General features: G+C 42.0%; 4 protein-coding genes across 6 annotated transcripts; 1 reads left to right on the forward strand and 3 right to left on the reverse strand.

Annotated features, from left to right (window-relative positions):
* The first annotated feature begins 16,346 nt into the window (after window positions 1-16,346).
* LOC140128292 (homeobox protein siamois-like) lies at window positions 16,347-48,523 on the forward strand. Of its 3 annotated transcripts, XM_072149889.1 has the most exons (4): window positions 16,347-16,461; window positions 46,056-46,329; window positions 47,563-47,783; window positions 48,028-48,523. In XM_072149889.1, exons 1-4 carry the CDS (start codon window positions 16,447-16,449, stop codon window positions 48,214-48,216), a joined length of 699 nt encoding a protein of 232 aa, XP_072005990.1. In that variant the 5' UTR covers window positions 16,347-16,446; the 3' UTR covers window positions 48,217-48,523. The 3 variants fall into 3 exon arrangements, with proteins under 3 accessions (XP_072005990.1, XP_072005988.1, XP_072005989.1); XM_072149888.1 differs by lacking the exon at window positions 16,347-16,461 and having other exon boundaries at window positions 45,987-46,329; XM_072149887.1 differs by lacking the exons at window positions 46,056-46,329; window positions 47,563-47,783; window positions 48,028-48,523 and adding an exon at window positions 18,947-21,471 and having other exon boundaries at window positions 16,351-16,461.
* On the reverse strand, window positions 29,541-30,949 carry LOC140125847 (homeobox protein siamois-like). Its single transcript, XM_072144723.1, has 3 exons — window positions 30,585-30,949; window positions 30,105-30,246; window positions 29,541-29,669 (listed from the first exon to the last, which is right to left on the reverse strand). Exons 1-3 carry the CDS (start codon window positions 30,947-30,949, stop codon window positions 29,541-29,543), a joined length of 636 nt encoding a protein of 211 aa, XP_072000824.1.
* On the reverse strand, window positions 35,589-37,813 carry LOC140125848 (homeobox protein siamois-like). Its single transcript, XM_072144724.1, has 3 exons — window positions 37,474-37,813; window positions 37,169-37,389; window positions 35,589-35,789 (listed from the first exon to the last, which is right to left on the reverse strand). The coding sequence occupies exons 1-3, from the start codon at window positions 37,811-37,813 to the stop codon at window positions 35,589-35,591; spliced, it is 762 nt and encodes a 253-aa protein (XP_072000825.1).
* Window positions 48,524-49,071: 548 nt separating the features above from the next.
* On the reverse strand, window positions 49,072-52,944 carry LOC140128295 (uncharacterized). Its single transcript, XM_072149892.1, has 5 exons — window positions 52,742-52,944; window positions 52,277-52,415; window positions 51,882-52,009; window positions 50,819-50,871; window positions 49,072-50,581 (listed from the first exon to the last, which is right to left on the reverse strand). Exons 1-5 carry the CDS (start codon window positions 52,942-52,944, stop codon window positions 49,734-49,736), a joined length of 1,371 nt encoding a protein of 456 aa, XP_072005993.1. The 3' UTR covers window positions 49,072-49,733.
* Between the last annotated feature and the right edge of the window lie 19,145 nt (window positions 52,945-72,089).

Consider the following 72,089-nt stretch of genomic DNA (forward strand, 5'->3'; position numbering starts at 1 on the left):
GGGGGCAGTATTATAGTAGTTATATTCCTGTATATAGGGGGCAGTATTATAGTAGTTATATTCTTGTACATAGGGGGCAGTATTATAGTAGTTATATTCCTGTATATAGGGGGCAGTATTATAGCAGTTATATTCTTGTACATAGGTGACAGTATTATAGTAGTTATATTCTTGTACATAGGGGGCAGTATTATAGTAGTTATATTCCTGTACATAGGGGGCAGTATTATAGTAGTTATATTCCTGTACATAGAGGGCAGTATTATAGTAGTTATATTCCTGTACATAGGGGGCAGTATTATAGTAGTTATATTCTTGTACATAGGGGGCAGTATTATAGTAGATATATTCTTGTACATAGGGGGCAGTATTATAGTAGTTATATTCTTGTACATAGGGGGCAGTATTATAGTAGTTATATTCCTGTACATACAGGGCAGTATTATAGTAGTTATATTCTTGTACATAGGGGGCAGTATTATAGTAGTTATATTCTTGTACATAGGGGGCAGTATTATAGTAGTTATATTCCTGTACATAGGGGCAGTATTATAGTAGTTATATTCCTGTACATAGGAGGCAGTATTATAGTAGTTATATTCCTGTACATAGGGGGCAGTATTATAGTAGTTATATTCCTGTACATACAGGGCAGTATTATAGTAGTTATATTCCTGTACATAGGGGGCAGTATTATAGTAGTTATATTCCTGTACATAGGGGGCAGTATTATAGTAGTTATATTCTTGTACATAGGGGGCAGTATTATAGTAGATATATTCTTGTACATAGGAGGCAGTATTATAGTAGTTATATTCCTGTACATAGGGGGCAGTATTATAGTATTTATATTCATGTACATACAGGGCAGTATTATAGTAGTTATATTCCTGTACATACGGGGCAGTATTATAGTAGTTATATTCCTGTACATAGGGGGCAGTATTATAGTAGTTATATTCTTGTACATAGGGGGCAGTATTATAGTAGATATATTCTTGTACATAGGGGGCAGTATTATAGTAGTTATATTCCTGTACATAGGGGCAGTATTATAGTAGTTATAGTCTTGTACATAGGGGGCAGTATTATAGTAGTTATATTCCTGTACATAGGGGGCAGTATTATAGTAGTTATATTCTTGTACATAGGGGGCAGTATTATAGTAGTTATATTCTTGTACATAGGGGGCAGTATTATAGTAGTTATATTCTTGTACATAGGGGGCAGTATTATAGTAGTTATATTCCTGTACATAGGAGGCAGTATTATTGTAGTTATATTCCTGTACATAGGGGGCAGTATTATAGTAGTTATATTCTTGTACATAGCGGGCAGTATTATAGTAGTTATATTCCTATACATAGGGGGCAGTATTATAGTAGTTATATTCCTGTACATAGGGGGCAGTATTATAGTAGTTATAGTCTTGTACATAGGGGGCAGTATTATTGTAGTTATATCCTTGTACATAGGGGGCAGTATTATAGTAGTTATATTCTTGTACATAGGGGGCAGTATTATAGTAGTTATATTCTTGTACATAGGGGGCAGTATTATAGTAGTTATATTCTTGTACATAGGGGGCAGTATTATAGTAGTTATATTCCTGTACATAGGGGGCAGTATAATAGTAGTTATATTCTTGTACATAGGGGGCAGTATTATAGTAGTTATATTCTTGTACATAGGGGGCAGTATTATAGTAGTTATATTCTTGCACATAGGGGGCAGTATTATAGTAGTTATATCCCTGTACATAGGGGGCAGTATTATAGTAGTTATATTCCTGTACATAGGGGGGCAGTATTATAGTAGTTGGATTCTTGTACATAGGGGGCAGTATTATAGTAGTTATATTCCTGTACATAGGGGGCAGTATTATAGTAGTTATATTCTTGTACATAGGGGGCAGTATTATAGTAGATATATTCTTGTACATAGGAGGCAGTATTATAGTAGTTATATTCTTGTACATAGGGGGCAGTATTATAGTAGTTATATTCTTGTACATAGGGGGCAGTATTATAGTAGTTATATTCCTGTACATAGGGGGCAGTATTATAGTAGTTATATTCTTGTACATAGGGGGCAGTATTATAGTAGTTATATTCCTGTACATAGTGGGCAGTATTATAGTAGTTATATTCTTGTACATAGAGGGCAGTATTATAGTAGTTATATTCTTGTACATAGGGGGCAGTATTATAGTAGTTATATTCTTGTACATAGGGGGCAGTATTATAGTAGTTATATTCCTGTACATAGGGGGCAGTATTATAGTAGTTATATTCTTGTACATAGAGGGCAGTATTATAGTAGTTATATACGTGTACATAGGGGTCAGTATTATAGTAGTTATATTCGTGTTCATAGAGGTTAAATGTGTTCTCCCTTATCCCAGGATGTATTAATCATCGATGCTTCTCTTTCTTCCTGTTTTGATGTGAATGCATATTTCACCATCGATGCCCTGGATTAAAAAACGGAACAAAAAAATCAAGATAAAATTCAGATTATGATGGTGATACATTTCTGAATAAATTACTGTTGTAAATGCTGATTAAAAGTGTGTAGCATAGGCCTATAATGAAGAACTGATCTTCCTACAAATTATCGTTCTCGATCATTGGCCACAACTAAAACTGTCTTTTTTATGTGGCAATTAAAATCAATGCAATTATTATGGCTCTGCTGACAAGTCAGACTGTAGGGATGATCTAATGGCACAATAATTGCTGTGTGTAAATGTAGCCACCTTCACTTCCTATGTAGCCGCGGGCACGGCCGCGCGCATGGTGCGCCGAGCGCGTACCTCCCTGCGCCGAAGCAGCTTCGGCCATAAAGTTTAAAAAGTGTTTTAAACCGCGATACTGCGGTTTAAAACACTAACAAAACTAAGCTCCGGCACCAGCTCACCCTGAAATGGTGCTCGGTAGTTCCCCCTTATACCTGCCACTTCAAGTGGAAGGTTTCCTTTAATAATAGCCATTGGTTAAGACCCCATAGCGGTTCCCCATTTGTATTAGAACAATGGATTAGGTCTTTAATAGCGGGCATTGGTTAAGACCCCATAGCGGTTCCCTATTTGTTTTAGAACAATGGATTAGGTCTTTAATAGCGGGCATTGGTTAAGACCCCATAGCGGTTCCCCATTTGTATTAGAACAAAGTATTGGGTCTTTAACAGCGGGCATTGGTTAAGACCCCATAGCGGTTCCCCATTTGTATTAGAACAATGGATTAGGTCTTTAATAGCGGGCATTGGTTAAGACCCCATAGCGGTTCCCCATTTGTTTTAGAACAATGGATTAGGTCTTTAATAGCGGGCATAGGTTAAGACCCCATAGCGGTTCCCCATTTGTTTAAGAACAATGGATTAGGTCTTTAATAGCGGGCATTGGTTAAGGCCCCATAGCGGTTCCCCATTTGTATTAGAACAAAGTATTGGGTCTTTAATAGCGGGCATTGGTTAAGACCCCATAGCAGTTCCCCATTTGTATTAGAACAAAGTATTGGGTCTTTAATAGCGAGCATTGGTTAAGGCCCCATAGCGGTTCCCCATTTGTATTAGAACAAAGTATTGGGTCTTTAATAGCGGGCATTGGTTAAGACCCCATAGCGGTTCCCCATTTGTATTAGAACAATGGATTAGGTCTTTAATAGCGGGCATTGGTTAAGACCCCATAGCGGTTCCCCATTTGTTTTAGAACAATGGATTAGGTCTTTAATAGCGGGCATTGGTTAAGACCCCATAGCGGTTCCCCATTTGTATTAGAACAATGTATTGGGTCTTTAATAGTGGGCATTGGTTAAGACCCCATATCGGTTCCCCATTTGTTTTAGAACAATCGATTAGGTCTTTAATAGCGGGCATTGGTTAAGACCCCATAGCGGTTCCCCATTTGTATTAGAACAATGTATTGGGTCTTTAATAGCGGGCATTGGTTAAGACCCCATAGCGGTTCCCCATTTGTTTTAGAACAATGGATTAGGTCTTTAATAGCGGGCATTGGTTAAGACGCCATAGCGGTTCCCCATCTGTATTAGAACAATGGATTAGGTCTTTAATAGCGGGCATTGGTTAAGACCCCATAGCGGTTCCCCATTTGTTTTAGAACAATGGATTAGGTCTTTAATAGCGGGCATTGGTTAAGACCCCATAGCGGTTCCCCATTTGTTTTAGAACAATGGATTAGGTCTTTAATAGCGGGCATTGGTTAAGACCCCATAGCGGTTCCCTATTTGTTTTAGAACAATGGATTAGGTCTTTAATAGCGGGCATTGGTTAAGACCCCATAGCGGTTCCCCATTTGTATTAGAACAAAGTATTGGGTCTTTAACAGCGGGCATTGGTTAAGACCCCATAGCGGTTCCCCATTTGTATTAGAACAATGGATTAGGTCTTTAATAGCGGGCATTGGTTAAGACCCCATAGCGGTTCCCCATTTGTATTAGAACAATGGATTAGGTCTTTAATAGCGGGCATTGGTTAAGACCCCATAGCGGTTCCCCATTTCTTTTAGAACAATGGATTAGGTCTTTAATAGCGGGCATTGGTTAAGACCCCATAGCGGTTCCCCATTTGTTTTAGAACAATGGATTAGGTCTTTAATAGCGGGCATTGGTTAAGACCCCATAGCGGTTCCCCATTTGTTTTAGAACAATGGATTAGGTCTTTAATAGCGGGCATTGGTTAAGACCCCATAGCAGTTCCCCATTTTTTTTAGAACAATGGATTAGGTCTTTAATAGCAGGCATTGGTTAAGACCCCATAGCGGTTCCCCATTTGTATTAGAACAAAGTATTGGGTCTTTAACAGCGGGCATTGGTTAAGACCCCATAGCGGTTCCCTATTTGTTTTAGAACAATGGATTAGGTCTTTAATAGCGGGCATTGGTTAAGACCCCATAGCGGTTCCCCATTTGTTTTAGAACAATGGATTAGGTCTTTAATAGCAGGCATTGGTTAAGACCCCATAGCGGTTCCCCATTTGTATTAGAACAATGGATTAGGTCTTTAATAGCGGGCATTGGTTAAGACCCCATAGCGGTTCCCCATTTGTATTAGAACAATGTATTGGGTCTTTAATAGCGGGCATTGGTTAAGACCCCATAGCGGTTCCCCATTTGTATTAGAACAATGGATTAGATCTTTAATAGCGGGCATTGGTTAAGACCCCATAGCGGTTCCCCATTTGTATTAGAACAATCGATTAGGTCTTTAATAGCGGGCATTGGTTAAGACCCCATAGCGGTTCCCCATTTGTATTAGAACAATGGATTAGGTCTTTAATAGCGGGCATTGGTTAAGACCCCATAGCGGTTCCTAATATCTAGCAGTACAAACTTTCAGTAGCAGGCATTAACTAAGACCCCATTGTAGTGACTGATTTCTAGTTGGGCAAGATTTAACGTCTCCAGTAACAAAGACTGGTAAACACTTCCTCACTTTTCCAAAGAGATAATTTCTTCAGTGGTAGGTTAGTTAACAGTTCATCACAATTCATGCTTGTAGAGCAAAGATCTGCCATGTCAGTGCTATTTGGACACCATACCAATGTAGATTTCTTAATCTGTAGTCTTCTAGTATTTGCTCATGTTAATTTTTGATGGTGTGGTGAATATGTGTCTGTCTAATAATTGACACAGCTGTGTATTGGTCTCTAACTAGAGCTTTTGTCAGAAGGTCTGAAGAATTGAGGTATCTACCTATTTTACTCTACATAGATAAAACATCTACACCTCTCTACACCTACCACTCAGACTCGCTTGTGGAAGCCATGTTCTTACCAAATCTCAAGTGATTGATACTTGAATACACATTTAACTAGACCCACCCACAGGATCATCTCTGCCACTTCTGACCAATTTCGACCATTGCTTTTTCCATTCTACACCTGTCACAGCCACAATCATCTCTATCGTGCCCCAGTGGTAGTCTCTTGGTGGATTGTTCCAATTGTGCATTGGTGTCCTTCTAAAAGGACAACCAATGATATGTTATGGGAGCACCAGTTGTATTGATATGCATGGAAAGGCTTGTCTGTCTGGTCCAATCCCACAGAAGAGCTACTATAGGACTAATGGAGTTTGACTATGATAAAAGTAGGCATAGGTCCAGGACAATGTAATAGACCAGCATCAAAAGTGGACCCTGAAAATATGGAAGAAGGCACCTGGTCTGGTCTATTTATATATTTTACATCACGTGGGGATGGCTATGCATCACTTTTCTAGGAAGATGATTTCACTGAGGAAGCACTATGGGAAGAGGGTGCCAAATGGGGACAGTGTGATGGTCTAGCTAGTCTTCTGCTGAGAAACCCTGAGCGATGGCATCACATGGATGTTTTTGTGATAAGTACAAGCACGCCAAACATATAACAGAAATAGATTTATTTTGGTCATATTTCTTATTCGCTGACAGGAAGGCCCCTTTAGCTTCCTTTTTATCACGTGCTCATCTCGGCTCAGAAATAACATTGTCAGCTTTCATCTATGTAAAAACCACAGTGTGACCGAGCCCATAATATACATTTCTTTAAATATGAAAGAGGGGTTCTACAGTAAATAAGATAATAGGATAATTCTAATGTGGAGCTGTCTCATCCCTGGGGGGAGTAGTCTCCTCCCACAATGGAGCAGTTTCATCCCTCGGTGGAGCTGTCTCATCCATAGGTGAAGCAGTCTCATCCCTGGGTGAAGCAATGTTATCTGTGGGTGAAGCAGTCGCATCCATGGGTGCAGCCATCTCATCCATGGTAGAGCTGTCTTATCCATGGGTGGACCTGTCTCATTCATGGGCAGAGCTGTCTCATCCATAGTGGTGCTGTCTCATCTTTGGGTGGAGCGGTTTTATCTATGGTGGTACTGTCTCATCCCTGGGCGGAACTGTGTTATCCATGGGTTGAGCTGTCTCATCCATTGGTGGAGCTGTCTTATCCCTGGGTGGAGCAGTCTCATCCATAGGTTGAGTTGTCTCATCCATAGGTTGAGATGTCTCATCCATTGGAGGAGCTGTCCCATTCCTGGGTGGATCAGTATCATCAATGGGTTGAGTTGTTTCATCCATGGGAAAAGATGTTTCATTCCTAGATGGATCCGTCTCATCCATGGGTGTCAGGAAAGTACATAGGTCGTAGAGCCCTGGTGGACCTACCTGCTACTTATGAAGGCCCCGCTATTATTAATAGAATATAGTAATGGGGGCACTGTCACTGCTGGCAGCTGCCATATATCGTGATCCCGCTGACGGGTCGGGCCCTTTACTTTCCTTTTTATCGCATGTTCATCATCTCAGTCATAAATAACATTGTCAGCTTTCATCTATGTAAAAACCACAGAGTGACCGAGCCCTAAACTTGTAGAGAACAACATAATATACATTTCCTTAAATATGAATGAGGGGTTCTACAGTAAATAAGATAATAGGATAATGCTAATGTGGAGATGTATCATCCCTGCGTAGAGCTGTCTCATCCATAGTGATGCTGTCTAATCCCTTGGTGGAACTGTCTCATACCTAGGTGGAACTGTCTCATCCTTGGTTGGAGCAGTCTTATCCATGGTGCAACTGTCTCATCCCTGGGTAAAGCAGTATCATCCCTAGATGAAGCTGTCTTTTCCCTGGATGAAGCTGTCTTTTCCCTGGATGAAGCTGTCTCATCCCTGGATGAAGCTGTCTCATCCCTGGATGAAGCTGTCTCATCCTTGGATGGAGCTGTCTAATCCCTGGGTGGAGCTGTCTCATCAATGGGTGTAGCCATCTCATCCCAGGATGGATCTATCTCATCCATGGGTGTCATGAAAGCACATAGGTCGTAGAACCTTGGTGAACCTACCTGCCACATAACAAAACCCCGCTGTTATACGTGGCATATGGTAATGGGGCGCTGTCACTGCTCGCAGCTGCCATATATTGTGTTCACAATGTGGAAGCTGACTCATTGAGACAACCTCATTGGCAAAGACATAAAGGGAAGTTGTGAAAGTTTGACGTTATGACACAGTGGTTACAGAGCAAAGGATGTCATGGCTGTGGTGGTTTCTTAATGTACCCATCATGCGTGTAGGTTATCACTAGGCCAGGGTTCACGTTTATCCCATAGCTGCTTCCCGAAGAGGTTGGATACTGCATCCACCACCCTCTCAGGGTCTTGGGTCACTAACTTTACACGGACCCCTCTGTATTTTGCTCGTTGGACTCATTGTGGTGGAAATACCACCTGGCTATAAGGAGCACTACATCCTAGACCAAGTAATAGTTGGTATTCCAAAAACTCCAAGATGGTGCGTGCAGGGAGTTCTATATATCAGATACGATTACTCAGTTCCTATGGATAGAATAAAACAGTAAAGCAAGGACAGGCAATAAAATACTGGTTTTGTTCTAAAAAGAAGTCTAAGCCCCTAGATCTCTAGGGGTTGGACACTGTGGGTCACCTGTGGTGGATCCCACACCTCTGGATCACGAGAACTGGATATTTGATGATCTGAGGTGGATATCAGAACACTGGATTAGCTGTAATAGACATTAGTCGCTGGATTACCTGGAGTCAACGGCAAACCACTGGATCACCAAAAATGGACACTGTAGCACTGAATTACCGTGTAGAGACACTGATCCCCCAGGTCTCCAGAGCCAAAAGTCAAATCTTTGTATATATACATTATCAACTGGATTACCTCAAGGGAAAATGATGCCACTGGTTGACCAGAGGTGGACACTGAACTACTAAATCGCCACCGGTGGAATCTTCATCACTAGGGAAGGATTCTACTCCAATGTATCCACAGGAATGGATGGTAGACCATTAACTCCTGGAAAACATTGGATAGATGCTGGACCACTGGAAGGGATTGCAAGGGAAGAGGGATCCATAGGAAAGGAGACTGGATCACACGGATGGACACTAATTCAGTTGGTTACAAGTTGCAAACATTGAACCCAGTAGATAACTATATTGATCCACAAATACTGGATGAACACTAAACCACAGAATAACCAGCGATAAGTGAAAAACCTCTGGATACCAGGGATGAACATTAAATCACTGGAGAATATAATAAAACATAAGATCATCAAAATAAATAATGAGGCAAGAAAACTGAACCATATGATTATTGCTACCACCAGACGACTGAATCACCAGAAAAGTGGAACTGACCAAGGTTTGTTTGGTTCCACCAGAGATCCAGAGGAACCTGTCAGGTGCCCATCGACCTACATAGTAATGGATCGAGAGATTCAGCAGAAGTCAACATAATTTGGGCCTATTTTCTAGCTATTGCCAAATGGTGGTCTCCCCGAATTATTTTATCTGGTTCCAATGACTAGATCAAAACAATACACCTGGATCTCCAAGACCAGACATCACTGGACCAACATTGATGGATTGTAAACCAAGAGATCACAATGGACTAGACTATACTGTATAATCAGTGTTATATAGAAAATTCCTTTCACACATTTCATTGCCCTCGGGTTCACCCATTTTGGGTTTGAGTGTGTGTGTGTGTGGGGGGGGGTACCTTTTAGGGATCCTGAAATGCTTGAATCCAGCCCCCAGTCAAATCATGTAATGAAGATAAGGCTCTCTGGAAGAAGAATCACATGACTCGGAGTCAGCGTGACATTACAATTAAATGGAGGGTAAGTCTATCTGGATCCAAGGAGCAAGTCAGTCTTTTGGAATCCAAAGCAACATGACAGGGGAAAACTTATTATTAATGGTCAGAGGGGGATTAAAGGGAATCCCTACTAATAAAACAGTTAATAACACTGGTGGAGAGCTTCAGAGGAGACATGGCCATGTGGCCCAGGTCTGGAATGTAGTTTGTATTAAGGGAGAGGTGAGTTAGACTGTGAACGCTCCCCCATTGTCAGTTTGAGGGAGATAAGTAATCATCTAGTAGTCTCTGATAAAGAGTGGTCCTGGTGAGTTTGGTGCCTCCTAAGTAAGAAAAGTTCATGATGATCCATTCTTTTTACTCTTGGTTCCGCTCAACATGAAAAGATAGTGGTCAGTAGAGCTGAAACGTAAATGGCCAAGTTGGCATAGTATAAAGAACAGTGAAGACCTCAAATGGCCCAATTGAGCCATTGTTGGTGTTGTAGCCTACTCCCAATCCAAGAGGGTCAATACTATCAAGGTCTTCACTGCCTGATGGCCCACTTATTTATTGCAAAGTGCCATCATGATAATTGAAGCAGTGACTTCTTGTAGATGATCATTGTAGCTGCCATCCGGGCAGTAACAGCAGCTCCAATGATAAGACAGCTCTGTCCAAATCTTAAAGTTGTTGGCCGCTTTAGCTCATGTATTTTGTAATGTGAGTGTATGTGACTGGATATTAGGTAATTGACCATTATACATCTATCAATAGTCCTTCTCCGCTTTCCTGATACATGAAGTGAAGCCTCCTGTCTTTTAACTCATCAGCCAGAAATTCCTGACCATAAAATGGCCATAGATGGAAGGTCATGTGATGTCTATCTGTCCATGAGCAATCGCCCAGCCAGGACCTTGATCTTATATTCATGAATATATAATAATGTCCTGGCAGGTGATTGCGCATGGACAGTTAGAGATCACATGACCCTCTATCTACGGCCATGTTATGGTCAGGAATGTCTGGGCTGATGAGGTATAAGACAGGAGGCTTCACTTTACATATCAGGAAAGCAGAACTATTAATAGATAGTATAATGGTAAATTACCCAATATCCTGCCCCCCACACACTTACACTCATACTCACATTACAAAACACATAAGATAAAGTGGCCAACCCCTTTAATCCTCCTCCTGTGGTCCCATTCAGCCAAAATAACACTTAGCGTGACATGTCCTGGGCCTTCTTGGACTGCAGAAGGAGGCCACGTCTAGCAAACTCTGGGCTGGTGTGATGGCCTGGGTGCTCAAAAGAGGCCACCTCTGAAACCTGTTCCATAGGTTTACAACCACAGAGCTAGGCTCAACCATGAGAGAAGACACCCACATAATTGCGGCAGGTTAATAGGATTTGATCACCATTTTTGATCTATCCTAATGGAAAAGGACTCTTTCTTGGTTAATATTGATGACCCTCAAACCATTCTGGCCATTTCCGGCATCCATGTTCATTTATGTTTTGGAAAAAATGCAGTGCGGGGCTAGTCACCCAGACAGGAAGTCGTACGGTTGCAGAGGAACATGTACAGAGAGTAATTTGTTGTATCACATCAATTGGATCTAAATTAGAAAATACCATAAAATTTGGTGAAAATGATTATCACACGGGAAGTTGATTATGAAGTGAATGCAGGAAACAGAATTGTTATAGCAGTTCTTTGCCTGAATGTGACATATATAAATAGTCCCTACCAGGGTGTAAACCATAGTTTTATTATTTTAAATGAGACAGAAAATGTAATTCCCCCTCGAAGCAACTACCAGATGTGTTATGTGGTTAACCATCGAAGTCATTATGCAGTGTAAAGACAAACAAACAACGTATCTCCAGAGATCTCAGAAGGGAAATGTATTTACAGAGGGCGGAGGACCAAAAAATCTGCCGCCACTTATAGTGCAGAATTTGCTAAGACAGTAAAGTCCAGTCACCATAAAACATCTGTCTGCAGGTGACTGGTTTGGCTTACCCTAGGCCTGTCTAAAGGGCCGGACATTGATTCATAGAATCGCTGACTTCCCACAGGTGGTGCCAGAGGCCTAGCTTTACATCTATTGAAAGACAACTCCATAATGAAAAAGTATAGAAGTGGTGAAAAGGAAGCAATGCAGAACTGAACCGAACTGAGATCTGGGTCGTCCAGAATGTGTAATGGGTGAATGAGTGGAGGACAGAACCCCGCAGGCACATGGAACCTTGAAAGATTGGATATAGGTCTATTGGGTCTGTAATAAACTAGATGGGGGGAATCTTTGGAAACTTCTGGAACCCTGATAGACTAAATGAAAACATAACGTATGGGCACAAAACAGAAGAAAGAAAAGTGTTGAATGCAGAAGATGATATATTGAGAAACTTCCAAGATTATTGTGGCTGAAGATATAACTCGGAAGTGGATAGTTCTTGAGAGATGGATGGATAGGTTGAAATGATGGAAGCCAGTGGCGAACTGCCGTTACAGGCAGACAACGTGGCTGCAATGGGGTCCTATAAGAAACCACTTCTGCCTAAGATATAATAGGATATAGTGGGGCACATTTACTTACCTGTCTGACGAAGTTCCCCGAAAGTGCATTGTCCAACGAGAATGCACATCTGCCACGTTTAACTAAGATCGTGCACCCGATATCCTGCATGTGTCGCTTCCCCGCTCAGGTCCACCGGAGTTCACCTTCTTCTTCCAGGTGCATGTAAGTGCATTGTTCTGCAGCACAATTTGAAAGTTAAATCCCGCGCTCAGTCCGAATCAATCGGATCGTCCGACGGCCCTCCCCCCGATTTGTGTCGCATCACAATCCAATTGTGTGCGACACAATCTCCTGTTAAGTACCTGTCACAGCCGTACAAAACCTGTAAATGTTGGAAAGTCGGACGAAAGTGCACGCACTGACCCTTAGTAAATAAGCCCTAGTGTGTAAAGGTCACAGTTATTATTTTGTTTTGGGAAGATTACCCTAAACCTGTGGATCATAAATTTGGTGCATAGGGGACAAAAGTGGGTTACGAATACTGGGAAAAAAAAGTAATGTTTGAGAGAAAGTGGACTGTTTCTAATTATAGGTAGGTGGTCTTTCCTTACATGCGATGGGCGGGTGGGTGTATGGTATAAAGGGGAGGGGACAAAAGGGATTTATTGTACTTGGTGAATATAAACTAATTGTATGACACTTGTTGAAATCTGTAAGAATGTATAAAATAAAAAAAAATCAGTCAAAAACTTCAGAGATCAGGGACCGTTAAACATTGCATGAAACCTTGTGATAATGAGGACCATGATAGAATGGATGAACCTGGAGACCCAGGGATAGGAAATGGCATTTATTATTATGCCTTGTACCCAGTGTCGGACTGGCCCACCAGAGTACCAGAGGATCCTCCGGTGGGCCCTGGCTCAACCCAATACTGAACCCCAGAGGTCTATGAGAAAACACCACAATTTGGAGGCTGCTAGAGTATATTTACTGTGGGATGATGAAGAGTGGGTCCCCAAGTTGATTTTCTCTGTTGGGCCTAAAGAAACCCAGTCCGACAGTGCTTGCACCCCCTCTCCGTAAGCCACCTCCACGCCAAGTGGACGTAAAGGGGCGGGGAACAGGAACCTTTCATTATAACCTAGTGCAGGTTATAGCTGATTCATTTGGGTGCGATCATTCACTGGATATACTAAGAGGAACCTCTGCGTACTGTATATCTGGCACATCATGTGCCTGCAGAAGATCCTCTAGACTAATGCACCCAGTCTGCATAAATTTCCAAATTAATCCTTTTGAGAATCCATGTTCCATAATAGACTAGGTGAAACCCTCAAGCCTCCAGGAACGAAGAAAGTCTGGATGAATCCACCGCGACTCAAGGGAAAGTCTGGATGAATCGCTTGATCCACCTGGGGCCATGTTACTCCCGAGACCACAATAGACAAGATAAAACCCTAGAGACGACCTTACTCTGATAGTATGAAACCTTTGAGTCTCTAGAGACTGTACTTTCCCTCCATGGCTTCTGAAGCTTTACTTCTGTATATAAAATTATTGCTCTCTCACAAATCAACCGTGTGGTCAGAAGGAAGTGTTTTTGTGGTTCTGCTGACACCATCACAGCAGAAATCCTCTATATGAAACGGTTTATACAATGAGTTGCCATATCTCCTTGTTTATCTTCATCCTGATGCTTGCTGTGCATGGACCAATCCTAATATTCGTGTTCTGGAAGAGCCTATCAGAAGTCTATCTTGAGGAGCCTCCTGAGTATGGCTAATCCATGAATCCCAGCTGGGTAGAAGTCCCCCACTAACACTATACTGATTCTGTCCAAAGGGTGGAGGATGGAGAGTTCAACTTGGTCTCCCTTTTGGCCTTGTGGGTTTCCTTTCACTGAGAAGTCACACCACACTTATTGGGCCCTCACCATCCCTTTTTTTAAGTCAGTTTTAATAAGAAAAAACAACCTTTCCCTGTATTTAAAACAATACACCCATAACCTCACTCTCTCTTTACTTCACCACTTCTCCTTCACATCCCCACCACATCTCCTCGTTCCTGTGCAACATCTCCTAACATAGCCTGAACATTTTTGGGCTTGGTCCAGATAGAACATGCCTAGTCCATGCCAGGCAGGTTTCCGATAGGTGGTTTTCAAGAAGGGGGGAGATGCAGCTGAGGAATGGAAACATTTATCCCTGGGGCAAGTTCTATGTATTGATGTGTGAGGATCCCCGGGTAGATGGTAGAGGGGAGGCCTGTGATGTTAGTGGCTGGCAGGGACCACACTGAGACTATGGATGTAAACATTAACTCACTTTTTGTTTACTTCAGAACATGGCAAAAGCAACAGGCCAAGATAAGTTTAACTGGTCCCAGGTTGTTGGTTGAATTGTGTTCGGCAATGGCTTCTCACAGCTTGGTAATTAGATATCTTCAGGCTTAAGAGAAAAGTAGCTACTTTGGCTTGAGGGTTTAAGCAAGCCCTCTTAGGATTCAGGGCTACTTCTGGAGGCCTGGTATCTCTGCAGGCCATGTGTCGTGAGACATGTCCTGTACCTCAGCACCCACAAAAAGACCTAGATGTTCCCAGCCACATGGGAGCTTTATGAACTTCCTTTAAGAGGTGGAGATTTCAGAGTTTCCTACATCCAATTGGTCACATTAATAACATTTAGTTCCCAGGCAGATTGTGATGCAGCTGCAATACCTAATATAGCCAGCTCGTGACAAGACACTAAGAGATGAACATATCATATTAAGGGCAAAGTACATGTTCTCAAAGAAAACCTCCCATGAAAGTACACAGATTGCGGGATTAGCTGGCCAAACTTTTTCTGCATCTTAAGGATGCATTTCGTAACGTAACCTGTCCCGCAGGCCATTACACCTGCAGTTTGATTCGGGCCCAGTGCCAGCACCCGGCTTACTCAAACAAGTGTTGGGGGCCGATATTGTACCAGTTTTGCATTAATAAACTGGTACAAATGATCCAAAACTCACCTTTTCCTGCTCCCCCAAAGCTGCGCTCCACACTGCACGCGCCGGCTCTGAAGTCGCACACATGATGATGTCATCACATCACGTGTGCCAACTTCAAAGCCGGCAGGTACAGAAGGAGGCCGCTTCACGGGAGCAAGGAAAGGTGAGAAAATGTTTTTAAATTCCCAGGGGGTTGGCTAAATGAGGATATTGTGGCTACTGTGGGGGAAAGATGAGGACACTGTGGCTACCGGGGGGTGGGGGTATGAGGACACTGTGGCTACTTGGTGTGGGGTTATGGTGACACAGTGGCTACTAGGTTGGGAATGAAGACATTATGGCTACTGGGAGGGCAGTGTGGCTACCGGGGGTCGGTGGGATGAGGACACTGTCCTTACCCCTCCCCAGTAGCAACACTGCCCTCATAAACCCCCTAGAAACCACTGTGTCCTCAATCTCCATCGTCCAGTAGCCACAGTGTCCTCACTTCCCCCCAGGAGCCACAGTGTACTCACCGCCCCCCCCAAAAGCCACAATGTCCTCACCCACCCGCAAACCATACTGTCCTTTCCCCAGTAGCCACCTTGTCCTAACACCTCCACCTCCCTGGTAGCCACAATATGGCAACTGGGAAGGGGACAGTGTGGCTACTGGGGAGGAGACAGTGTGGCTTAAGGGGTCGGTGAGGACAGTGTGGCTACTTGAAGATGATAGTGTGGCTACTGTAGTAGGGGAACAGTGTGGCTACTGGGGGGGTAAGAGTGGCAGTGTGGACCGGCATGTGAGTTTACTGAAAAGTGGCCCACTAAGTAGGCCCAGGGCCTACTTAAACCTGGAGCCGGCCCTGTTCCGATTGTTCCTGGTATAAAGCTCCTTGAGGCTAATGACTACTGCTTCCTCTCCCATGCTTTACGCTGAACCTCTGCTGTTTCAGTTTAGCCTCTCGATATAAGCACACGCCTATCTCAAGCTCAGTAGGACAATACATGGAGAAGTATTCTCCATTAAAGGAAGAACAGCAGTAGGCATGGCTATAAAATTTGGGACGGTAATGCCAAATATATGATAGAATTGCCGGGGCCCAATGATTAATGCTTCAACCGAATTTGGCAAATTTTTTCAACTCCCACCCTACTGGTGCATTCATCAACTTAGTAGGAATAGGCAATTTAGGAAACACGTAATAGACCTGGTGTAATTTGCCACAGTAAATGCTGTTATCTCACATAGACTCTCTGTGGTAACTCTTCTCGTGAAGTCACCGGCAGGAAGCCCTGACACATGTGCATTTCTGTTTTTGCTCCTTCAGTGAGCAGATGAGGAGCTCGTCGGTGAGTAATCTCTGTGTGTTGTCATATGTGTGCGGACGTGTTATTGTGTCTCCACCAGCTGCACCCCCTATACGGGCTCACAGACCTGCACCCATGAACACTCCAGTGCCTCCTATCAGATTTGTGTCCAAGGATACATGTGTTTTATGCAACTGAGGAGAAAAAAAAATTTTACTCCTGAGTTTGAGATGTTTGGGGTAGAGCTTGAAGGTCTTACAAGGAGGAAGCATAAGTGTGGAGGACATCAAAAGATTGTGATGATATGTCATTCTCTTCTCACATTGAGAAAATACAATTTTGAGTAGAAACCTAACATTTTATTTTGACACCTTTTTACACGTTTTTTTACTCTTTTTGGAAAAAAAAAAAAAGGTGCAATATGCGTAAACAGAATTTGCCTTGGAACCTGTGACCCTCTTGGGTGAAGCCTTGTGGTTCCCTTGTGGGCCAGCCTGGTGTGTAAACCTCTAGGATTTTTTACCTTTTGTGGTGGCTATCACAGAGATAAGTATCCATACATAGGTGTACCAACATTGACAGCTCTGTTATGTTCTGTTTTACTCTAAAAACACGATGAGATTATTTCATCTTTTTTAAAATTTATTTGGTGGATTTTCGTGAAACGATAGGGTGATGTGTTGAATTTTTTCATCAGAAGTGGTTGTATCACTAGATGTGTTTGAGGGTCCTCTAGAGCTGCGACTGGTCATTGTGTATGGTCAGGGTTATGCTGAACACCTACAGACCCCTCACAATATTCCGGTGGTCATTTATAAATACACAAATAATATCTTAAGAAAAAGGGAAAAACTGTTCTCAATATGTTTTTGCTTTTAATGAATTTGTTCTTATGTTTGAAGTGATTTTGTATACATGTCCTTGGGGTTGAGAAGCAGCTGCAACTTGACCAGAAACCCCCTAAGTCAGTGGTGGCGAACCCATGGCTCTCAGAGCCATTTCTGTGGGCACGCAGACCACCGCCCCAGGACAGAAGTCACCAAATAGGACCAAATCCACCTGCAGTCCCAGGCAACTTAAGAGATACTATTTTAAAGCGACATTTCATTGGCTGTTTGAAAAGTGAGAGGCTGTTGACAGAACTACAATGTCTTTGGAGGTCCCAACATTCTCTTTCTACAGAGAGATCCCAGAGAGAAGCTACAATGAGAGTCTGCATTTGCCCTTCTTTCAACTGTATTGGTGGCCTCAGGGGGTTGATACAATTGAAAATTGGGGAAGTACAGGTAGCAACAAGTTACTCCTTAAAATGCCATGTTGACACTTCACAGTAAATAAGTGGATTTTAGTTGTAGCTTGGGCTCTCGGTTTGTAAAAGGTTCGCCATCACTGCCCTAAGTGATGCAGAGGGTCGTTGTCTATTGTATGGACTACTTCATATGACATTCCGACAGGTATCAAGGTTTTTTTGGGGTGTAATGGTGTCTTTGGAGTAGACTTCAGGTGCTGTGGTCTTTACTGTTCCCTTCTAGTTGAACTGACAATGAGGACCCTGGTAACTGTAATGATGTCATCCATGGTTGGTCAACTCTCACGCTAGCTTATGCTTCTCATTCCTCTATGCTGACAGTTTTCTGAAGATATTTCATAAGCTTGTGTGCACCTCCTATTGTACCCATGTCCAGGACAGTCAACTTATCCCACCAATGTTTACCACACATAGGATAATCACCATGTCCCACCAATGTCTCCCATGTCCAAGACCGTCACCCTATCCCACCAATGTCATCCACGTCCAGGATACTCAGTTTCCCACCAATGTCATCCACGTCCAGGATAGTCACACTATCCCACCAATGTCACCCACATCCAGGATAGTCACACTATCCCACCAATGTCATCCATGCCCAAGACAGTTACCCTATCTTAACCATGTCATTCACACACAGGAAAGTTACCCTACCTCACTTATGTTCCCCCTGTCTAGGACCATCTTCCTATCCCAGCAATCTTATTCACATATGGGAAATTTACCCTATCCGAAAAAATGTCACCCATGTCCAGGGCAGTCAACCTGTCCCACCAATGTCTCCCATTTCTCGGGTGGTCATTCTATCCCACCAATGTCATTCACACACATGAAAGTTATTCTATCTGACCAATGTCACAAACACACAGGACAGTCACTTTATCCGACTAATGTCACCCACATCTAGCACAGTCTTCTTATTCACCAATGTCTACCACACACAGCATAATCAAGGTGTCCCACCAATGTCACTCACATCCAGGACAATCATCTTATCCCAGCAGTGTCTAAAGCTCTAATGGCGTGTCTTTAAACAATAAATGAAAATATATGAATGGGGTTTTCCTGGTATGCAAATAGAATGGCCGCAGCATCAGACACAGTCACCAGAGACTTTCAAAATCAAAATTGATGGTTTCAAAAACCCTTTTCAGAATTCAGAGGAATGACTTAGAAGTAAATATGAAATGTAACTTTTTTATTTTATTTTTATACCAGGTTTGGTTAAAAAAAAAATCTAAGGGTCTGTTATCCGTTGGTGTGAAGGACTCTGAGGTCTCCACAAATGACGAACACAAGCATTTGCCAGTGGGTCAACCCTGTCCTCTACCTGAGTGGGTACTCGATCATAGCGCCCATAGGGTTTATCATGAACAGTATCGCCCTCTGCTTATTTGTTTTTGTGAATAAACTGCGGTCACCCACTATTGTCTACATGAAGAACCTTGCCACCGCTGACCTCCTACTGGCCTGCACCATTCCACTGAAGATCTATACCTACATGGTAGATCCTTCACAAGTCAAAACTGATGTACAGCTCTGGATATGTAACATCACCGGCTCATTCCTCCTTCTTAACATGTATGGCAGTATATTTTTATTGACCTGCATCAGCTTAGACCGATATCTGGCTGTTTGCTTCCCTCTCCGATCTCGATACTTTCGTCAAAAAGCTTCTTGGATTTGTGCTGGGGTCTGGGTTCTCAACATAATATCCTGCGTTGTGAATGTCTCAAAGGGAGTATCACATTCTAATCGCTCTTGTTTGGATGGGCATCCTACAGTGGTTATTATGGTAGGACCTACAGTAGGGGCAATTGGTTTTGGATTTTTGCTTCCTCTTGGAATCATGATGATAAGCTCTGTGGCCATGTTGAGGTCAATGACACAAAGTCAAGTGGTCCAGACAGGACTAGTCAACAAGGTCAAGGTAATTCGGATGTTGGCGACCAATGTAATCATCTTTCTTCTTTGCTTCTTTCCCTACCACATGGTATTGTTTCTATTCCATTTCATGGATAAATGTCTTCTGGAAGAGCCCTACAGGATCACACTATTGGCTGCCTGTTGTAACACAGTGCTTGACCCCTTAACATACTACTTCACCACAGAAACCATCAAAAATGTGGTCAAAGAGGAGTTCAAGGCAGGAAAGAAATTTTTAGAACTTTCTGACCATTCTTCCGACAGAAACAGGCCAATTATTTCCTCTTAGAATGTCAAGACTTAAGAACTCAAATTTTTGAGGGGTCAAGAATGGGATCTCGGACAGAACATGGATGTGAAATCAATTCAATATTCTCCAGCCACCAGCTCCATAACATTAGGTAGCTAAGCACCTACAATGTTGGTCATATTTACATTTATCAATATTACATATTAATACGAATATGAGGGCCCAGAGGTACAAATGGTGACAAGAACTTCATGGCAAAGGGACCTACATTTTCTTCCACTTTACCAATGGTGATTGTTTTTGAAACCTCTTCAATTGTAAATCTTATGTTTTGCATAAAACGTATATATTTACATCATGTCCCAATGGAACAAACCAATCTACCATGTCCATAGAGTAGATGTGGTTGAGTTGTAATACGAACACAATTTTTGTAGAGGTTTGGTGATGTTTTTGAGAAAAACAAAAAAAACAGCCATGTTTTTCTAAGTCCGGAGAACCAGTTTTATTCTTGATTTGGGACCAGCAATTTTTATACAGGTGCAATATAGACTTTACCAAAGGATTCACAAGGAAAAATCCAGACATCCCGATCATGGACACAGCAAAAAAAAAGATTAATTTCGTCCTACCGAACAATCATGGTTTGGTAGATCAGGTTTGGTGGAGACTTTTGGGTTAAATATGTTTGTGCCCTCTTTGAGAGTGTAAATGGAGTGTAGAGGAAGTCCAGAGAGTAACACGATGACATAGAAGGCATAGTTTTTGTAGCACCATGGTTCATATCTGACCACGGGAGTTAAATGGAGAGTTCCTTGAAGAGGACCTTTCATCTTCGCCAGTTCCAAATGTTTGCATCCTTCAAAAGATGCCGTTTCACGGATCATCCATGGTTCCCAAACAATCGGCATTGCTGTTTTAGGTGCCCAAAATGTTAATTATTTATCTATGGTCAGGTGGTCGGTCATGGACTGTAGCATGAACAGTCTGGCACCACCCACTTGACATCGGTAAACTTAACTGGAAACTAATGGCACTGATTGCTCGGAGACAGTGAGAAGAACAAGTAGATGCCTCCAAAATAATACGGAAGATCCTTTTTTAGGTGCCGGATACTAAAGGTTGATATAAAACAAACCTCAAAAAGAAAGAGTCTAATCCAGCACTCCGAATCCTGAGTCTCCTACTGTTAAAATTTCATCCTTCAGTAAAAAATGATTAAAACATACGTGCTGGATATTCACCCATAGGCTGTTAATGGGATCAAATCCATTTTTGAAATAAAGGATGAAATTATATATTAGAAGAGTCAGGATTTGGATGGTTGGATTGGACTCTCTCTTTTTGTGGGTTATTTTAGGCACCTATGTCCATTGGAACACTATCTACGGACACGCACCACTGTGCCAGGGAAAGCATCGGAGGGTCCAATGGGACCTTTGGTTCCAATAAATATGAGCTCAGCACCGATCACTCTAGGGGATATGTATGAATGCAGATCTGTAGCACGGGCCTTATGTAATCTCTGTGTTTTATAAGTTGTACATAGTTTGCCATGTAAATTATTTTATATGTTTGTAAAATAAAGTGAAGTAAAGTTCTTCATTGTCAGAGTGTAAAGGAATTATTTGCTATATATATATATATATATATATGTACTTGCTATATATAACATGTATGATCTGATGGGTGTCATTGAAAGTTCTGTGCATGTCACGGCAGGACATTTATCAGAATTTTTTGGGTCATTCTTGGCATTTTTTGGGCTTTTTCGGTACTTTGTAGGGGGATAATTTGCAAAAAAATTTGGCGCAAATCAATCGGCCGTGCGACAATTCAAACACATTTAATAAGGTAAAACAACAACAAACACAAATTAAAAACACATTATAAGAGAAGAAAAAGAACAAACCAGGCGCAAAAAAACACCCCAAAACCTGAGACCCACTGGGATCTACTTATATACAAATCTATCTATCCCTGCAGTTTTCTTTTTTTATTACCCTGATAGTTACTGTGCTGTTTACTCTACTAATATACAGTTGTTGTATCTTTTTCCATCATATGCCCTCAGTATATTTCCATGCACAAGCCACATCATATCTTTAGACGAGTCATCATATCGTGTTCAGGGTGTAGGTAGGTGGGCGTGAAGACTGTGAGAATATTTCCCCCCACATATATATCCACTAATCTCTCTGCTAAACATCGTTACCAATCTTGTTTAGAAACTTTATGTTCTTTACAAACCTCCTGACAAAGGCAAAAAAATCCTGCTATACGACCACCCCACCGGTCTGATAGAAGCAATCTCCGTACTTGTATTCCTGCCTATATAGTGCCGTGACTTAGTCTTCTGTGCTAAAAGTCCCATGTAACAGCAGACATTAGATATTAATGACATTGAATTTCTGTCTTCTAATTCACACTGTGGGGCAGATTTACTTATCCGGTTCATTTGCGATCCAGCGGCGCATTCTCTGCGCTGGATTCGGGTCCGGCCGGGATTGATTAAGGTAGTTCCTCCGACGTCTACCAGGTGGCGCTGCTGCACTGAAAAGCATCGGACCGCACTGGAGTTCACTGAGCCGGGCTGAGTGAAGGTAAGTGCAAGCTCAGCGATAGATTTTTTGTTTTAAATGCGGCGGTTTTCCCGAATCCGTCAGGTTTTCGTTCGGCCACGCCCCCCGATTTCCGTTGTGTGCATGCCAGCGCCGATGCGCCACAATCCGATTGCGTGCGCCAAAATCCCGGGGCAATTCAGGGGAAATCGGCGCAAATCGGAAATATTCGGGTAACATGTCGGGAAAACGCGAATCGGGCCCCTAGTAAATGACCCCCTGTGTCTCCCAGCTTCCTGTTTGGGATGGGTCACTTCCTGTCAGCACATACAAGCAGGTGTGATGAAAATTCATAAAATTTCCCAATATACTTTCTGTATCAATTCTTCACAGTTTTCTAGACCTCTGCTTGCTGTTTCTTGCTGTCATGCAACAGGAAGCTCCATTGTTTACTTCCTCTATATAAGCACATTATAACACACAGGGGCACATTTACATACCCAGTCCTGTTGAGATCCCCGATCTGGACTGTCTGACGAGGATGAAGTCCGCCGCGATCCACCAAGATCGTGCACCCGAGATCCTGCATGTGTCGCTTCCCCGCTGAGATCCGCCGGAGTTCACCTTCTTCTTCCCGGTGTATGTGAGTGCATATCTCCCGGTGCCAATGCGCCACAATACGATCGCGTGCGCCAAAAACCCCTTCCGATGAAAGTGCGGACCCTTTGTAAATGAGCACCACAGTGTAATCAAAGATGAGTGATGCTGACGAGCTGTGCGCCTGTGTGACATCACATGACCATGTGCCGGTGTTTATATAGAGGAAATAGACAATGGAACTTCCTGTTGCATGACAACTAGAACACAGCAAGCAGAGATCAAAGAAACCGTGAAGAATTGATACAGAGTATAAAGTATATTGAAAAATGTAATAACTTTTCACTACATAAACATTACTAATTATTTTCTTTAATCTGCTTAAATGTTAAGTGGACAACCCCTTTAATCCTCTGGAAGCACAGAAATGTTATGCATTACCTAAACAGCCCATTGAATACAATAAGAACTTAGCGATACTTCACCCTTGTGGTGGTGCTGCAGGTAGTTATATCAGTTAAAGGGAATGTCCACTTAGTAATGACTTTGACTTTCTATGGACTCTTATGGTTGGGTCATCTACTTACATACTACCCCTAGGGATCCTTGGGATCCTTCATACCTAAGTCACTTCCATTTTTTTTATTTATTTTTTTTTTAGATTACCTTACCTAATTGTCCTGTCCTTTATTTGGTTCCCCCAGAAGGGTCCAATATTTCCTCCCTTTTTAGGATAGAAATATGTTCATTTTATCTGTGAAGGCTACAGCTGAGACATCCCTCCCCTGAGGCACCCGTTCAGTTTTCTGCTCTTGCCCCGTGTTTGATACCCTAGTACAGTGATGGCGAACCTTTTAGAGATTGAGTGCCCAAAATGAGACCCAAAAAACACTAGCTTTTCCCAAAGTGCCAACACAGCAATTTAGGCAGTAACAACCTTATTGCTACCAGAATTTTGGAGCCCCAATCCAACCCTGTCCACACCTTTTCACTCTTTGGACAGGACCAAATAGCAGGGCACTACTTGGACTGCCTGAGACTGCAGGAAGATGCCATGTCTGACAAACTCTATGCCTGGGAGACAGCCCGCGTGCCCACAGAGAGGCCTACGAGTGCCATCTCTGGCATAAGTGCCATAGGTTCGCCACCACTGGCCTACACCATGTGCCCAGTGCCATATTCTACCATATACCCTGCACCAGTGATGGCGAACCTTTTATAGTCCGAGTGCCCAAACTACAACCAAAACCTACTTATTTAATCTGATGTGCCATTTTAAGCAGTAACTTATTGCTACCTGTTCTTCCACTACTTTAATTGTATTGGCCGCCTGAGGCCACCAATGCAGTTGAAAGAAGGAGGGCAAATTCAGACTCTCATTGTATCTTCTCTCCAGAGTCTCTCTGTAGAGGGAGAATGGTGGGTCCAGCAGGATCACCTCCAAAGATAACTTCTTTCAACAACTTCTCAATTTTCAAGCAGTTCCAAACAGCCAATGAAGTGTTGCTGTAAAATAGTGCTGTGTGCAGCATCTCATAAATTGCCTAGGACTGCAGAAAGATTTAATGTATTTGTTCCTGTTTGGTGAACTCAGTCCTGGGCTGATGGCGTGAGTGCCCACAGTAAGGGCTCTGAGTGCCACCTCTGGCACTAGTGCCATAGGTTCGCCATCACTGCCCTAGTACCTGGGGCTAATGCCCTGCCAGCCATCTATCCAACGTGGCTTGTCTTGGTAACTCAACTTAGATGAATATTTTTTATGTACACACAATTTTAAAAAAAAAATTAAAATACTTATTTAAAAACATTCTGTTGGAAAATACGCCTATAAATGTACGACCACGATGAGAGAAAAACTTCAATGTTTTAAACGTAATAAAAGATTCTTCTCTGTTCCAGCACTGCTAATCCTTGATCCCAATGGGTTGTCTGTAGTGATGATGTGTCACTTGACCTAGCAGTGACATCATCATCCTTGAACAGTGATTGGCTGATATCATAAGAGAGTAAATAGCTAGTAGTACTAGCAGTGCTGGAACAGAGAAGAATCCCTAATGTGTGTGTGATTTTTTTTTAACACACATTTTTTATAACCAGTACTGGATTACAAAAAAAAAAACAATTTTTTTCCCATTTTTTTAAATTAATACCTAGAGATCGACAATATGAGTAAAATAGAAAGTGGATTTATTTTTGAATGAAATAAGTGCAAAACCAGAGTAAAAAATAACTTAAAACAACAATAAACTTTATATATGAAAAAGAAAATAGACAAAAATACTAAATGTGCTGATAAAATCTCGACACAGAATCCTAGATCCTGTACAGGTCTCCTGGAGTCTTCACCTCTGGAGGCAGAAGATTCTTCTTTTTTTCCAGGAAGTTGTTTCTGATAGGATGTCTTGCTCTTCTGTTCTGGAACCAAACCTGTAAAAATATTGAATAAAATAAATTTTATCATTTTGATGTTTTTTGTTAAAAAAAAATACCATGGAGAAGTAAAGGTGGTGAAGCTAAGATTGAGGCCTAGTACTAAAATGGCTAAATATGTTATAAAGATACTTTGTGAAAAATTGTATAATACAGTCAGAAAAAATAACTAAAAAAAAAAACAAAACAAGTAGAGATGAGCGGATCAGAAGTTCAAGTTCGGGACTTAAGTTCCATTTGACCTATTGTTGGACACACCCGGACCACAGACTCAAACTTGAGGTTCAGATGTGCTCATCTTTAAGAATAAGGCTTTATCTCCTTACCTGTATCCTGGGTTCTGGGATTCCCGTTATCTGAGATAAACGACATCGTTGGACAAAGTCGGGATACGGGTTGGATTCGAACTGGCTCTGGAGGAAGTTGGTCTGCTCAGTGCTGTAGATGGTTTTCTTTCTGTATTGGTTGCTGCAGGACACCGTATCCTGGTTACATTTCTCCAATTTAGGCTTCTTACTTCCTTCCAGTCCATCATCTGAATATTTCCCTTTAGAAAAGAAAAATAAAGTTTTATTAATATTTAAAGTTTATTATTAAATATTAACATATTAAAACATTTAAAACATAAAAACTTCTGAGACTAAAAAAAATCTAATATCTGAATTAATAATGGAAATGTATAAAATAGAAACATTTGTGAAATAAATCTGTTTAAGTAAAGACATTTCATATAATATCATTCTCCTTGTTTGTACATAATTAATAGAAATGTATAAATAATAATTAAAAAAAATAAAAAAAATTTTTAAATGGTTTCAATCTATTATAACAACACACCCCCAGAAACTAGTTAAAATAGACATCAAATATAAAAGAAGAGACACTTACTCTTTATTGGCTTGCTTGTTGTGTTGTCTCCGGCTTCCGCAGAGGTGGTCTCATCAGGAATGCTATTTGGTTTTATCTTCTGCCTGATCTGTGAGTCCTGGGTTGGACTTAACATAGAATAGAGTTCACTCGCTGCTTGTTGTAGAACATTGGAGTGATGGAGACGTTCTAGATCTTCCTTTACTGAATTGAAATCAATAACAGTGTAGAAATGCCTGCATGGAAGTTCCTGGCTCCTCGGGGGAGGAGATAACCCTGGATAGTCTTCTTCTAGAGAGAGGATGGTGCAGAGGACTTGGTCAAGCTCGGAATCCATGACTTTTCTCTTCAGATTCTTCTGCTCTAATGGTTCATCCAGCAGTTTGGAGCAGATTATGTATCTCCTAGAATATGTGTATTACAGAGGACCCCTTTTTGATGTCTTTGTAATATTAGGGAACTAACCCAGTACTTTGATCCTTTTATTCAATGCCCCACCCATTTCACACCTACCTTCCCAGGAGGAACATGGTCTTTTAAATGTTAATTGACTTCTTAACCCTAACTCCTAGAATCAAAGACATTTCTTTCCATACTATTAAGGAGAATCAAATGTACCAAAACAATTTTAATGTTTTACAGGATGAAGATAGTTTGGTCCATATTACTAAATAATAGTTATAAATATAACAGAAATAGCAATATACAAAGTACATTGCTAGGTTATGTATTTACCTTATGATGTGTGTTGATTATTCTATTGGCAAGTAAGAGATAGACAGATAAATAGGATATAGATAGATAATTGACAGCTTGATAGGTAGGCAGGTAGGTAGGTAGATAGAAAGAATAGGTAATAGAAGATAGATAATAGACAAAAGATAGATAGACAGAGACAGACAGAGACAGACAGATAGATAGATAGATAGATAGATAGATAGATATGAGATAGATAGATAGATAGGAGATAGATAGATAGATAGATAGATAGATAGGAGATAGATAGATAGATGGATATGAGATAGATAGATAGGAGATAGATAGATAGATAGATGGATATGAGATAGATAGATAGATATGAGATAGATAGATAGATAGATAGGAGATAGATAGATAGATAGATAGATAGATAGATAGATAGGTAGATAGATAGGAGATAGATAGGAGATAGATAGATAGATAGATAGATAGATAGATAGATATGAGATAGATAGATAGATAGATAGATAGATAGATAGATAGGAGATAGATAGATAGATAGGAGACAGATAGATAGATAGATAGATAGATAGATAGATAGATAGGAGATAGATGGATAAATAGATAATTAGAAAGATAGATGAAATAGACAAAATATGAGGACAAATGTTATGTTATTATCATTCTTTACTTAAATTTTATTTTAAATGTAAAGTCTATAAAATAATTATAGAAAAATATTGAAAAATTGCCTTTGCTCTAAACAGCCAATAAACCTCTGAATTATTTACATTCTTAAGTTCTTTTAAGTTTAAAAAAAAAAATTAATTTATAAATATCTTGGCAAATTGTTTAACAGTTTACACAAAGTCTTCATTGAAAGAGCTACTAAAATTCCAGTAAAATAATAATAATAAAATTGCACTTACTTGATATGTGTCCTATAATGTGTCCTTTATTCTTCTCCTTACATAATTCTCACATAAAATTTAGGAAAAATTGCATTTCGAACACTGTCAGCCCTAGAATGATGTGTTAGTGAGTAGTATGTGTCTCCTTCACTGAAGATAAAGCACTAAAAACAGGTAAATGACTATGTTTAAGATAATGATGGCTCCTCGGGGGAGGAGACCATGCAGGATAAAGAGATGACAGTGAAGTAGAACTGCTCTATAGCTCAATATTTATGGCTGCTCTTCTCAATTTCTTCTAGCTGAATTATGACTCCAGTCTTCTGGGTAACATATGTATCTACTAACATTTGTATACTAGGGAAGAAAGGAAAAACTTCTGCTTGATGTTTTTGTAATATTGGGGAGTCACCCATTTCTTTGATCCATTGATCTTGCCTTCACCCAGTCTCATTTCACACCTTTCTTTGAAGTAGGGACTTGGTCTCCAATATGTAAATTGTCTTTGATCAAAGACATTTCTTTCAAGTGACCCAGGACATATTTTACCATTGTCTGTGGAAGATATTTCATAAAAACATAAGACATAACTAGTGAAACTTACATGTCTTTGTTTCAGACTCTCTCCCAGTTTCCGCCTTTGCTTTGTCCTCAGTTTCACATTCATTACGTTAACTCCATGATTCTCCATGACAGTAGATCCATGATGGTAACTCCATGATGCTCCATGACTGTAGTTCCATGATGATCCATGACAGTAGTTCTTTGATGGTAACTCCATGACGCTCCATGACGATAACTCTATGATGCTCTATGACCGTAGTTCCATTATGCTCCATGACGGTTGTTCCATGATGGTAACTCCCTGATGCTCCATGACGATAACTCCATGATGCTCCATGACGGTAGTCCCATGATGGTAGTTCCATGATGATAGTTCCATGATGCTCCATGACGGTAGTCACATGATGGTAGTTCCATGATGGTAGTTCCATGATGCTCCATGACGGTAGTTCCATGATGGTAGTTCCATGATGCTCCATGACGGTAGTTCCATGATGGTAGTTCCATGATGGTAGTTCCATGATGCTCCATGATGGTAGTCCCATGATGGTAGTTCCATGATGCTCCATGACGGTAGTTCCATGATGCTTCATGACGGTAGTTCCATGATGCTCCATGACGGTAGTTCCATGATGCTCCATGGCGGTAGTTCCATGATGGTAGTTCCATGATGGTAGTTCCATGATGCTCCATGACGGTAGTTCCATGATGGTAGTTCCATGATGGTAGTTCCATGAGGCTCCATGACGGTAGTTCCATGATCCTCCATGGCGGTAGTTCCATGGTGGTAACTCCATAATGCTCTACTTTGCCCTATGACACACTGATTTTTGCTTGTGGTTTGTCCATAATGCTCCATGACGGTAACTTTTGATGCTCCATGATGGTAGTTCCATGTAGGAAAGTCCACAAATGTCTCAATATTGAGAGAAGAAAAAAGCAAAAACATTTTATTGTATTATTTTAAAAAAATGTAACAACAAATAAAAAATGGGTGTACCGTCTTATTATAGACACATGTTTTCCATGGAAATAAATGGAAGCTTTTCATGGACAATCAGTGATGTGGATTTCTTTATTTCCAGAATAAGAGTCCGTCTTGATGGATTTCTTGTTCTTCTGTTCTGGAACCAAACCTAAACCACAATGGAAATATAATAATTACAATTCTGGTACAGATAATATTACATCTCAAAACTACTATACATGGGAATCCTTACAAATCACAGTGTGGTAATTACTTCTACTACTGTTATTACCTCTACTATTACTACTATTACTGCTAATACTACTACTACTAATTCTAATATGACTACTACTATTACTTCTAATACTAGAAGATTTTTATTACTACTACTGTTACTACTATTTCTACTATTACTTATACTACTAATATCACAACTATTATTACGATTAATGCTACTTTTACTACTATTACTATTAATAAGAACACTACTATTATTATTACTACTCTAGTACTAGTAATACTAGTATTACTAATTCTATTTCTACTCTACTACTATTTCTATTACTAATAATAATGACAATAGTACTACATTTCTTCTCGTTACCTGTATCCTGGGTTCTAGGATTCCTGTTATTTTAGAAATACAACATCTGCTCACAAAATCGGGATAAAGATTATAGTCAAACTGGTTCTGAAAGAACTGGGTCTGTTCATTACTATAGAGGGTTTTCTTCCTGGTTGGGCTACTGGAATACAAGTTCGTTTCTACTCTAGGCTTCTCACATCCAACAGTCCCTCATCTGAATATTTTCCTGCATACAAAACAACATAAAATGAGATCAATAACATTTTGCGAGTAATACAGTTCATATTTTCTCTAATATATATATTTATTTTTAAAAAATGAATAGTAAAATACTATATTTTAACACAAAAAGAATTGTATTTTTCATACAATATTCTGTTTATTTTTAAATCTCTAAATTTGAGCAATTTTAAAAAAAGCAATTTTAAAAAATACATAAAATAAGCAATTTAAATAGTACATTTTCAGACAAGTGTATAAAGAATCTTAAATACTTACTTTTTAGTTGTTTGAAAAGTTGTCAGTTTGTCTTGCCTGTTAGTCTCAGGTCCTGCTTTATCTGTTCTGTGTTGTCTTATATTCGTCTCAGTCCCGGATTCTTCATTTATGCCTACATTAGAATATAATTCCCGTACTGTCTGCTGGAGAATATTTGAATGATGTAGAGTTTCCTCTGGTTCCTTTTGTGACATAAAATTACTCAAAGTAAAGAGATTACTGGACACATAATTCTGGCACAAATAATTGACAGTGTAGACATGACTCCATAGATGGTCCTGGCTCCTCGGGGGAGGAGATAATGCAGGGTAGTCTTCTTCTAGGGAGAGGACAGTGCAGAGGACCTGCTCTAGCTCAGTATCCATGACTGGTCCCTTCAGCTGCTCTTGGGAAAATTATGTCTCTCTCTAGTTATCTGAGTCCATGTTTAAGACAGGGAGGTCTTGTGTATTAGAGGATGAAAGGCGGGGAGATTTTTGATGTTTTTGTAATATTGGGGCTACTTCTTTGACACTTTCATCCCATTTCACACCTCTACCCACTACTGGAGATCTATGTCCCTTATAATGTAAATAGACCTAACAATGATGTCATAGACATCAAAGATAGTTATATGATATAGAGGTGAGGTGGCATCTAAGAGATTTCTTCAATCCTAGATTCGATTTTAATCATAAAGGCCTCAATGGGAAAAAAAAATTAAATAAGAATCAAGAAGAAATTGATAACAATGAAATATGAATATATTTATTAAAAAAATGTAAGCTTTCCATCTTTACTATATACACATGTATGCAGGGCCAAGCATCAGTGTTCTACGACCTACCTTATTACAAGGTACCAGTACATTACAGGGTAAATGAATGCTTCAATATTAAATTAAACTAAAAATTCCCGAAAACATCAGCTCTAAATCTTAATTCATGTGACTAGAGATGGACCCAAACTTCACCTTGGAATCCGTGTCACACGTGACCCGGACATATTGCCAAATAGGCAACAGTGCAGCCAATCCGGCAAATTAACACCCTTACCTTCTAGCTATGGCTGTGATTGGCAATGGCCTAGTCATGGCTGGTAGATAGAGGGCAAGGATTGGCTGCATGGCCACCAATCTGACAATATGTCCTAGTCACGAAGAACACACACAAACTTACTAAGAAATCCTCCTGATCTCTACATGTGACCCCATGGTATTTTTAATGTATTTTATAACACACGAGGCACAACCAGTGAAACCTAACATGTCCCACACTCTCTTCCAGTCTCCTCTTTTGCTTTCTCCTTAGGTTCACGTTCTCAGCACATTACGATAATTCTGTGTCGTCAATAAAATCCACAAGACTCTTACTATCGAGAGAATAAAATAACAAAAACATTTTATTGTGTTATTAAATAACCACAAAAATCATAATACTTTAAACAGTGGAGGAAACAGAAGACATTGGGGGTCGTTTATCTTTATTTTTCCTTTTTTTCTGTGTTTTTTTAGACAATTTTTTGGCGCATTGCAATTTTTGTGCCATTTCAAAATGTCCGCCAGACATTTGTTTTTTTCGCCAGTAAGACACATGTATCTTCTATTCCAGATGTTCTTAATGTCACAAACGACATTTATCATTTCAAATTGTCTAAAATTTGTGACATTTATTGGCGCAAAAAACTACAAACCAAACCATGCTTAAGGAAAACTTAGAAAATGGAAAGAAATTACTTCAGGCATTTGTGTGACATTTTTGCTACATTTTTATCAAATTTCTCAAAAAGAGATCAGAAAAAAAACTCATTTTAACAGGGAAAAAGTGAGATTGCTAAATTATCAAAGAAGCAAAAAGACGGAAAAAAAATAGCCATAACAAACAGAGATAAGGTAAATGACCCCCATTGATTATAAATAAACTACATCCATCCCAATGGGTGAATTGTGTTATTATAGACACATGGGGGGGATTTATCACTGCTTCTACGCCAGAAAAAAATCAATAATGTATAAAAAAAAACAATAAAATATGTGATATATTTAAGTTTATAAATCTACTTAAAATGAAGAATCTTTAGACATCATAATGTAATAATGACAATAATATTACCGGTAGATTTCTTCTCGTTACCTAAACATATAATGAGAACAATATTTTGACATTAAACTAATTAAATTGAAACTTGCACAAATATTGAACTTTCAAATTTTTAACTTGAGTTTTAAAAATATAGAATAATAAAACCGATGAACAAATGCATATAAAAAAATAAAATATACTTTAATAAAAATGTTATTAAATCTTTAAATAAAAACTTGAATAACTTTAAATAATACATTTATAAATGTATAAAATCTAGCTACTATTTAATGGCTTCTTCAAGTTTTCTGCCCTGTTAGTCTCAGGTCCTGCTATTCTTGTTGTACATTGTCTTATATTTTTCTCAGTCCAGGGTCCTTCATTTATACCTAAAAATAGAATATAATTCCCGTACTGTCTGCTGGAGAATAGCTGAATGATGTAGAGTTTCCTCTGTTTCCTTTTGTGAAATAAAATTACTCAAAGTGAAGAAATTACTGGACACATAGTTCTGGCATAAATGATTGACGGTGTAGACATGACCCCATAGATGGTGCTGGCTCCTCAGGGGGGAGGAGATAATGCAGGGTAGTCTTCTTGTAGGGAGAGGACAGTGCAGAGGACCTGGTCTATCTCAGCATCCATGATTGGTCCCTTCATCTGCTCTCGATCAAATGATGGCTCAAGTATTTTGGCCATTTTTATATCATCCAGGTGTATTGGAGGAGTAAAAGGAGGGAGGCCTTAAAGATATTTTTGTAATACAAAGTATGTTATATCTAAATGCACCTCACCATTACGTTACAGGCATCAACTTACATGCAAGTAAGGTTTCACCTATGGCATCTTTTTTGAGACCTATTATTATATAGGCCTTGTTTGAGAAAAACAAAATCTTAATATTGAAGTCATTTATTTTTAATGAATTATTAGAAAAATGTCTATATATGAAAGTCATAAGATAATATGTCTAGTCTACTAGATATGATGATTCCTGTCATAGCACAATGAAAATCTACTTCCTGTCATAGCACAATGATGGTCTACTTCCTGTCATAACACGATGATGGTCTACTTCCTGTCATAACATGATGATGGTCTACTTCCTGTCATAACACGATGATGGTCTACTTCCTATCATAACATGATTAAAGTTTACTTAGACTCTTGGTTACATTCTACCTCTATCACTCTCAATAGGACTTCTTCTTCTTTCTTAGCAAGATGTAGGCCGGTCTCCACTTGGGTTAAACTTTGACTCCACTTCAGAATGCAGTTTTTACATTTCTTTATGGCACTGTCACTAGATTTACAGTCAACAAAACTTCCATAGTGCATCACATGCTGGGGTAAGTCCTTGTCTCTGGCGGTGACCTCTTTTTGGTAGCCATACCTTGGCAGTAACTGGTTTAGGTATCTTCAACTTGGAAACCATCGACATCGACTCCCAGACTTCCACCTTAATGGTGGATGACCTTTCTAAATGAGAGATGGGCTGGGCTCCAATTTGATTAAACTTTGGCTTTTCTTCAGACTGGACTTTTTTTTAGCTTCTTTATGGCTCTAACGCTAGGCCATAGGATATAATTGATAAGATTTGCTGAATGTACTTCCTTTTTGGAAGTTATATGGCCCCTTTTGTGATACTGAATCTGTACATGGAAGTCACTTCCTGAAATATGGGCCCAAATCTAAATGTGAAATATCTCAGAGATTGATGGACGCAGGAGATTTGGCTGCTCTTGCTGGACTGCATGAAGTCTACATTATTTTAGGTGCCTCACAAGGCTTTGAGGATAGTGAACAAGCATGTCATAGGGTGAGTGCTGCTCAGCCCAGATAAATAACTACAATGAGGGTGACTATGGTTGACTTGGCCTTCTCCATAACACCAAAAGTGCTCATACTATCTGTAGTCGTCAGTTTTGGACTCCACCAACCTTGGTTGAATGTTTTGCATTAATACATGCTGTCTCAAAGCGGCGAGCATGTGTGCATCAATGCAAGGTTGAAAAGGAGAATGGTTGAAGGAGCAGACAGCACCCATCTCTATTTAGTGGATGGATCAAGTCATTGTGGGATTGCTGATCTGCAGTAACCTAGTCTGACCACTACACTAGAATGGCGCTCTCTCTGCTTCTTATTCCATTTTTAGGGTTTCAGCTGTTGAGAACAACTGATCTGTGGGGTTACAGGGTGTTAGACCGCACCAATCTGATACTGAGAATCCAGTTTATGGGGGAGATTTGTCTGAGAGTAAAACTGTTCTAGTTTCCCATGGCAGCCAATCAGGGCTCAGCTTTTATCTTTCCACAGCTCTGATTGGTTTCCATGGGAAACTAGAACAGTTTTACCTCGGACATTTGTGATAAATCTCCCCCTAAACACCTGTAAAAGTGATGAAAGTGAAAGGGTCTGTCTACTTTAAATTTTATTTAAATCCAGTGAAGATACCAAAAAAAAAAACAGAAATCGATTAATTTTAAAAATGTTGTAACTTTATTGTGTATCTTATAAATCTAGTTTAACAAAAACCAAGAAGTCAAACACTATACAGAAAAAAATGATTGAAAAATGATTTAAAACAAATATGTTGAACATTTTTCTAAAGTGGAAGATTATACATAACCCCTAAAAATAAATGATCTATCGGATAAGAATCCCAAAAAATATCAAATAAGAACCAAAAATTTATATATTTTTTAAACAGAATCAAAATGGTACAACATTATTATTTTATACATCTAAGAAAAAAGACAAGTCAAACAATGTACAATATTTTATTAAAATGATTTCATAACAAAAATATTTTTAAAAATATTAAACGACATTTTCCTAAAGCAGAAAAATATAAGTAACCCCGAATAATAAATTACTTCTAGTTCTCCCCCCAATAAGTGCCTACAGTACGTAATATACATATAACGATCCCTCCATCCTCCATCTAATATAACAGAGACTCCAGGTCCGGCAGGAGCCACGAGGGGTCCGCACTGGGGGCTGCTCCGTACTGATGGGGATTGGGGGGATTCTCATTGTAACTTTGACAGATCTGTTCTGTAGCTGTGGATTTCGGGTGCAGATTGTCCTCCTCAGATTTGTTGGGTTTTTGGAGATGTCTCGCTCTTCTGTTCTGGAACCAAACCTGAAAGAAAAATAGAGAAATGATCAAAATTAATAAAAAATGATGACACAAAAAAGGGAAAGAAAAGCACAAAAATATTTCAATGTTCTCTAAAGAATTTACTCTAAGAATTTAATTTGATAGATCTAGTGCAATCATAATGAATAGTCATCAAAAAATAATAGTGATGATGATGATAAAGTGAATTATTAAAACATAATTTCATTGGGAATAATAAATAATAGTTATCATCATAAAGTTAAGTTATAATATCATATTATAATATTATTCATCATCATGAAAGTTATAACTATTATTTTTTTTGTTGTTATTAACATTTTTATTTTATGATTAGATTTACTATTATCAATATTATTTTTCGTATTTATAACAATGATTATTATAACTTTAATTACTGTATTAGTATTGTTATTGTTACTTTTAACATTAAGGCACAAAAAGGTTGTAATAATTCAGAATGTTGGGGTTTATTAAAAATCACTACTGTTATTATTTGCCTTTTACATATTAGTACAATTCAAGTTATTTCCTAGAATATTATGGTTTATGTTACATTTTAAAAAAATCATTTTTGAAATGTTAATTTTAATATAATATTTAATATAAATGTTTTTTAATTATTTATATGATTACTAATTCCATGTTTTTTTGTTTTGTTTTTTCATTAATTTCTTTCATTAATAGCTTAAAAATACCCATAAAATAATGAAAAAAATATGAATAATACAAACAATGTTGCGGTAATTTTTAGATATGAATAATAAATACATGTTGAAGTTATACTAATTAGTATTGTTAGTAATAGTGGTAATATAAATATGTTGTTATCAATTATTATTACTATTATTAAGATTACGCCATGACAATATTACTGTTAAAAATTATTTGAGTAAAACTAACAATGAAACTATAACAAACAGCAAATTTAAAGCATCAAACGTAATAATAAAATAACAATTATTATAAAATAATAATAATGATAAAAATAATAATAATTATAAATTAATAATAATGATAAAAATAATAGTTATAAAGGAATAATAATGATAAAAATTAAAATAATTATAAATGAATAATAATGATAAAAATAATAATGATAAAAATAATAATAATTATAAATTAATAATAATGATAAAAATAATAATTATAAATGAAAAATAATGATAAAAATTATAATTATAAATTAATAATAAATTAATTAAATAAATAATAATGAAATAATAATAAAAGAATAACAATCGTAAAACAACAGCAATAATAATAACATGTATTTTTTATCTTTAATATTAGGTGTTGCTTTAGCTATACTACTTATATGTTTCTATTGTTAGTCTAACTAAAATAGTTTTTTACATAAACAATACTAAATCTTGCCATACCTGGATTCTTGGCTCTGTTATTCCAGTGTGACGGCCAATCCGACATCTCCGGTTAAAGTCTGGATATGGGTTGCGCTCAAACTCGGCCGTGAGGAAGGCGATCTGCTCCTTGCTGTAGTTTGTCCTCCTCCTACATCTGTTGTTGGGGGCGGCCATGTTTGCCTCATCCTTCTCCGTCCTGACCTTCTTACAAAGCTCATTGTCTTCACCGTGAAATTTTCCTAAAGATACAAAACATGGAAATATTGTAAAATTGTTCTCAAAAAATTAATTTGTTTGGAAAAATTTTCTGGTGGATGACTTACTTTTCAATGAAGGAGAATCGTCGTAGGACGCGTTGTTGAAGGTTGGTGATGAGGAACATGATGGTGTCTTCACCGTCACTGATGGCTTCTGTAGATCCATGTTCTTCAAGGCTTTTGCTTGTTGTTGGATTCCAACCAGATTGTAGATCTCCAGTAGAGTTTCCCTCAAAGTCAGGGAGTACTGAGGGTCTGGTTGGGTTTCCATGGAAGAGAAGAGACCTGGAAATAATTGGGTGGTATTGGTTGGAGTTTCCTGAGCCACCATGGAGGGAGCAAATGTTGGGTAGTCTTCTTCTAGAGAAAGTATGGTGCAGAGGACCTGGTCCAGCTCTGAGTCCATGGTTGTTCAGTGAGTGAAATGATGGCAGGAGGATCCTCATCATCTTATATATAGAACGGGTCAGAGGATGTTCTGGAGAACAAAGTGGACTTTCTCTTGATGTCTTCTAAAAAGTGTCAAAAATGGTGCCTGGTCCTTTGATGTTTCCTCACCAGTGACACCTCACCGTATAGAACAATACACACGTGGCATTTGTAGATTTATCATGCAAATATCTGTCTTAAACAGAAGCTTTGATGCTGGAGAATTTCTCTTCACACTTCACAGTCTACACATGGAGAGAGGAGTTATCAGCTAATATTACATTATAGGAAAGGAACTAGTGCAAGGAGCCTGATAGATAATAGATAGATAGGAGATAGATAGATAGATAGATAGATAGATAGATAGATATGAGATAGATAGATAGATAGATAGATAGATAGATATGAGATAGATAGATATGAGATAGATAGATAGATAGGAGATAGATAGATAGATAGGAGATAGATAGATAGATAGATAGGAGATAGATAGATAGATCGATAGATAGATAGGAGATAGATAGATATGAGATAGATAGATATGAGATAGATAGATAGATAGATAGATAGATATATAGATAGGAGATATATAGATAGATATGATAGATAGATATGAGATAGATATGATAGATAGATAGATAGATAGATATGAGATAGATAGATAGATAGATAGATAGGAGATAGATAGGAGATAGATAGATAGATAGATAGATAGAGAGATAGATAGGAGATAGATAGATAGATATGAGATAGATAGATATGATAGATAGAGAGAGAGATAGAGAGATAGATAGGAGATAGATAGATAGGAGATAGATAGATATGATAGATAGATATGAGATAGATAGATAGATACGAGATAGATAGATAGATAGATAGATAGATATGAGATAGATAGATAGATAGATAGATGATAGATAGATAGATAGATAGATAGATAGATAGATAGATATGAGATAGATAGGAGATAGATCAATGATAGATCGATAGATATGAGATAGATAGATATTAGATAGATAGGAGATAGATAGATAGATAGATAGATAGATAGATAGATAGATAGATAGATAGATAGATATGAGATAGATAGATAGATAGATAGATATGAGATAGATAGATCGATGATAGATAGATAGATGATAGATAGATAGATAGATAGATAGATAGATATGAGATAGATAGATAGATAGATAGATAGATAGGAGATAGATAGGAGATAGATCGATGATAGATAGATAGATATGAGAGAGATATGAGATAGATAGATAGGAGATAGATAGATAGGAGATAGATCGATGATAGATTGATAGATATGAGATAGATATGAGATAGATACATATATATCCGATGAATGAAATAGATAAAACATAGATATCAGGACGATGGGCAGACATGAGGTAAGTGGCCGGTGTATGATGCTCCCCCAGCACTCGCTGTATGTACCGGGAGGCCTCTGCACTGCTTGGCTTAGAATTTTTCCATGGCCTCCCTAGTGCCGGCTATAGGCAGTCCACAGACACGGGAATACAGATATACAGATACATAGATAAACATGAGGCAGATAGGCAGTGAGATATGAGATTGAATTCTACATATTACATATATATGATATGATACATATATAATGGATAAGCAGAAAGATTTATAGGCGATAGATAGATAGATAGATAGATAGATAGATAGATAGATAGATAGATAGGAGATAGATAGATAGATAGATAGATAGATAGATAGATAGGAGATAGATAGATAGATATGAGATGGATAGATAGATAGGAGATAGATAGATATGAGATAGATAGATAGATAGATAGATAGATAGATAGATAGATAGATAGATAGATAGATAGATAGATAGATAGATAGATAGGAGATAGATAGGAGATAGATAGATAGATAGATAGATAGATATGAGATAGATAGATAGATAGATAGATAGATAGATAGATAGATAGGAGATAGATAGATAGATAGATAGATAGGAGATAGATAGATAGATAGATATGAGATAGATGACAATATATTTGTGTAGACATCCGGCTCGTGGATTGGAGGTTTCCTTTGATGTCACCCCCATTAGAGAGGCCCCTGCTGATGATGTGTCTGCCCCGTCCCTTTAATGTCCCCTCTTGTGTATTGAGGGGGGGGGTTCATTATGGGTCAGGTCATTCATTAGGTTATTATGGCCATTAGAGTCCTACAGGCTGTAATGTCAGTGGTGCTGGAGATGTCGTCATAGTGATGACCTACTACATGTGAGGGGCCACCCCGGATACACATGTGAGGGGCCTGTGTGTAGGGGGCCCCCCTGATACACATGTGAGGGGCCTGTGTGTAGGGGGCCCCCACCTGATACACATGTGAGGGGCCTGTGTGTAGGGGGCCACCTCTGATACACATGTGAGGGGCCTGTGTGTAGGGGGCCACCCCTGATACACATGTGAGGGGCCTATGTGTAGGGGGCCACCTCTGATACACATGTGATGGGCATGTGTGTACGGGGCCACTTCTGATACACATGTGAGGGGCCTGTGTGTAGGGGGCCTCCTCTGATACACATGTGAGGGGCCTGTGTGTAGGGGGCCTCCTCTGATACACATGTGAGGGGCCTATGTGTAGGGGGCCCCCCTGATACACATGTGAGGGGCCTGTGTGTAGGGGGCCCCCACCTGATACACATGTGATGGGCATGTGTGTACGGGGCCACCTCTGATACACATGTGAGGGGCCTGTGTGTACGGGGCCACCTCTGATACACACATGTGAGGGGCCTGTGTGTAGGGGGCCACCTCTGATACACATGTGATGGGCATGTGTGTACGGGGCCACCTCTGATACACATGTGAGGGGCCTGTGTGTAGGGGGCCTCCTCTGATACACATGTGATGGGCATGTGTGTACGGGGCCACCTCTGATACACATGTGAGGGGCCTATGTGTAGGGGGCCACCCCGGATACACATGTGAGGGGCCTGTGTGTAGGGGGCCACCTCTGATACACATGTGAGGGGCCTATGTGTACGGGGCCTCCTCTGATACACATGTGAGGGGCCTGTGTGTACGGGGCCACCTCTGATACACATGTGAGGGGCCTGTGTGTACGGGGCCACCTCTGATACACATGTGAGGGGCCTGTGTGTAGGGGGCCACCCCTGATACACATGGTAGGAGCCTGTGTGTAGGGGGCCTCCTCTGATACACATGGTAGGAGCCTGTGTGTAGGGGGCCACCCCTGTTACACATGTGAGGGGCCTGTGTGTAGGGGGCCACCCCTGATACACATGTGAGGGGCCTGTGTGTAGGGGGCCACCCCTGATACTCAGATGGGGGGCCTGTGTGTACGGGGCCACCTCTGATACACATGTGTGGGGCCTATGTGTAGGGGGCCACCCCGGATACACATGTGAGGGGCCTGTGTGTAGGGGGCCTCCTCTGATACACATGTGAGGGGCCTGTGTGTACGGGGCCACCTCTGATACACATGTGAGGGGCCTGTGTGTAGGGGGCCTCCTCTGATACACATGTGAGGGGCCTGTGTGTAGGGGGCCACCCCTGATACACATGTGAGGGGCCTATGTGTAGGGGGCCACCCCTGATACTCAGATGGGGGGCCTGTGTGTAGGGGGCCACCCCTGATACACATGTGAGGGGCCTATGTGTAGGGGGCCACCTCTGATACACATGTGAGGGGCCTGTGTGTAGGGGGCCACCCCTGATACTCAGATGGGGGGCCTGTGTGTACGGGGCCACCTCTGATACACATGTGTGGGGCCTATGTGTAGGGGGCCACCCCGGATACACATGTGAGGGGCCTGTGTGTAGGGGGCCTCCTCTGATACACATGTGAGGGGCCTGTGTGTACGGGGCCACCTCTGATACACATGTGAGGGGCCTGTGTGTAGGGGGCCTCCTCTGATACACATGTGAGGGGCCTGTGTGTAGGGGGCCACCCCTGATACACATGTGAGGGGCCTATGTGTAGGGGGCCACCCCTGATACTCAGATGGGGGGCCTGTGTGTAGGGGGCCACCCCTGATACACATGTGAGGGGCCTATGTGTAGGGGGCCACCCCTGATACACATGTGAGGGGCCTATGTGTAGGGGGCCACCTCTGATACACATGTGAGGGGCCTGTGTGTAGGGGGCCTCCTCTGATACACATGTGAGGGGCCTGTGTGTAGGGGGCCACCCCTGATACACATGTGAGGGGTCTGTGTGTAGTGGGCCCCCCTGATACACATGTGAGGGGCCTATGTGTAGGGGGCCACCCCTGATACACATGTGAGGGGCCTGTGTGTAGGGGGCCACCCCTGATAAACATGTGAGGGGCCTATGTGTAGGGGGCCACCCTTGATACACATGTGAGGGGCCTGTGTGTAGGGGGCCACCTCTGATACACATGTGAGGGGCCTATGTGTAGGAGGCCACCCCTGATACACATGTGAGGGGCCTTTGTGTAGGGGGCCACCCCTGATAAACATGTGAGGGGTCTGTGTGTAGGGGGCCCCCCTGATACACATGTGAGGGGCCTATGTGTAGGGGGCCACCCCTGATACACATGTGAGGGGCCTGTGTGTAGGGGGCCACCCCTGATAAACATGTGAGGGGCCTATGTGTAGGGGGCCACCCTTGATACACATGTGAGGGGCCTGTGTATAGGGGGCCTCCTCTGATACACATGTGAGGGGCCTATGTGTAGGGGGCCACCCCTGATACACATGTGAGGGGCCTTTGTGTAGGGGGCCACCCCTGATAAACATGTGAGGAGCCTATGTGTAGGGGGCCCCCCTGATACACATGTGAGGGGCCTGTGTGTAGGGGGCCACCCCTGATACACATGGTAGGAGCCTGTGTGTAGGGGGCCTCCTCTGATACACATGGTAGGAGCCTGTGTGTAGGGGGCCACCCCTGATACACATGTGAGGGGCCTGTGTGTAGGGGGCCACCCCTGATACACATGTGAGGGGCCTGTGTGTAGGGGGGCACCCCTGATACTCAGATGGGGGGCCTGTGTGTAGGGGGCCACCTCTGATACACATGTGAGATCTTGTATGTAGAGGGCCACCCCTGATACTCAGGTGGCGGGCCTGTGTGTAGTGGACCCCCCTGATACACATGTGAGGGGCCTATGTGTAGGGGGCCACCCCTGATACTCCTGTGAGGGGCCTGTGTGTAGGGGGCCACCCTGATACACATGTGAGGGGCCTATGTGTAGGGGGCCACCCCTGATACTCATGTGAGGGGCCTGTGTGTAGGGGGCCACCCTGATACACATGTGAGGGGCCTGTGTGTAGGGGGCCCCCCTGATACACATGTGGGGGGTATGTGTGTAGGGGGCCCCCTTGATACTCACATGTGCACGGCCTGTGTGTAGGGGGCTACCCCTAATACACATGTGAGGGGCCTGTGTAGTGGGCCACCCCTGATACTCACATGTGAGGGGCCTGTGTGTAGTGGGCCACCCCTGATACACATTTGAGGGGCCTGTGTGTAGGGGGCCACACCTGCTACACATGTGAGGGGCCTGTGTGTAGGGGGCCACCCCTGATACATATGTGAGGGGCCTGTGTGTAGGGGGCCACCCCTGATACACATGTGAGGGGCCTGTGTGTAGGGGGCCCCCCTGATACTCACATGTGCAGGGCCTGTGTGTAGGGGGCTACCCCTAATACACATGTGAGGGGCCTGTGTAGTGGGCCACCCCTGATACTCACATGTGAGGGGCCTGTGTGTAGTGGGCCACCCCTGATACACATTTGAGGGGCCTGTGTGTAGGGGGCCACACCTGCTACACATGTGAGGGCCCTGTGTGTAGGGGGCCACCCAGGGGCGTAACTACATCAGTAGCAGCTATAGCAGCCGCTATGGGGCCCGCAGTGTGAGGGGGCCCCGTCATCCGACATGACACAATAAAGAATGGAGGATGTGCACCATAATATCTATATTGTACTGCACATTGTCCAGCATAATGTGTATATAACATATACTGTGATGTATATATGCAGTATCTGTGATGTGTATATGGTGTCTGTATACACTGTGTGTGTGTATGTTACATATGGCACTGTATTTATATGTAATTGTAACTCGCATGTGTGAGTATACTAATGTGTATATTTTTTAAGTGGGAAGGGGGGCCCCATGCTGTAGCCTGCTAGGGGGCCCTGTCTCTCCTAGTTACGCCACTGGGGCCACCCCTGATACATATGTGAGGGGCCTGTGTGTAGGGGGCCACCCCTGATACACATGTGAAGGGCCTGTGTGCAGTGGGCCCCCACCTGATACACATGTGAGGGGCCTGTGTTTAGGGGGCCACCCCTGATACATATGTGAGGGGCCTGTGTGTAGGGGGCCACCCCTGATACTCAGATGAGGTTGGTGGCCACATACATTACATTTTTATCTAACAAATGTTTTTGACTGTGTACGATGTCTCCAGCCATAGAGGGAGATGAGATAGAAGAAGGTCCTGGTGGGCTGAGGGGACCCAAAGTCTCATATGAGAAGACACCAGAAGCTTCATGTTTTGTCCCAGTTTACCATAAATAATGCTCCAGGGGGCGCTACCTACACACTACAGTACAGGGTGGTCCATGGCCCAGATTCCATGGGATGCAGACATTTCTGACTGAATAGTTTTTCTTCTCCCGCTTTTCTATTGGTTGTATTAGAGGAACATCCTGATTTACTTTTGCAAAAAAACAAACAAAACAAAGGATCAGGTGCTGATGGCGTCGCACGGCAGCCTGGGGGTTCACTGAAGGACCCCAGGGCTTGATAGCTTTATATTATGGCCCGACATGTCAGGGATATATAATACACATAGCGCCGTCCATTATATAGGAGATCAAATTATCTCATGTCAGTGTCGCAGATATAAAGTATTTAAAAAAAAAAAAAGGAAAAAAACAAAGTCTAAAAAAAAATGTACCTCCCCATTAAAAAAAACCCCACAAAACGAAATCACACACATTTTGCACGAAAAGTGGCCTGGGTTTTTAACATGGAGATAAAGGGGTTAAAAGGGAATACAAGGGATAGAAACCCTTCTAAAACAGTGCCACCCCTGCCCCCAGGTCGTTTGTGGTACTGCAGCTCAGCCACATTTACTTTAGTGGAACAGAACTGCAATACCACACACAACCTGTGGAGAGTGTTGGCGCTGCATGTTCCTAACATCACAGCAGAGAGTGACTCGCTGCACTGTAAATTTTTGGGAATCTTTGAAACTTCCTCAACAGGTGGGTGATATATGTAAAGTCCTATGCATGCGCTTCATGCTGTGGATTCCACTTTTGATTCCCCAGATAAATTCTGTAGTATTATTCCTGTATTATTTGTATTATTATTAATTGAATTTCTTTTTTTTTTTTAAAGTTTTTCATTTTTATTTTCAGGTTTTTCATTAGCTTTTTATTTTATTTCAATTAATTTTTATCTTTTATTTTATTGAGTTCTGTTTTAATCTAATTTTTGTTTTCAATTTATCTTCTAATCTTTTAGTTTTTTATGCTGTTATTTTTCAATTTCACTTTAATTTGTTTCTTTTTATTCTTTAACTGTTATACTTTCACCTCTTTTTTTTCATTATTTTGTATTATATTTTATTTTATCTCTTTTACTAATTCTATTTTACTTCTATTTTGTTATATATTTTAATCTACCGTATTTTATATTTTTCCATTTCAGCTTTTACTTCAGCTTTTTTTGTGAATTGAATTTTTGTGAATTTTTTGTCTTATTTTCTAGCCTTTCTTTTTGTTTATTCCCTGACATTACATTTTATTCTCCTCTTACAGTTTGGGGTAACATCAAAGGGACTTTTTAGCATAATAAGTGATTTGCCCTCTTTCATGTCCACCTCCAATGTGGATTCGTTGTATTTGAAGCAAATGGTTTTTTTTGTTATTTTTAACACTTCCTTATTCATATTTATGCTTCAAGACTTTTTGGTCCAAAAGTTGAAGTGTGAACAGGGTAGACATGTCCAGGTAGGATCAAGGCCTGAAGGTGTCACCACTTCTTTTAAGTTACATCAAAGTTATGTGTACGTTGTGTCCTAAGATACAATTTTTGGCTTCTCCAAGTGTCATGTGGTTTTATAAGAACTGGAAAGTCCAAGGTAACCTTAAATCTGAGCAGAGAGGGCCCACAGAAGCACACACATGGAGAGGGACCCAGAGCTGGACCAGGTCATCTCCAATGCTCTCTCTCTACAGGAGGATTACCCAGATCTCTATCTTCCTCCACCATGTGACAAGGACCTAAATGACATCACCACGTTTCCTAAACTTCTAGACCTGGAAATACAGAGGCCACTAAATGACCCAAACAGACTCCAGGACACCCTGGTCGAGCTATATTCCATACTCGGGATCCCACAGGAACCTCCTCCGATAACAAAGACTTTCAGCAACTGGAAAGATCAGTCTACACCGCCCATTCCGGGTCAAGACGAGCAGCTGACAAAGCAACAAGCACATGGAATTAAAAGTAAGTGAGTTTTCTTATTTTGATTTTTTGAGGCCCAAATATAAGAGTTTCCCAGATCTTGATTGGCATCTCCATTGACCTGGAGGTTTGGGGAGAGTAGTAGGGTGTTTGATGGCCATGACTTAAAAAAATGCCCATAAAAATAGTTGTATGTTCTGGAAAATCACCAGTTTCATCTGGATGGTCGATCAATCTATGTATTTGAGGCCTCCCAACAACCCCTCGAAATCTGGTAAAATAAAGGTTGGGTTCTCCGATTTTAACATTTTCGATGATTTCATTATATTGGGAAAGGAGCTAATGCCAATGTTAGCATGTAGGGGTTTCGGGAACAACATCTAAAGTGTGAAGGCCCAATTTTGAGGTGACAATATGACCAATGAGGTCTATAAGTCTCCATGACTTATCTTTATGATCTGCCTTTCTCAGAGACGAGGCAAACTATGAGTGGTGAGGGTCCACTGGGCAATGATGGTAATGGGTCAAACCACCGTAGTTATTCTACATTGAGTTGGTTTTCCACAATGTCTTTTCAAAGGTTATTACAGTGGTGGTGGGGGGGGGGGGGTCCATTTCGAGAAATGGTCTTCTTCACTCAGATGAGTCTTTTCCTAATATGTTTGTTTGGTAGCTGCATCTTCAGCCTTGTCATGTTGTTCCTTAAAGGGAAGATTCACTTTTGAATGGCCCTTCATTCAATGGTGTGAGCCAAGATCTAAAGTTTTCATGCATACACACCTGGATATCTACAGCAGTTACATTGGTAACAAACAGACCAGCTTTGTGGTGAACATGGCCTTCAGTCTCATAATCAGTGGAGGTCCCAGCTGTAGGACTCTCAGTGGTCAGAAAAAAATATTCTCTATGTTGTGGATCGGTGATAACCTTTAGGCTAAGGCTACAGGGAGCCTTTGCTTTGAACAATCTCTATTTATTAGAAGGGCTCCTGGACCATAGGTAGATAATTAAGTGTTCCTCTACCGAAACTCCTCCCTCAGTAGGACACCAATGAGTATGTGTTTTGTTTTCTTGTTGTGCCCCCCACAGGTTACATTAAGAATTACATAGTGTCGATTGATATCAATGGAGGACAGGATAGGTGTTCCATAGAGTGAGGTGGTCTTTCATCCACTCCCAACTGATTCTCGAAAGAGGACCTTCCTATCAGAATTCAGTAACATTGAGGTTACACAAAGGTTTTCTAAACTTTTGTTATCTACTACTGTTTTTCAGGAATGTTGCCTGAAGAAGAAATGGAAACATCCAAGAGAGTCAAGGAAGAAAAAGAAGATCAAGTCCCATCGACGTCAAGTCAAAAGTGTCGAAAGAGGACTCTCTACAACAAGCAGCAGACTCTATTCCTACAGAAGCAGTTTGATTTCAACCCCTACCCCGATTATGTGAGCAGATGCTGCTTCGCTCAGGTCACAGGGATCCCAGAGCCCAGGATTCAGGTGAGAATATTTTTTTGTATCATATTTTGTTTTTTTTTTTAATTTATATACAGGAAGTGTGTAGTATTGCTGCCGAGTGCCGATTTTTTAGTGCTCAGAGCATTGTCTAGGTTGGATAATTATTAATTCTTGTCTTACATAATAAATTATATATTGATTTGAAAAAAATGACAGACATTTTTTTTTTAAAAGTTCTTAATTTTTGTCTGAAAACATATTGTTTTTTTTTTTGTCACCATCGCAGGTCTGGTTTCAAAACCGAAGAGCAAGACATCTGAGTAAATCTTCCACGTCCCAAGAAGCGGGGAGTGCTGAAAGTGTAATAGGGAAGCCATTCAAAGAATGTGAGGGGTCCCCGTACCCCAAAATCTACAAGAATTTTTCTTCCATACCCCTGGTCCAGAGCAGCAAAAGTAATGGACACCCAAGCTGAAGAATAATCCCAGAAAAAACATTTCCAGCACTTTCTGACACCCCTACACATTATGGATGTGGAGTCACACTGCCCCCTTTGCGTATATAGTATTTAATTATTAAAACATTTTTTTTGTATTTAAAAACCTTGTGAAATATTGAATAATTTTTATCCAATTGTATAATATTCATTTTTTGTTTAAAATAAAAAAACAATATGTATTTATATGGAAGAGCGTTCACTTCATTGCATTTCAGAAAACCGTTTTTTCTGATGTAAAAAAAATATTTATAATAAATATCATTTTTAAAAAGGGAATTTTTAATGTGTCCAAGATGGAGTAACTGTTTGTTTTTTTTTTACTTTGGTATTGTTTGTTAAGTTTTTGAGTAAAAAAAATCTGCTAATTCTTTTGTGCAATTTTGCTGTATCTAGATAACATTAGGGTATTTAGAACAAAGATGATATTTTTGTAATTTTGCACATACGTCACATCGAATATGCATAACCCACTCCTGCCTCTTTGTATTTTTATATTTTTTAGATTTGCCTTGTCTAAAAAATTTTTCATTCATTGTTATCTGACTACTTATATTTTTTAACAACAACATTTAATGTCCTACACAGTATCTAGGAAAATGTACAAAAAAAAAAATTATCAAAAAAATAATAAAATACAGAGGAAAAAAGGGGAAAAATTCAAATGCACAATTTTATTTTTGCTTATTTTGTGTGGTAAACTACATGGTTCACTACAATTGTGGAGAAATCATTTTTATATACTTTTATACTTTACATATTACGGTTTATAATTTTACAACTTTGAACAAAATAAAAATCTGTTTTTTTGAATAGTAAATTTCTTTGCATTGTCAAATTCTGACGCCCAAACTTGTACAAAAAAACTTGTAAAAATTCGGGCCTGTTGATTTTCCCACCATTTTTTCCTATACTGTTAGTCCATAGTTTAATATACCCCATTATTACAGAACATGTTGTACCCTACTATCTTCATATGTATGTAATACTGTCCCTCACAACATATCTCACCCCACTATCAAATTATATGCTGTACTCCATTATTTTTATACTGTACCCCATTTTTAATATGCCACATGCTGTACCCCACTTGCATTACTCAAAGTAACCTGCTATGGGCGACCATGGTGGCATCAACCAGCAGCCAATATTGTTCTTGACTGCTTCTACCAAGCATGAGCTGGTCAATGGGTTCCCAACTTGACCAGGTCTCTGCTGGTTCCGCCTTGTATATTACTTTAATGGTAACCCAATCAGTGTAATTTATGTTCATCGTAAAGTTAATGCCTTCTTGCTAAGTGATACCTTTAAAAGGGGCTGGTTGGTCATTGAGAAGACTAACAAGACCAATCTCATCTACTCCATGTCTACATTGGTTCCCATAATGACTACCCATGTGGTGGAAGAGTCTAAACCCACTGATTAAAACTGGTAAAAGGTTCTATGATCCAACTGATTGTGTTGAGTGTGTTTAGCTTTCTGCTGGTGTAGGGCCACTATGCGTAATCTTCATTTCTATTCTCCATCCTCACTTCAAACTCTTCATTGTCCAGGATCTTGTAGTTTAGGTTTCTGAACATTAAAAGGTTTGAGTTTCTGGAATCCCGAGTCGATTCAAACAACTTGGCCAACACAGGTGCCAGTGGCTCAAAATTAGCTGTGTCTGCCAGCCACTGGGCATATTCCCATTGGTAATCTCCGAGACGGTAAAGATATTTGAGTGGTAGGCCAGCTCTTCGGTGCTCTACAAGCTCTTTGCGGGATTCTGAAAGCATTTGCTCTGTAGGTGGTAATGGGCATTTGCCCTCCAGCACTTCCAGGAAAAATTGGGCCTGGCAATGAGCAAATGGGAATGGGATCACAATTTTACAGGCCCCGATGAAGCCTAGGGTGGGGTATCGGGCATGGATAAGGCATTTATAGAGTGGTGGGAGATGACCTTTCCCTTGGTCAGGGTTTTCTATATCTTCACCATCCAAAAATCCCCAGTCCAATACATCCTTACGCTCCATCACGTGACCATTACTGATACCAGTTCTAGGCAAGAAGAATGGGTAGTGGTATTTGTATCCAGTACAGAAGATAAGAGTATCTGCTTCAACCTTTGTCCCATTCTCAAAAATTAGCTCATTGTGGGCAGCTCTGACTATGGGAGGTGCCACAGAGACATTTTCTGGTGGGCTCCAGTTTAGAGGAGGACCCCGGTTGCTCAAAATGACATGTTTGGCATGTGCAGAAAGTTCCATAGCTATGTCTACACCTGAAGGTCCTGAGCCCAGGAGAACAACAGAACGTGAGGAGAAGACCTCCGGGAAGCGGTAAAAATGGCTGTGTAATACTTGTCCTGCAAAAATCATGAAAAAAAATTATACTTTTTAAACTTTATATAATACATTCATAGTAGTTACAGATAACTTTTTTGTTCTTGTTTTTAAAGTTGATCATATTTCCTAAAATTAATTTTGGGTCTTCTTTATTTCGGCAAGTGCAGTGTAGTACCAGACATGGCCACCACCCTGATGCTGCATTAAAAAGGAGACTTATTGTAGAAGATCACTAAGTCAATAAATGTTTATCCCACCTTGAAAATTCTTCATTCCCTCGATGTCAGGGATGTAGGGATGAGAGTAATGTCTGCAGAGAATGGGACACAACATAAGTCATGGTGTCTATAATTAGAATTATTTCCACGGTGCTGTAAATTCAATGAAGCGTTCACATACATTACATTGACATGAGAATAAATAACCATAAAAAGGACTCGTGGGAGGAGGACCCACTTGAGGGCTCGCAATATACATGGTAGGGTAGATGGAGACAAAAGGTGAGGAACACAACAATAGGGATATTATTATAGGGTTTTTAGGTCACGTTTGGATTTGGATGGTGGGGGACAGTCTGAAACATTTCGGTAGAGAGTTCAAGAGTATGGGGGAAGCACGGGAGAAGTCCTGGAGACGGTTGTGAGAAGAGCAGATGGTAATAGACTAAAGCGGAAGGTCCTGTGAGGAATGGAGATGATATATAGGACGGTATTGGCTGATTAAGTCAGAGGTATGTGAAGGGGAAGGTCATGTTCGGCTTTGTAAGTCATGGTTAGTGTTTTATATGTTGTGTAATGTGTAACCAGTGGAGAGACTGGCAGAGAGGAGAGGCAGAGGAGGATCGAGGAGACAGAGGGATTAGCTGGGCAGCAGAGTTATGGATGGATTGGAGGGGAGTTTGCTGGGAGACCACAGAGACGAATATTGCAGTAGACCAAGCGGGAGATGATGAGGGCATGGACAAGACTTTTTAGACTTCGGGCCGAGAAATGATTCAATGCAGGGTATGTTTTTGTGGTAGAAGTGGTTGAAGTGAAGGTCAGCATGTGGGGCTTTAAATGCTAATCAGTACAAAAGTCAAAGTCCCATCATGAAAGACCTTGTAGTTCTAAACTCTAGGTTCCACCCAAGATGCCAGGTGCTAAGTACATGATACAAATATGGACACTTCATGGATTGATTAACGGGATGCATTCTTTCTATCAATCCCTATAGTATCAACGGCCCTATTTGCTGTTCATGAAGGACACAATGTAAAGAGCGGAGAGATTGATTTGGAATAGATTAGGTCAGGTGGGGATGAAGAAAGTAGACACTTACCCCACACACACCATGACAGCATCAAATTTTTCCAACACCTCTTCACCATGAGTGGTAGATACCACCCACCAGGACACCCGCTCTTTGCTTACATCAACCGGATAGACAGAAACCACACAAGTGTTAAACTGCAAAGTACCATAGATCAAGGAGATATATTAAATCTTAGAAACGTCAAAGTCTTTGCCCTTATCACCATGATACCCCCCCGGTGGATGGGCTCTTTTACCAGTAGAGAAGTGACCCTGAAGAAACTACAAACCAAAGCGATGGATCTCGGTGGCTTCCCTCATACTTTGTGGCTGCCCTGGACTTCTATCCAGGAGATGGTATGGGTTCAGCTCCCTACTAGTGATCGGTAAAGGTCCATGATGGAGGTGTTCGCCCAGTCTTACCCTGATGTGTGATCGGATGGAGAATTTATCGGTGTATTCCTCTAAGTATTTCAGTACTTCCGAATGGTGGATGAAGGACGGTAAGGAGGGATCAAAGTGAAAGTCTGGAAACTCCATTAGTTCTTTAGGAAGATTTGTCCTAAAATGGTGAGAAATGTATGAATCAGTTCTCCACTGAGTTTCTTGATAGACCATCTACATCATGTGTCCTTCAGAGCACGGTTGTCAACAACCTCATAACAAGCAGTAATAGATGTCTCACTGATAAAAACCTTTAGAACCAACCGTGGGAAAGTCTTTGGTCACACATCTCATATAGGTTGAGGACACTCACTGAATACAATCCACCAGACTCTCAGATTCAAACTGTATCAAAGCAATATAAGGGACCACCCGATATGTAAGCCCAGGTTCATATTATTGGTTAACTTAGCATTGAGGATAGAAAAGTGATGCTGGACTTACATGAGATCTCTGTACATACTGGAATATGTGTTATCATGTGTTTCTGGTTCCTCCATGTACACCCAGGTTCCGCCCACTTGATTAGACGCCTCAAAGACCACTGGAGGTTCAAAGGTTAATGGTCTGGAAAGAATGTGACGTGCACTGCAAAGCCCAGAAGACCCAGCTCCAATCACCGCCACACGTAGCCTGCTGGACGCCATAGGGGCTTATATCACTGCCAAAGAAAAAAGTGTAGAAATGCTACAATACTGCTTCCATATACTAGAATACAACTACTATAATACTGCCCCCCATGTACTAGAATATAACTACTATAATACTGCCCTCTATGTACAAGCATATAACTACTATAATACTGCCCCCTATGTACAAGAATATAACTACTATAATACTGCCCCCTACGTACATGAATATAACTACTATAATACTGCCCCCTATGTACAAGAATATAACTACTATAATACTGCCCCCTATGTACAAGAATATAACTACTATACTACTGCCCCCTATATACAAGTATATAACTGCTATAATACTCCCCCCCCCATGTACAAGAATATAACTACTATAATGCTGCCCCTATGTACAAGAATATAACTACTATAATACTGCCCTCTATGCACAAGCATAAAACTACTATAATACTGCCCCCTATGTACAGGAATATAACTACTATAATACTGCCTCCTATGTACAAGAATATAACTACTATAATACTGCTCCCTATGTACAGGAATATAACTACTATAATACTGCCCCCTATGTACAGGAATATAACTACTATAATACTGCCCCCTATGTACAAGAAAATAACTACTATAATACTGCCCCCCATGTACAAGAATATAACTACTATAATACTGCCCCCTATGTACAAGAATATAACTACTATAATACTTCCCTCTATGTACAAGCATATAACTACTATAATACTGCTCCCTATGTACAGGAATATAACTACTATAATACTGCCCCCTATGTACAAGAATATAACTACTATAATACTGCCCATATGTACAAGAATATAACTACTATAATACTGCCCCCTATGTACAGGAATATAACTACTATAATACTGCCCCCTATGTACAAGAATATAACTCCTATAATACTGCCCCCTATGTACAAGAATATAACTACTATAATACTGCCCCCTATGTACAAGAATATAACTACTATAATGCTGCCCCTATGTACAAGAATATAACTACTATAATACTGCCCCCTATGTACAAGAATATAACTACTATAATACTGCCCCCTATGTACAGAAATATAACTACTATAATACTGCTCCCTATGTACAAGAATAAAACTACTATATTACTGTCCCCTATGTACAAGAATATAACTACTATAATACTGCCCCCTATGTACAAGAATATAACTACTATAATGCTGCCCCTATGTACAAGAATATAACTACTATAATGCTGCCCCTATGTACAAGAATATAACTACTATAATACTGCCCCCTATGTACAAGAATATAACTACTATAATACTGCCCCCTATGTACAGAAATATAACTACTATAATACTGCTCCCTATGTACAAGAATATAACTACTATAATACTGTCCCCTATGTACAAGAATATAACTACTATAATACTGCCCCCTATGTACAAGAATATAACAACTATAATGCTACCCCCTATGTACAAGAATATAACTACTATAATACTACCCCCTATGTACAAGAATATAACTACTATAATACTGCCCCCTATGTACAAGAATATAACTATTATAATACTGCCCCCTATGTACAGGAATATAACTACTATATTACTGCCCCCTATGTACAAGAATATAACTACTATAATACTGCCCCCTATGTACAAGAATATAACTATTATAATACTGCCCCCTATGTACAGGAATATAACTACTATAATATTGCCCCCTATGTACAAGAATATAACTACTATAATACTGCCCCCTATGTACAAGAATATAACTACTATAATACTGCCCCCTATGTACAAGAATATAACTACTATAATACTGCCCCCTATGTACAAGAATATAACTACTATAATACTGCCCCCTATGTACAAGAATATAACTACTATAATACTACCCCCTATGTACAAGAATATAACTACTATAATACTGCCCCCTATGTACAGGAATATAACTACTATAATACTGCCTCCTATGTACAAGAATATAACTACTATAATACTGCTCCCTATGTACAGGAATATAACTACTATAATACTGCCCCCTATGTACAAGAATATAACTACTATAATACTGCCCCCTATGTACAAGAATATAACTACTATAATGCTGCCCCTATGTACAAGAATATAACTACTATAATACTGCCCCCTATGTACAAGAATATAACTACTATAATACTTCGCTCTATGTACAAGCATATAACTACTATAATACTGCCCCCTATGTACAGGAATATAACTACTATAATACTGCCCCCTATGTACAAGAATATAACTACTATAATACTGCCCATATGTACAAGAATATAACTACTATAATACTGCCCCCTATGTACAGGAATATAACTACTATAATACTGCCCCCTATGTACAAGAATATAACTCCTATAATACTGCCCCCTATGTACAAGAATATAACTACTATAATACTGCCCCCTATGTACAAGAATATAACTACTATAATGCTGCCCCTATGTACAAGAATATAACTACTATAATGCTGCCCTTATGTACAAGAATATAACTACTATAATACTGCCCCCTATGTACAAGAATATAACTACTATAATACTGCCCCCTGTGTACAAGAATATAACAACTATAATACTACCCCCTATGTACAAGAATATAACTACTATAATACTACCCCCTATGTACAAGAATATAACTACTATAATACTGCCCCCTATGTACAAGAATATAACTATTATAATACTGCCCCCTATGTACAGGAATATAACTACTATATTACTGCCCCCCATGTACAAGAATATAACTACTATAATACTGCCCCCTATGTACAAGAATATAACTATTATAATACTGCCCCCTATGTACAGGAATATAACTACTATAATATTGCCCCCTATGTACAAGAATATAACTACTATAATACTGCCCCCTATATACAAGAATATAACTACTATAATACTGCCCCCTATGTACAAGAATATAACTACTATAATACTGCCCCCTATGTACAAGAATATAACTACTATAATACTGCCCCCTATGTACAAGAATATAACTACTATACTACTGCCCCCTATGTACAAGAATATAACTACTATAATACTGCCCCCTATGTACAGGAATATAACTACTATAATACTGCCCCCTATGTACAAGAATATAACTACTATAATGAAAATTCAAATTCAAGGAATAGCTTAGCATCAGTAGTAAAAATCCATTCTTCTTTATTTCATTTAAATTAAAAAGTCCATAGCAAAGACCTGTTTCCCTCTCATAACTACTATAATACTGCCCTCTATGTACAAGCATATAACTACTATAATACTGCCCCCTATGTACCGGAATATAACTACTATAATACTGCCCCTATGTACAAGAATATAACTGCTATAATACTGCCCCTATGTACAAGAATATAACTGCTATAATACTGCCCATATGTACAAGAATATAACTACTATAATACTGCCCCCTATGTACAAGAATATAACTACTATAATACTGCCCCCTATGTACAAGAATATAACTACTATAATACTGCCCCCTATGTTCAAGAATATAACTACTATAATACTGCCCCCTATGTACAAGAATATAACTACTATAATACTGACCCCTATGTACAAGAATATAACTACTATAATACTGCCCCCTATGTACAAGAATATAACTACTATACTACTGCCCCCTATGTACAAGAATATAACTACTATAATACTGCCCCCTATGTACAGGAATATAACTACTATAATACTGCCCCCTATGTACAAGAATATAACTACTATAATACTGCCCCCTATGTACAAGAATATAACTACTATAATACTGCCCTCTATGTACAAGCATATAACTACTATAATACTGCCCCCTATGTACAGGAATATAACTACTATAATACTGCCCCTATGTACAAGAATATAACTGCTATAATACTGCCCCTATGTACAAGAATATAACTGCTATAATACTGCCCATATGTACAAGAATATAACTACTATAATACTGCCCCCTATGTACAAGAATATAACTACTATAATACTGCCCCCTATGTACAAGAATATAACTACTATAATACTGCCCCCTATGTACAAGAATATAACTACTATAATACTGCCCCCTATGTACAAGAATATAACTACTATAATGATGCCCCTATGTACAAGATTATCACTCCTATAAAGTGTGAATGTAATAAGTAGCAGTGATTATAATATAAGCAGCACTGTATCTCCTGTATATATTTACTGTGTATACTCCTCTGCCCCTGCCCTCTATACATTACCTCTGGAGGAGATGCTCTGTCCTTATGCTGTATTTGCACCCATAGAAGTGAATTAGGAGAGATTGACCTTTGTGCTTGGGCTGAGTGACTGATTGACAGTCTGTGTCTGTCCTATATGTTAATGGTGTGTGATGTCAGTAGCTTAATATTGTTTCACAGACCCCCCCCCCCCCCCCTAGATGCAGCAGCACAGAATGTGAAATAAGGTGGTCTATATGATCTCTGATGCGATCTGTGTGATCTCTGCTGTAACCTATGTGAGATCCGTTGTGACCTATGTTATCTTTGGTGTGGCCTATGTGGTCTCCAGGGTCCTCTATGTAATGTCCGGTGTGCCTATGTAATCACTGGTGTGGCCTATTTGATCTCCCCTGTGGCCTATGTGATCTCCAGCGTTGCCTAAGTGATCTCCGGTGTGGCCTATGTGATCTCCGTTGTGGCCTATGTGATCTCCGTTGTGGCCTATGTAATTTCCAGTGTATCCTCTATGTGATCTCCGGTGTGGCCTATGTGATCTCCGTTGTGGCCTATGTGATCTCCGTTGTGGCCCATGTAATTTCCAGTGTGTCCTTTATGTGATCTCCGGTGTGGCCTATGTGATCTCCGGTGTGGCCTATTTGGTCTCCGGTGTGTCCTCTATGTGATCTCCGGTGTGGCCTTTGTGAACTCCAGGGTGACCTATGTGGTCTCCGGTGTTCTCTATGTAATGTCCGATGTGACCTCTATGTAATCACCGGTGTGACCTATGTAATCACCAGTGTTGCCTATGTGCTCCCCGATGTGACCTATGTAATCACCGTTGTGACCTATGTAATCACTGGTGTGACCTATGTGATCTCCGATGTGGCCTATGTGATCTCCGGTGTGTCCTCTATGTGATCTCCGGTGTGTCCTCTATGTGATCTCCGGTGTGTCCTCTATGTGATCTCCGGTGTGTCCTCTATGTGATCTCCGGTGTGTCCTCTCTGTGATCTCCAATTTGGCCTATATGATCTCCAGTGTGACCTATGTGATCTCCGGTGTGGCCTATCTAATTTCCGGTGTGTCCTCTATGTGATCTCTGGTGTGGCCTATGTAATTTCCAATGTGTCCTTTATGTGATCTCCGGTGTGGCCTTTGTGATCTCCGGGGTGACCTATGTGGTCTCCGGTTGTCTCTATGTAATGTCCGATGTGACCTCTATGTAATCACCGGTGTGATCTATGTAATCACCAGTGTTGCCTATGTGCTCCCCGATGTGACCTATGTAATCACCGTTGTGACCTATGTGATCTCCGATGTGTCCTCTATGTGATCTCCGGTGTGTCCTCTATGTGATCGTCGGTGTGTCCTCTATGTGATCTCCGGTGTGTCATCTCTGTGATCTCCGGTGTGGCCTATGTGATCTCCGGTGTGGCCTATGTGATCTCTGGTTTGTCCTATGTAATTTCCGGTGTGTCCTCTATGTGATCTCCGGTGTGACCTATGTGATCTCTGGTGTGGCCTATGTGATCTCCGGTGTTTCCTCTATGTGATCTCCGGAGTGTCCTCTCTGTGATCCCCAGTGTGGCCTATGTGATCTCCGGTGTGGCCTATATGATCTCTGGTGTGTCCTCTATGTCATCTCCAGTGTGTCCTCTATGTGATTTCCGGTGTGTCCTCTATATGATCTCCGGTGTGTCCTCTATGTGATTTCCGGTGTGTCCTCTATGTGATCGTCGGTGTGTCCTCTACGTGATCTCCGGTGTGGCCAATGTGATCTCCGGTGTGTCCTTTCTTTGATCTCCAGTATGGCCTATGTGATCTCCGGGGTGACCTATGTGATCTCCGTTGTGGCCTATGTCATTTCCTGTGTGTCTTCTATGTGATCTCCGGTGTGGCCTATGTGATCTCCGGTGTGGCCTATGTGATCTCCGGTTTGTCCTCTATGTGATCTCCGGTGTGGCCTATGTAATTTCCGGTGTGTCCTCTATGTGATCTCCGATGTGACCTATGTGATCTCTGGTGTGGCCTATGTGATCTCTGGTGTGTCCTCTATGTGATCTCCGGTGAGTCCTCTATGTGATCTCCGGTGTGACCTATGTGATCTCTGGTGTGTCCTCTATGTGATCTCCGGTGTGACCTATGTGATCTCTGGTGTGTCCTCTATGTGATTTCCGGTGTGTCCTCTATGTGATCTCCGGTGTGTCCTCTATGTGATCGTCGGTGTGTCCTCTATGTGATCTCCGGTGTGTCCTCTATGTGATCTCCGGTGTGGCCTTTGTGAACTCCGGGGTGACCAATGTGGTCTCCGGTGTTCTCTATGTAATGTCCGATGTGACCTCTATGTAATCACCAGTGTTGCCTATGTGCTCCCCGATGTGACCTATGTAATCACCATTGTGACCTATGTAATCACTGGTGTGACCTATGTGATCTCTGGTGTGGCCTATGTGATCTCCGGTGTGTCCTCTATGTGATCTCTGGTTTCTCCTCTATGTGATCTCTGGTGTGTACTCTCTGTGATCTCCAGTGTGGCCTATGTGATCTCTGGTATGTCCTCTATGTGATCTCCGGTTTGTCCTGTATGTGATCTCCGGTGTGGCCTATGTAATTTCCGGCGTGTCCTCTATGTGATCTCCGGTGTGACCTATGTGATCTCTGGTGTGGCCTATGTGATCTCCGGTGGGTCCTCTATGTGATCTCCGGTGTGTCCTCTATGTGATCTCCGGTGTGTCCTCTATGTGATCTCCGGTGTGTCCTCTATGTGATCTCCGGTGTTTCCTCTATGTGATCTCCGGTGTGTCCTCTCTGTGATCTCCAGTGTGGCCTATGTGATCTCCGGTGTGGGCTATGTGATCTCTGGTGTGTCCTCTATGTCATCTCCAGTGTGTCCTCTATGTCATCTCCGGTGTGTCCTCTCTGTGATCTCCGGTGTGGCCTATGTGATCTCCGGTGTGGCCTATGTGATCTCAGGTGTATGTGATCTCCGGTTTGTCCTCTTTGTGATCTCCGGTGTGTCCTATGTAATTTACGGTGTGTCTTAAATGTGATCTCCGGTGTGGCCTATGTGATCTCCGGTGTGGCCTATGTGATCTCCGGGGTGATCTGTGTGGTCTCCGGTGTTCTCTATGTAATGTCCGATGTGACCTCTATGTAATCACTGTTGTGACCTATGTAATCACTGATGTGATTTATGTGATCTCTGGTGTGGCCTATGTGATCTCCGGTGTGTCCTCTATGTGATCTCCGGTGTATCCTCTCTGTGATCTCCAGTGTGGCCTATGTGATCTCCGGTGTGGCCTATGTGATCTCTGGTGTGTCCTCTATGTGATCTCCCGTGTGTCCTCTATGTGATCTCCGGTGTGTCCTCTCTGTGATCTCCAGTGTGGCCTATGTGATCTCCAGTGTGTCCTCTATGTCATCTCCAGTGTGTCCTCTGTGTGATCTCTGGTGTGTCCTCTATGTGATTTCCGTTCCTCTATGTCATCTCCGCTGTGTCCTCTATGTCATCTCCGGTGTGTCCTCTATGTGATCTCCCGTGTGTCCTCTATGTGATCTCCGGTGTGTCCTCTCTGTGATCTCCAGTGTGGCCTATGTGATCTCCGGTGTGGCCTATGTGATCTCCAGTGTGTCCTCTATGTCATCTCCAGTGTGTCCTCTATGTGATCTCCGGTGTGTCCTCTATGTGATCTCCGGTGTTTCCTCTATGTGATCTCCGGTGTGTCCTCTCTGTGATCTCCAGTGTGGCCTATGTGATCTCCGGTGTGGCCTATGTGATCTCTGGTGTGTCCTCTATGTCATCTCCAGTGTGTCCTCTATGTCATCTCCGGTGTGTCCTCTCTGTGATCTCCGGTGTGGCCTTTGTGATCTCCGGTGTGGCCTATGTGATCTCAGGTGTATGTGATCTCCGGTTTGTCCTCTTTGTGGTCTCCGGTGTGTCCTATGTAATTTACGGTTTTTTTTTATATGTTATCTCCGGTGTGGCCTATGTGATCTCTGGTGTGGCCTATGTGATCTCCGGGGTGATCTATGTGGTCTCCGGTGTTCTCTATGTAATGTCCGATGTGACCTCTATGTAATCACTGTTGTGACCTATGTAATCACTGATGTGATTTATGTGATCTCTGGTGTGGCCTATGTGATCTCCGGTGTGTCCTCTATGTGATCTCCAGTATGGCCTATGTGATCTCCGGTGTGGCCTATGTGATCTCTGGTGTGTCCTCTATGTGATTTCCCGTGTGTCCTCTATGTGATCTCCGGTGTGTCCTCTCTGTGATCTCCAGTGTGGCCTTTGTGATCTCCGATGTGGCCTATGTGATCTCCAGTGTGTCCTCTATGTCATCTCCAGTGTGTCCTCTATGTGATCTCCGGTGTGTCCTCTATGTGATCTCCGGTGTGTCCTCTATGTGATTTCCGTTCCTCTATGTCATCTCCGGTGTGTCCTCTATGTCATCTCCGGTGCGTCCTCTATGTGATCTCCAGTGCGTCCTCTATGTGATCTCCAGTGTTTCCTCTATGTGATCTCCAGTGTTTCCTCTATGTCATCTCCGGTGTGGCCTATGTAATTTCCAATGTGTCCTTTATGTGATCTCCGGGGTGACCTATGTGGTCTCCGGTGGTCTCTATGTAATGTCCGATGTGACCTCTATGTAATCACCGGTGTGATCTATGTAATCACCAGTGTTGCCTATGTGCTCCCCGATGTGACCTATGTAATCACCGTTGTGACCTATGTGATCTCCGATGTGTCCTCTATGTGATCTCCGGTGTGTCCTCTATGTGATCGTCGGTGTGTCCTCTATGTGATCTCCGGTGTGTCATCTCTGTGATATCCGGTGTGGCCTATGTGATCTCCGGTGTGGCCTATGTGATCTCCGGTTTGTCCTATGTAATTTCCGGTGTGTCCTCTATGTGATCTCCGGTGTGACCTATGTGATCTCTGGTGTGGCCTATGTGATCTCCGGTGTGTCCTCTATGTGATCTCCGGAGTGTCCTCTCTGTGATCCCCAGTGTGGCCTATGTGATCTCCGGTGTGGCCTATATGATCTCTGGTGTGTCCTCTATGTCATCTCCAGTGTGTCCTCTGTGTGATTTCCGGTGTGTCCTCTATATGATCTCCGGTGTGTCCTCTATGTGATTTCCGGTGTGTCCTCTATGTGATCTCCGGTGTGTCCTCTATGTGATCGTCAGTGTGTCCTCTACGTGATCTCCGGTGTGGCCTATGTGATCTCCGGTGTGTCCTCTCTTTGATCTCCAGTATGGCCTATGTGATCTCCGGGGTGACCTATGTGATCTCCGTTGTGGCCTATGTCATTTCCTGTGTGTCTTCTATGTGATCTCCGGTGTGGCCTATGTGATCTCCGGTGTGGCCTATGTGATCTCCGGTTTGTCCTCTATGTGATCTCCGGTGTGGCCTATGTAATTTCCGGTGTGTCCTCTATGTGAACTCCGATGTGACCTATGTGATCTCTGGTGTGGCCTATGTGATCTCTGGTGTGTCCTCTATGTGATCTCCGGTGTGTCCTCTATGTGATTTCCGGTGTGACCTATGTGATCTCTGGTGTGTCCTCTATGTGATCTCCGGTGTGGCTTATGTGATTTCCGGTGTGTCCTCTATGTGATCTCCGGTGTGTCCTGGTTGTGATCGTCGGTGTGTCCTCTATGTGATCTCCGGTGTGTCCTCTATGTGATCTCCGGTGTGGCCTTTGTGAACTCCGGGGTGACCTATGTGGTCTCCGGTGTTCTCTATGTAATGTCCGATGTGACCTCTATGTAATCACCAGTGTTGCCTATGTGCTCCCCGATGTGACTTATGTAATCACCATTGTGACCTATGTAATCACTGGTGTGACCTATGTAATCTCTGGTGTGGCCTATGTGATCTCCGGTGTGTCCTCTATGTGATCTCTGGTTTCTCCTCTATGTGATCTCCGGTGTGTACTCTCTGTGATCTCCAGTGTGGCCTATGTGATCTCTGGTATGTCCTCTATGTGATCTCCGGTTTGTCCTGTATGTGATCTCCGGTGTGGCCTATGTAATTTCCGGCGTGTCCTCTATGTGATCTCCGGTGTGACCTATGTGATCTCTGGTGTGGGCTATGTGATCTCCGGTGGGTCCTCTATGTGATCTCCTGTGTGTCCTCTATGTGATCTCCGGTGTGTCCTCTATGTGATCTCCGGTGTTTCCTCTATGTGATCTCCGGTGTGTCCTCTCTGTGATCTCCAGTGTGGCCTATGTGATCTCTGGTGTGGCCTATGTGATCTCTGGTGTGTCCTCTATGTCATCTCCAGTGTGTCCTCTATGTCATCTCCGGTGTGTCCTCTCTGTGATCTCCGGTGTGGCCTATGTGATCTCCGGTGTGGCCTATGTGATCTCAGGTGTATGTGATCTCCGGTTTGTCCTCTTTGTGATCTCCGGTGTGTCCTATGTAATTTACGGTGTGTCTTATATGTGATCTCCGGTGTGGCCTATGTGATCTCCGGTGTGGCCTATGTGATCTCCGGGGTGATCTGTGTGGTCTCCGGTGTTCTCTATGTAATGTCCGATGTGACCTCTATGTAATCACTGTTGTGACCTATGTAATCACTGATGTGATTTATGTGATCTCTGGTGTGGCCTATGTGATCTCCGGTGTGTCCTCTATGTGATCTCCAGTGTGTCCTCTATGTTATCTCTGGTGTGTCCTCTATGTGATCTCCGGTGTGTCCTCTATGTGATCTCCAGTGTGTCCTCTATGTTATCTCTGGTGTGTCCTCTATGTGATCTCCGGTGTGTCCTCTATGTGATCTCCGGTGTATCCTCTCTGTGATCTTCAGTGTGGCCTATGTGATCTCCGGTGTGGCCTATGTGATCTCTGGTGTGTCCTCTATGTGATCTCCCGTGTGTCCTCTATGTGATCTCCGGTGTGTCCTCTCTGTGATCTCCAGTGTGGCCTATGTGATCTCCGGTGTGGCCTATGTGATCTCCAGTGTGTCCTCTATGTCATCTCCAGTGTGTCCTCTATGTGATCTCTGGTGTGTCCTCTATGTGATCTCCGGTGTGTCCTCTATGTGATTTCCGTTCCTCTATGTCATCTCCGGTGTGTCCTCTATGTGATCTCCCGTGTGTCCTCTATGTGATCTCCGGTGTGTCCTCTCTGTGATCTCCAGTGTGGCCTATGTGATCTCCGGTGTGGCCTATGTGATCTCCAGTGTGTCCTCTATGTCATCTCCAGGGTGTCCTCTATGTGATCTCCGGTGTGTCCTCTATGTGATCTCCGGTGTTTCCTCTATGTGATCTCCGGTGTGTCCTCTCTGTGATCTCCAGTGTGTCCTCTATGTGATCTCCGGTGTGGCCTATGTGATCTCTGGTGTGTCCTCTATGTCATCTCCGGTGTGTCCTCTCTGTGATCTCCGGTGTGGCCTTTGTGATCTCCGGTGTGGCCTATGTGATCTCCGGTGTGGTCTATGTGGTCTCCAGAGTGTCCTCTATGTGATCTCCAGTGTGTCCTCTATGTGATCTCCAGTGTGTCCTCTATGTGATCTCCGGTATGTCCTCTTTGTGATCTCCGGTGTGTCCTCTATGTTATCTCCGGTGCATCCTCTATGTGATCTCCAGTGTTTACTCTATGTGATCTCCAGTGTTTCCTCTATGTCATCTCCGGTGTGTCCTCTATGTCATCTCCGGTGTGTCCTCTCTGTGATCTCCGGTGTGGCCTATGTGATCTCCGGTGTGGCCTATGTGATCTCAGGTGTATGTGATCTCCGGTTTGTCCTCTTTGTGATCTCCGGTGTGTCCTATGTAATTTACGGTGTGTCTTATATGTGATCTCCGGTGTGGCCTATGTGATCTCCGGTGTGGCTTATGTGATCTCCGGGGTGATCTATGTGGTCTCCGGTGTTCTCTATGTAATGTCCGATGTGACCTCTATGTAATCACTGTTGTGACCTATGTAATCACTGATGTGATTTATGTGATCTCTGGTGTGGCCTATGTGATCTCCGGTGTGTCCTCTATGTGATCTCCGGTGTGTCCTCTCTGTGATCTCCAGTGTGGCCTATGTGATCTCCGGTGTGGCCTATGTGATCTCTGGTGTGTCCTCTATGTGATCTCCCGTGTGTCCTCTATGTGATCTCCGGTGTGTCCTCTCTGTGATCTCCAGTGTGGCCTATGTGATCTCCGGTGTGGCCTATGTGATCTCCAGTGTGTCCTCTATGTCATCTCCAGTGTGTCCTCTATGTGATCTCCTGTGTGTCCTCTATGTGATCTCCGGTGCGGCCTATGTGATTTCCGGTGTGTCCTCTATGTGATCTCCGGTGTGTCCTCTATGTCACCTCCAGTGTGTCCTCTATGTGATCTCCGGTGTGTCCTCTATGTGATCTCCGGTGTGGCCTATGTGATTTCCGGTGTGTCCTATGTGATCTCCGGTGTGGCCTATGTGGTCTCCAGAGTGTCCTCTATGTAATCTCTGGTGTGTTCTCTATGTGATCTCCGGTGTGGCCTATGTGATCTCCGGTGTGTCCTCTATGTGATCTCCGGTGTGTCCTCTATGTCATCTCCGGTGTGTCCTCTATGTGATCTCCGGTGCGTCCTCTATGTGATCTCCAGTGTTTCCTCTATGTGATCTCCAGTGTTTCCTCTATGTCATCTCCGGTGTGTCCTCTATGTGATCTCCGGTGTGTCCTCTATGTGGTCTCCGGTGTGTCCTCTATCTGGTCTCCGGTGTGTCCTCTATGTGGTCTCCGGTGTGTCCTCTATGTGATCTCAAGTGTGTCCTCTATGTGATCTCCGGTGTGTCCTCTATGTGATCGTCGGTGTGTCCTCTATGTGATCTCCGGTGTGACCTATGTGATCTCCAATGTGGCCTATGTGATCTCCGGTGTGGCCTATGTGATCTCCGGTGTGGCCTATGTGGTCTCCAGTGTGTCCTCTGTGTGATCTCCGGTGTGGCCTATTTGATCTCCGGTGTGTCCTCTCTGTGATCTCCAGTATGGCCTATGTGATCTCCGGTGCGACCTATGTGATCTCCGGTGTGTTCTCTCTGTGATCTCCGGTGTGGCCTATGTGATCTCCGGTGTGTCCTCTATATGATCTCCGGTGTGTCCTCTATGTGATCTCCGGTGTGGCCTATGTGATCTCCGGTATGTCCTCTATATGATCTCCGGTGTGTCCTCTATGTGATCTCCGGTGTGTCCTTTATGTGATCTCCGGTGTGGCCTATGTGATCTCCGGGGTGGCCTATGTAATTTCCTGTGTGTCCTCTATGTGATCTCCGGTGTGGCCTATGTGATCTCTGGTGTGTCCTCTCTGTGATCTCCAGTATGGCCTATGTGATCTCGGGTGTGACCTATGTGATCTCCGGTGTGACCTATGTGATCTCCGGTGTGGCCTATGTGGTCTCCGGAGTGTCCTCAATGTGATCTCCAGTGTGTCCTCTATGTGATCTCCGGTGTGGCCTATGTGGTCTCCGGTGTGGCCTATGTGATCTCCCGTGTGGCCTATGTGATCTCCCGTGTGGCCTATGTGATCTCCGGAGTGTCCTCTATGTGATCTCCGGAGTGTCCTCTATGTGATTTCCGGAGTGTCCTCTATGTGATCTCCGGTGTGGCACCACTGACCCGATGAGAGACCTCTTACTCTAGCCTCAGTAAGACAGAGCCCTGTCTGCATTGTACCATGGTGCCACCAGCTTGTTGTCAGATGTGTGGACTGTTAATTGAGGTATAAGATTACCCCTTTAAATTTTCCACTCTTTGTTTCAGTGCTTTTTTTAAACTCATTAATGTTCACTCTGCTCCCAGAAAACAGAAATGTAGATAATTTTGCTAATTTAATAATAAATAATAAGATTACAGGTGATGGCACAAGCAAGTTTTAGCAAATAAACTAAAAGACGAGTGGAGCGAGAGGGGTAAGGTTTCCTCCTGTACAAGGTTTGGCATAAACTCCCCCAAAAGACAACAAGGAGCCATATGTGTCCTGAGATGTGGACCTCTTTGTTGGACACTTCCTTTCTGCCCGGGAGGGTTTCAGGGTTCCTCCCGCCTGGTTTAAAACTCTAAACTATTGCAAAACTAGGACAGGTCAGGGAAGATCGTAGAGCAGAGACACCAGTGGTGCCATCGAGTGCTTCCATTAAGAGTTCTGTGCATCTCCCCACCGCATGGTTCTAGGACAAACTGAGACCCAGGTGACATTCTTCACACTCACCAGATTCCAGAAACTACAAGGTCCTTGATGTGCGTACTTTAAACTTATCCATGTTGTCCATGTTAAAACAAAAAAACAAATGATATATAGTGGGTACCAGTGGCGTAACTACCGCCGTAGCAGCCGTAGCGGTTGCTACGGGGCCCGTGCTGCACATGGGCCCGGGAAGAACGGCACGGCAATACCAAAATGTATTACTGCCGTTCTCCCGGGCCCCGTCTGCTGTGCTGAACAGAGAGCTGCCCACTTGTGGTGGCCCGGACTCTCCTACCCACCCCAAACTCATGACCCGCCCTCCAGCCTGCCGGTACGTCCTCTTCCCTCTTCATCCTTCCTCCCTGCGGTCTTCCCTCCCACGCGCTTTCCGGCACTTTCCTCCCACCTGCCGGCCCGACTGGCTGGCTGGAACTTCCATCCACTCGGCAGTTGGCAATATCTCCTGGTCTTCCTCCCGCCCACCGGTCGATGCGTCCTCCCGCCGGCCGGCACTGCCTTCCACTCATGGTCACGTTCCTCCCACCTGCTGGCCGACTCGTCCTCTTGCCGCCCTGCACTTCTTCTCGCCGGCCTGCACTTCCCCCCGCCAGCCGGCCGACGTATACTCCTTCCCTACACAGCCTGCTGATTTTGAAGGAGGCACGACCAGCCCACCAGGACCAAAAACGTAAGTAATGTTATCTGTATTTGTTTATGTATATTTGTATATATGTGTATATGGTGTGTGTGTATGTGTCTGTATATATGTGTATATGGTGTGTGTATGTGTCTGTATATATGTGTATATGGTGTGTGTGTGTATATGTTTGTGTATATGGTGTGTGTGTGTGTGTGTATGTGTCTGTGTATATGGTGTGTGTGTATGTGTATGTGTCTGTATATATGTGTATATGGTGTGTGTGTATGTGTCTGTATATGTGTGTATGTGTCTGTATATATGTGTATATGGTGTGTGTGTATGTGTCTGTGTATATGGTGTGTGTGTGTGTGTGTGTGTGTATGTGTCTGTATTTATGTGTATATGGTGTGTGTGTGTGTATGTGTCTGTATATATGTGTATATGGTGTGTGTGTATGCGTCTGTATATGTGTGTATGTGTCTGTATATATGTGTATATGGTGTGTATGTGTGTGTGTATATGTGTATATGGTGTGTGTGTATGTGTCTGTATATGGTGTGTGTGTATGTGTCTGTATATATGTGTATATGGTGTGTGTGTGTGTGTATATGTGTATATCCTGTGTGTGTATGTGTCTGTATATATGTGTATATGGTGCGTGTGTATATGTGTGTATGTCTGTGTGTATATGTGTATATGGTGTGTGTGTCTGTATATATGTGTATATGGTGTGTGTATGTGTCTGTATATATGTGTGTGTGTGTATGTGTCTGTATATATGTGTATATGGTGTGTGTGTATGTGTGTGTGTCTGTATATATGTGTATATGCTGTGTGTGTCTGTATATATGTGTATATGGTGTGTGTGTGTGTGTGTGTGTGTGTGTCTGTATATATGTGTATATGGTGTGTGTGTCTGTATATATGTGTATATGGTGTGTGTATGTGTCTGTATATATGTGTGTGTGTATGTGTCTGTATATTTGTGTGTGTGTGTGTGTATGTGTCTGTATATATGTGTATATGGTGTGTGTGTGTATGTGTCTGCATATATGTGTATATGGTGTGTGTTTGTGTATGTGTCTGCATATATGTGTATATGGTGTGTGTGTGTGTGTGTATGTGTCTGCATTTATGTGTATATGGTGTGTGTGTGTGTGTATGTGTCTGTATATATGTGTATATGGTGTGTGTGTATGTGTCTGCATATATGTGTATATGGTGTGTGTGTGTGTGTGTGTGTGTATGTGTCTGTATTTATGTGTATATGGTGTGTGTGTGTATGTGTCTGTATATATGTGTATATGGTGTGTCTGTGTATATGTGTATATGGTGTGTGTGTATGTGTCTGTATATATGTGTTTATGGTGTGTGTATGTGTATATGGTGTGTGTGAATATGTGTATATGTGTGTGTCTGTATATATATGTATATGGTGTGTGTATATGTGTCTGTATATATGTGTATATCAGGGGGGTAACTACGGTGGTAGCAGTCATAGTAGCCACTATGTCAGTATCAGGGGGCCCCGTCATCCTACCTGACATACTAAAGAGTGGAGGATGTGCACCATTATATACGTATTATGCTGCACATTGCACAGCATAACATGTATATAACATATTTGTGATGTATATATGCTCTATATGTGTGTATAAATGTGTGATTATAACTTGCATGTGTGAGTATGCAAATATGTATATTTCTTTAGTGAGAAGGGGGGCCCCATGCAGAAGCCTGCTATGGGGCCCTGCTTCTCCTAGTTACGCCACTGGTGGGTACGGAAAGTATTCACACCCCTTTAAATTTTCCACTCTTTGTTTCAGTGTCTCTATGTCATCTCAGGTGTGTCCTCTATGTGATCTCTGGTGTGTCCTCTATGTGATCTCCGGTGTATCCTCTATGTGGTCTCCGGTGTGGCCTATGTGATCTCCGGTGTGTTCTCTATGTGGTCTCCGGTGTGTCCTCTATGTGGTCTCCGGTGTTGCCTATGTGATCTCCGGTGTGTCCTCTATGTGGTCTCCGGAGTGTCCTCTATGTGGTCTCCGGTGTGTCCTCTATGTGATCTCAAGTGTGTCCTCTATGTGATCTCAAGTGTGTCCTCTATGTGATCTCCGGTGTGACCTATGTGATCTCCAATGTGGCCTATGTTATCTCCGGTGTGGCCTATGTGGTCTCCAGAGTGTCCTCTATGTGGTCTCCAGAGTGTCCTCTATGTGATCTCCGGTGTGTCCTCTATATGATCTCCGGTGTGTCCTCTATATGATCTCCGGTGTGGCCTATGTGATCTCCGGTGTGGCCTATGTGGTCTCCAGAGTGTCCTCTATGCGGTCTCCAGAGTGTCCTCTATGTGATCTCCGGTGTGTCCTCTATATGATCTCCGGTGTGTCCTCTATGTGATCTCCGGTGTGTCCTCTATGTAATCTCCGGTGTGTCCTCTATGTGATCTCCGGTGTGTCCTCTATGTGATCTCCGGTGTGGCCTATGTGATCTCCGGGGTGGCCTATGTAATTTCCTGTGTGTCCTCTATGTGATCTCCGGTGTGGCCTATGTGATCTCCGGTGTGTCCTCTCTGTGATCTCCAGTATGGCCTATGTGATCTCGGGTGTGACCTATGTGATCTCCGGTGTGACCTATGTGATCTCCGGTGTGACCTATATGGTCTCCGGAGTGTCCTCAATGTGATCTTCAGTGTGTCCTCTATGTGATCTCCCGTGTGGCCTATGTGATCTCCCGTGTGGCCTATGTGATCTCCCGTGTGGCCTATGTGATCTCCCGTGTGGCCTATGTGATCTTCGGAGTGTCCTCTATGTGATCTCCGGAGTGTCCTCTATGTGATCTCCGGAGTGTCCTCTATGTGATCTCCGGTGTGGCCTATGTGATCTCCGGTGTGTCCTCTCTGTGATCTCCAGTATGGCCTATGTGATCTCGGGTGTGACCTATGTGATCTCCGGTGTGACCTATGTGGTCTCCGGAGTGTCCTCTATGTGATCTCCCGTGTGGCCTATGTGATCTCCCGTGTGGCCTATGTGATCTCCCGTGTGGCCTATGTGATCTCCAGTGTGTCCTCTATGTGATCTCCGGAGTGTCCTCTATGTGATCTCCGGAGTGTCCTCTATGTGATCTCCGGAGTGTCCTCTATGTGATCTCCGGTGTGTCGCCTATGTGATCTCCGGTGTGGCACCACTGACCCGATGAGAGACCTCTTACTCTAGCCTCAGTAAGACAGAGCCCTGTCTGCATTGTACCATGGTGCCACCAGCTTGTTGTCAGATGTGTGGACTGTTAATTGAGGTATAAGATCACCCCTTTAAATTTTCCACTCTTTGTGTCAGTGCTTTTTTTAAACTCATTAATGTTCACTCTGCTCCCAGAAAACAGAAATGTAGATAATTTTGCTAATTTATTAAACCAGAAAACCTCAAGTATTCGGCCTCCGGTGAGAAGTTTTTGGACCCCAGTGACAAGTATACCGCCCCCGGTTATAAGTACTCTGCCCCCGGCGAGGACTATTCGGCCCCGGGCGAGGAGTATTCGGCCCCCGGCGGGGAGTATTCGGCCCCCGGCGGGGAGTATTCGGCCCCCGGCGGGGAGTATTCGGCCCCCGGCGAGGAGTATTCGGCCCCTTTGCTCAGTGTTGAGTAGAAGCAGCTTTGGAGCTGGTGCAGTCAGGAGGCTTCGTATGAAGTTGCTACAAGTTTCTCACCCCTGGATTTGAGGATCCTCTGCCTCCTCCTTGCAGATCCTCTCCAGTTCCTTCAGGTTGGATGGTGAATGTTGGTGGAAGCCATCTTCATGTCTCTCCAGAGATGCTCCATTGGGTTCAGGTCCGGGCTCTTGCTGCGCCGGTCAGTCAGGAATGGTCACAGAGATGTTCTGAAGCCTCTGCTGTGTTATTTTAGCCGTGTGTGTAAGTCAATGTGCTGTTGGAAGGTTCGGCCCAGTCTGAGGTCCAGAGAATCTGGAAGAGGTTCTCATCCAGGATATCTCTGTACTTGGCCGCATTCATCTTTCCTTCCATTACACCCAGTGGTCCTGTCTTCCCCCATAGCCTGATGCTGCCCACTAGGTGTCACTGCTGGGATTGTATTTGGCAGGTGATGAGCGGGGCCTGGTTTTCTCCACCGCTTAGA

The sequence above is a fragment of the Engystomops pustulosus genome, chromosome 4 (genome assembly GCF_040894005.1).
Source record: "Engystomops pustulosus chromosome 4, aEngPut4.maternal, whole genome shotgun sequence".
Classification (NCBI taxonomy): domain Eukaryota; kingdom Metazoa; phylum Chordata; class Amphibia; order Anura; family Leptodactylidae; genus Engystomops; species Engystomops pustulosus.

Coding starts and splice junctions, on each gene's coding strand:
- LOC140128292 (XM_072149887.1), top strand. CDS start 19,014: ATGACGAACACAAGCATTTGCCAGTGGGTCAACCCTGTCCTCTACCTG.
- LOC140128295 (XM_072149892.1), bottom strand. CDS start 52,944: ATGGCGTCCAGCAGGCTACGTGTGGCGGTGATTGGAGCTGGGTCTTCT. Junction 52,416..52,741: donor AGTATGTACAGAGATCTCAT/GTAAGTCCAGCA, acceptor TCACCATTTTAG/GACAAATCTTCCTAAAGAAC. Junction 50,872..51,881: donor GCTGTCATGGTGTGTGTGGG/GTAAGTGTCTAC, acceptor CATTCTCTGCAG/ACATTACTCTCATCCCTACA.
- LOC140125848 (XM_072144724.1), bottom strand. CDS start 37,813: ATGGACTCAGAGCTGGACCAGGTCCTCTGCACCATACTTTCTCTAGAA. Junction 37,390..37,473: donor CGATTCTCCTTCATTGAAAA/GTAAGTCATCCA, acceptor TTGTATCTTTAG/GAAAATTTCACGGTGAAGAC. Junction 35,790..37,168: donor TAACAGAGCCAAGAATCCAG/GTATGGCAAGAT, acceptor TTTTTCTTTCAG/GTTTGGTTCCAGAACAGAAG.
- LOC140125847 (XM_072144723.1), bottom strand. CDS start 30,949: ATGGATACTGAGCTAGAGCAGGTCCTCTGCACTGTCCTCTCCCTAGAA. Junction 30,247..30,584: donor ACTTTTCAAACAACTAAAAA/GTAAGTATTTAA, acceptor CTTGTATTCCAG/TAGCCCAACCAGGAAGAAAA. Junction 29,670..30,104: donor TCCTAGAACCCAGGATACAG/GTAACGAGAAGA, acceptor ATTGTGGTTTAG/GTTTGGTTCCAGAACAGAAG.